A 69,261-nucleotide genomic window follows, 5' to 3' on the forward strand; every position below is an offset into this window, starting at 1 on the left:
ACCAGTGCAAGAACATCTTTCAGAGGATCAGGCAGGCCAGGCCAGGGTCCCAGGAGGATGCTGGGGGCAGGGTGGGGTTGGAAGCGTGGAGGAAGAGGACTTGCTGCCTCTCCTGATGTGCAGGGCACGCCCCCTTCTCCTGGAGTCTGGATCGCTGGGTAACGGGGCAGCTGGCCGACTGTCTGTCTGTGTCTCCCTTCCTACCCCTGCAAGCTCAGGGAAGGAGGGTCCTTGGCAGCTGGGGGCTGGGAGGCCACATCCTCTGAGGCCCCTGCTGGCTCTGGCTCAGTAGCCATAGGCTCCTCAGCCTTATCCCTGTTCCCGCTGGCCTCCTGGAGCTGGTGCCGCCGCGCCACCTCAGCTTTCAGATTCTCCAAGTCTTTTTGGCTGAGTAGAAGGACGGGGCGAAGGGTGGGTATCAGAGTGGGCCTGGGCCCTCCGTCACCTTACTGGCTCTGCTTAAACTTAGAACAAGATCAGGCTCTGTGCTCTCTGCAGCGAGACACACGTGTGGAACAAGTGCTTCCCTCCCACAAACAGAAAGGCCCCCGAGCGCTGAAAAAGTACGAACCGCACACACTTGAAAGCCTCCAGTTAAGGCCTGGCTCCCACCCAGCCTTCACGCCCAGTTCAAACCCACTGCACCCCGGCCGCTCCTATAGCCGATTACACCCAAAAAAACCAGGTGTAGAGTGCCACACAGAGCAGATACGCTGTAAATGCCGTAACACTGAGCTGACCAAACCCATGCCGCACACAGGTGGGAGGGAGACGGCGCGAGGGGCTTTCGAAGACGGCACTGTTTGTAAGAGCCGCACAGGGACCCTCAGGGCCTGGCTCTAAGGCACATCGCTACACTGACAGAGCAGGAGTCCAGAGAAGGAATGACACTGCTCTTTACCTACTGACACGAAACGATCGCCAAGATAGATTAAGTGCAGGAGAAAAATACCTATGTGCATGGCTCGCTACAATTTGGCACCTTGGGGAAAAAAAGGGGGAAAACGGTTACAGATCTGTGTTTGCCCACTTATGCAGAGTATTTCTGGAAGGATTCACAAGGAACTCCTTGCCACTGGCTATACTTTTCAATTTTGAGCCATGTCAATGTATCATTTATTTAAAAAAACCAAGAAAAAAAATAAAGGCCAACTTCTACGCGGGGTGGGGCGCCTCACCTGAGAGGAATGAAGAGGATGCCGTTGATGACGTTCAGCTGTTCCAAGACGCTGGCCATGCTGGGGGCTGTGAACTGAGGGGCAGGGAGGATGAGCCACTGCCTGGGCGCCGGGAGGCCGGGGTGCGGCCCACCCAGCCCCGCTCGGGGACCCACCTTGAGGGGCGGGATGTTGGCGCTGGAGCCGTTGCGGTAGATCTCGTTCATGGTGCGCTGCAGGGCCACGGCCTGCTGGGTCAGGCACTTGAGGTACTCGGAGCTCTCCTTGGTCTTCTCGTGGTCCTCGCCCAGCTGCAGGGGGCGGGAAATATCAGTGCTGCCCGCAGCCCCGCCCCTCCCTGCCCCTCCCCGCCCCGCCGTGGCCCACGTGGCCCACCTGCGTCTTGTAGATGGTGTAGCCTTCCTTCTCGTGCTGCAGGGCTGACCGGAACTCGGCTTTACTCTCATAGACCCGGGCGACCAGGTGGTGGCTGCAGACAGGCACGGTGCAGGGGGAGGCAAGGGAGGGACGTGAATGGGCCGGTGGGGACGGATGGGTGGTATGCAGGCTACCCCAGAACCCACTCTGGGAACTTTCCAAGGGGGAAGGCAAGTCCAGAGCTCAGAGAAGAGATGCAAGTTGAGAGACATTTCCTCAGGAGTCAGATGGAGGACAGAGTGCTGGATCCCGTGCCCGCCCTCAATGCAAGCGCCTCCCGGGCACCCTGCGGCCGGGGGCCTTCCTGTCCCCTAACCCGGCACAGCCTCACCTGAGGGCCACCTTGAGGGACTTGGGCCCATGGTACTTGGTGCTGACGGCCAGCGCGTTCTCCAGGAAGCGCAGCGATAGCTCACACTCCATCACTCCGTGCAGCACCAGCCCGATGTTGCTCTGGGGGCAGGCGGGAGGCCCCGGTCAGCTCCCACTCCCCGGGCTCGAGGCCAGTCCCGCTGCCCCTCCCCAGTACTCACGTCCAGCAGGGCCATCTCAGGGTGGTCCTCCCCGAACACGAGCAGTGTGAGGTAGCGGGCGCGGTACAGCAGGCTCAGGGCCGTGGACAGCTGGCTGCTGGCGAAGCAGTACAGGGCCAGGTGCATCTGCGGGGGCAGCGGCGTCAGGCCGGGGCAAGCCACGGGTCCCACCCAGCCTGCAGGCCGTGCCGCCGGTGGCTACTCACATATTCCTGGATGGTGTTGGGGTGCTCGATGCCCATCACTCGCTCGCTCATCAGCACAGCCTTCTGTTGGTTGCTGAGGGCCTGGGGAGGTGGGGGGCTGTCACTCCCGGGTGGTACTGCCCCACACCCAGTCTGCCTGGCCCACGAGCCTCCACAGCAGCTCGGCCTCTTCACCTTCGGCCGCAGTTTCTATTTTTACTTTGCACAAAGGCAGCAGAAGAGCGGTCAAAATCCAGCTGCTGTGACCATGGACGTCGACAGCCCGCTCTGAGGCCGCTTCACATCTTAAAACACTTGTCTTAATCTATGCCAACACATGCATACAAATCTAAAAGTGTGCTAAAAATAAAGTCTTCGTAATAAGAAAAGGCAGACAGGCGAAAGAAAACAAGAGTCCTATGGCTGGGGGCGGGAGTGGGGCATCTACAGTGCACCTAGCTTAGGAAACAGCCTCTCAAGCCCCGGGGCCAACAAGGCAGGTGAACGCCACCAGGCCCCACGAGGGTACAGGCAACAGCACAGACCCCAAGCAGCTTCCCTGGTGCTTACAGGGCTCTAGGTACTGAGTCAGAATTTACCCTTCCCTCATCCCTGTGAAGGGAGGCCCTGCCATCACACCCACTTTGTCCACGGGCATGGCAGCTCTCCCCAGGATACAGCTCTTAAGTGGAGGGAGCTGGGGGGGACAGCGGAGGCAGGCCGCCGTACAGGCAGAACAAGCACCTCCCTGGGTCTCCACCTGCTCCTCCTGGGGGGGCCCAGAGGTCAGCGGCATCCCGGGCCCCTGGGGTGACAGGGGCTCCAGTCCCACCTGCCGGGACTCCTGCTTCCTGCTGCCGTGGTGGTGAGAACGCAGCCCCAGCTCCCCCATGCCCCCCTCCGCCCCGCTGGTGCCAGACCAGGCCCTGGGCCCCTGCTGAAGGCCCAGAGGGTACGCGTGGCCCACCTCAGCGTAGTCGCCCATGATGTAGTGGAGGCGGGCGAGGAGGCGCAGGCAGGCACAGATCTCCACGTGCATGGCTCCGTACACGTTGTTGAACAGGTTCAGGGCCTCGTTGATGAGCTCGCAGCCCTCCTTCAGGAAGCCTGCAGGGCACCCCGGGGGCGGAAGGTCAGGGCCGGCCAGAGGGAAGGCCCCCCCCCGCAACCCTGCCCCACGGCTGCACCTGGCACGCACCCTGCTGTACTTTGGCCTGCCCGCTCTGGAAGAAGTGAAAGGCGTCTGAAGCCTTCGGGTTGACGTGTTTGACCACAGGGAAGATGTTGAGCACGTCCTCCTCCGTGAACGCGGGCTTGTGGCGGCTGTCGAAGCTGTACTCCTTCAGCAGGATCTGGGGACCCAGCCCGGCACCCATAGGCAGCCTCAGCCCGGGCTCAAACGGCCAGCACCGCCCCGCCCAGTTCCCCCCGTGGCCCCGGGAGCCCTGCAAGATGCTCTGAGCCAGCCCACCTGGATTCCGGTTTTCAGGGAGATCTCCCGCAGCAGCGTGATCTTCTGCAGCCCGTAGGTCTCCACAGCCTGGTCCACGGTCTCACTGGGGAGGAGCGGCGGGTGGGCCCAGGCAGCCCAGCACCCCTCTGCCCCCTTCTCCACAGCTGCCCCTCCACCCGAGCCCCCTCCCAGCTCCCCTCCCCACTTCCCCAAGCAAGCAGCCCTCCACAGCTCTGTGCTTTCTCCTCCCCGTTCCACTGCCAGCAACCACGGAGGACCCGGACGCTGCTCGGGAGCCCAGCGCCCCTGCACCCATCATCACGTACCACTCGAGGCTGAAGTCAAAGTAGTTCTTGGCCTCCTGGCAGATGTTCTTCCAAAGCTCCTGGGGGGTCATGACAGCCCAGGCTGTGTTATCCGCTGCCCCTGGCGGCCGGTTTCTCCTCCTCCTGTTCCTCTTCTTGGAGACAAGCTCGTCGGCGGGCAGGTGGGCCACGGGGTTGGGGTAGGAGCTCAGGAAGCAGTTCAGGAAGTGGCTGATGGCAGCCGAGAGCCCCGAGAGCTCGACCCCCTGCAAGGGAGGTTGGACCAGTGTCACCACCCGGGCTCCCCCCAACATCCCCGTGACCCAGGCCGGGGAGGGAGCGCAGTACCTGCAAGTACGTCTTGAAGATGTGCTTGGCAGAGCGGGTGATGAGCTCTCCAATGCCGATCTTCTGCAAGGGTGCAGAGAGGGGAGTCTCGGTCAGGCCCCAGGCCCCCATCCCAGCCCTGCCATCTCGCAGCCGCCCTGGGCACCACTCACGTAGATGTGGTCCAGCTGGTCCCGGGCCGGGCTCCGGAGTACCAGGTCCAGCACCTTGCCCAGGTAGCGCATGTTGATGCCGCGCTGGCGCATCACCTCGGCCAGCGTGGCCCCGTCCATGGGCAGCACCGCGTGGTCTGCGAAGTCCTTCACCTGCGGGCTGCAGCACGTCAGCCCCCCAGCCCAGGGCCTCTGCTTCCTCCCGCCCTGGGTCTTCCCAAGGGAGCTCACGCTCTCCTGAGGCCCTGAGGGAAGGAGGGGACTGAGACCCCAGCTCCCAGTTGGGAAGAGGGAAGGAGACAAAGCGGCAGCAAGGATGTGAGATCTTGTCCCCAGCCTTCTGCACAGGCCACCCTCACCCCTGCGACTGCTGGGCCCACACGGCGGGGAATCAGGGATGAGGGAGCTGCACAGGCTCTCCTGTGACTGCAGAGGAAGAAGCAGGGCCACAGCTTCATCCCGCGGTTGTGCCGCGCCTCGCAGGGGCCTGGGGCAGCCAGCACGGCAGGCTCAGCTCAAAGATCGGGGGACACAGCGATCCCACCACTGGGCATATACCATGAGAAAACCGTAATTCAAAAAGAGTCATGTACCACAATGTTCACTGCAGCTCAATTTACAATCGCCAGGACATGGAAGCAACCTAAGTGTCCATTAACAGATGAATGGATAAAGAAGATGTGGCACATATATACAATGGAATATTACGCAGCCATAAAAAGAAACAAAATTGAGTTATTTGTAGTGAGGTGGATGGACCTAGAGTCTGTCATACAGAGTGAAGTAAGTCAAAAAGAGAAAAACAAATACCGTATGCTAACACATATATATGGAATTGAAACAAAAAATGGTTCGAAGAACCTAGGGGCAGGACAGGAATAAAGACGCAGATGTAGAGAATGGACTTGAGGACACGGGGAGGGGGAAGGGTAAGCTGGGACGAAGTGAGAGAGTGGCATGGACATATATATATACTACCAAATGTAAAACAGATAGCTAGTGGGAAGAAGCCACATAGCACAGGGAGATCAGCTCGGTGCTTTGTGACCACCTAGAGGGGTGGGATAGGGAGTGTGGGAGGGAGGAGATATGGGGATATATGTATACATATAGCTGATTCACTCTGTTATAAAGCAAAAACTAACACACCATTGTAAAGCAATTATACTCCAATAAAGATGTTAAAAAAAAAAAAAATAGATCGGGGGACAGCATGGCACCTAAGCTCAGGGCTGCCTTAGGGGGGAGCAAGCACCATGTACATACACAGGGCCTACGTACAAAGCTTGTGGGGGTGAAGATGCCCCCAGCCCCTCTATCAGCCATCCCATCACACAGGGGCTCAGAGGGCCAGACCCCAGCTGCCAGCCTACAAGGGAGGGCACACAGAGCAGAACCTGATGCCTCCCTTGACCCCTGTGTGTCAGCAGCCCCATGCTGGGGAGAACTCCACCCTGCCTGCCTTGCAGGTCAGCAGGCCTAAGTCACTCCCGCAAAGGTTCCACAAGCTTCCAGAGACGGATGAGGCCCCAGGGCCTGTAACAGCACCCTCTGGGCAGTCCCTCGTCCCACTCCTGCCCTCACCAAGCCGGGGATCTGGCAGGAGAGCAGGAAGGCAGCAGCATCTTTTAGCAGCTGCTTCTGGTCCCGAACTTCCTCCTGGCAAGACTCCGGGAAGCGAACCCCTGGGGGAGGGAGGGCAGAGGCGTGAGCCAGGCAGAAGAGAGGCGGGTGGCCAGAGAGACGGCAGCCCTCAGGTGAGCGAACAGGCCCACCAGCGCTGGGGCCCTAGAGGACCATTCACCTGGCGAGAAGATGTCGGGGTTGAAGCGGACGTCAAAGGCCGTGCTGCTGACGGAGCCCACAGCCTTGCACGCGTTGCGGATCACCTCCCGACTGCGAGGGTCTGCTGTGGAGACACTGCCCATTAGGAGGTAGCCCCACTCCCGCTCCGGTGGGGCAGCAGCCGAGCCTCCCCTGTCCTGGGCTCCCCCAGCAGCCACGGCAGCCCCACCTGTCCCGTCGTCCGAGGCGATGGTCTCTGCCAGCTCCTTCACCTTGGCCAGGCCACTAGCACTGCTGCCCTCCTCCTCGCTTCCCACCTCGGGTGCTGGAGGGTCTTCAGGCTTGGACTCCGAGGATGGGGGGTCGCCGTTTTCCAGTGACGGGGGTGTCTCCATCTTGCTGGCCTTCTGCTGCATCAGCTGTAGGGCTGCCAGCTTCATGAAGAGGAGGTACCTAGAGCACAGTGGATGGGGCAGAGCAGGGAATGCAGGAGGGGTATGTAGAAGCGTGACTGCTCTGGCGGCTTCCTGCTGACTTCGGGGGACCTGAGCCAGGCCCCAGCTCCTGCCCTGCTGGGGCTGAGGGATGTTGGGGCTGGACACCCTGCCGGCCTGGGGACACAACCCGTCCAGTGTGCAAGCATCCACACACGTGTGTGTGTGCCAGGTCACAGCAATAATGGGTATCTTCCCAGACAGGAAGAGGACAGCTGGTGCGTGGGGGGCTCACACGCAACCCAGGGCTCTTGAGAGCGCCAGGAACCCCCCTGGCATTCTGACAGGGAGATTATTCTGGGGCATCTGACGGGCTGACCCCTAAGCACAAAACGGCAGCAGCAGGGACCCCGACCCCGCCCCTCCTCCAGGGCCCTGGCACTGGGAGGTTCAAAGACACCTAAGCGGATTTCCATGTGCTCCTTGAGGGAACAGCCCCGCTTCCGTCAGCTGAAAGCCACTGGTCTAGCCACTTGCTAGTTTCTGACCCACATAAAGTTCCTGGATGTCCGTGCTGGGGAGCCTGATGCCACGGTGGGTGGCGCTGGGGCCGGGATAGCCAGGGCCAGAGCTAGCTCCTCTTCACTTTCCAAAGCCCCCCCCCAATCAAGGATCAGGCCCCAGGACCACCCACCAGAGGATGCAGCCGCTTGCCCTGGCCCCCAACCTGTGCTCCACGAAGGCGTCCACCAGCTCCTGGCGCAGGCAGCAGAGCTTGTGGCGGTGGGCGCGGGGGAAACCGGCGCGGGTGCACTCCTCGGGCAGCACCTCGCCGGGCACGGGCAGGAAGTTGAGGTCGGGGGGGAAGGTGCGCAGCAGGTCAAGGATGTAGTGGCGACCGTCGTTGCCGATGATGCCCTTGCACTCCACGGAGGAGCAGAGCTCCACCTCCTCGTCCCGGTCGTTGAGCACCCGGTGCCTCAGGATCTTGAGGGGCCGGCTCGTGCGTTCCAGCAGCTCCAGGTAACGTGGGTGCGACACCACCGTCTTGCCAAAGTCAATGGAGCCGTAGATGACGCTCTGCTCCTGGTCCCGCTCCAGGATGCCGGGGATGATGGACTGGGCCGTGACACGGTAGCCGCGGTAATCCACCACCACCGTGCCCAGCGTGTACAGCCCCTCCACGTCCACGGCATTGTATGTGCGCACGCCATTCAGGTCATTGGTGGGCGCCACATAGGCCGCCACGTCCCCCCCGAAGTCCTTGTAGTGGTCGCGGACATCAAAGCCCAAGCTGAAGAAGATGTTGTTCCAGATGAACATCTGCATCTTGGTCTCCTCGCTGGGGTTGATGGCCATCACGTTGCCATCGATGACTGCCATGGCGCCCCGCGTGGCTGCCGCTGTGAAGTCGCTGTGTACCTGGGGGCCCGAGGTTGGAGGGTGAGAGAGCCGCGGGGTTCATCCCGCCTGGCCAAGCTCGCCCAGGGCTGGTAGAGGTAAGCAGGACAAAGTTTCCTCACATTTGGAAAAGGGCAAGAAACCCCAGTTTTGGACTTCCCTGGTGGCGCAGTGGTTAAGAATCCGCCTGCCAATGCAAGGGACAAGGGTTCGAGCCCTGGTCTGGGAAAATCCCACATGCCGTGGAGCAACTAAGCCCGCGAGCCACAACTACTGAGCCTGCGCTCTAGAGCCCACGAACCACAACTACTGAAGCCCACGTGCCTAGAGCCCGTGCTCCGCACCAAGAGAAGCCACCACAATGAGAAGCCTGTGCACCGCGACGAAGAGTAGCCCCCGCTCACCACAACCAGAGAAAAGCCCGTGCGCAGCAACGAAGACCCAACGCAGCCACAAATAAAATAAAATAAAATAAATAAATTTATTTTAAAAAAGAAGAAACCCCAGTTTTGAAAAAATGTAACACTTATACTGCAAGAGAGAGCAGAGCTTAGTGATTAAAAGGGAGAGCGAGGACTGGGGTGGGTCTGGGAATCACCAAATACGTGCCAGGTGACTTTGGCTGCATCACCTCTCAGACCTGTTTCCTCATCTATAAAACTGTGACATAAAAGTATCAGCCTTTACAAGGTGTCTGGAAGATTACAGGAGGTAATGCCTACACAGCACCTGGCACAGCCCCTGGCAAAGTGAGCACCCCGGACTTTAGATCTTATCTTCACCATTATCATCTCTAGTAAGATTATGGGAGATTTCAAATAAACTTTTTTCAAAAGCACTGCTTCTTCCTCATCTGTCTCAGGAAAAAAAACACTAAGGATATCTCAGTAGGGCACGTGTGTCCAGCCGAGGGCTCCACGTGGGTGTGCTGGGAGGGAAGCTGTCATGGACCTTGCCACTCAGCCCATCCTGGAGGCGTGTCCCCACCGGTTCCGGCCCACAGACACTAAATCTCAGAGAGGCCAGAAGAAGGAGTTGGGGTCGTCTACCAGGAGACGGAAGGCTGGCAGAACGCCCTGGAAGGTCCCTGACAGCCCACCCCAGCTTCCGTCTTGTTCACAGAAAACGAGCAGGTAGGTGGCAGGAGGGCCTGCGGCCACTGGTCAGGCCTGAGGGGCCACGGGCACCTTGAATATGGCTCTTTCTCGCAGCAGCCGCTCAGGCAGGTTCTTCCGAGGCAGCTCCCGCGTTGTCTGCAGCTCTTCATTCCAGTCCCGGGTCTACAGCAGGACAGGGAGGGAGACACCGGCTCAACCTGAGCCCCCAGCACCTGCTCGGGGCAGTCCCGTCCCCCGCCTCCCCGCAGACGGCCCCCTAAGCACCCAGAACCCAGCCTGGCGCCCACCAGGGGAAGGGAGGGAAGAGCTAAGGGTGGGCCGCCAGGCTGCAGGCACCTGTCCTGGAATATGCTCCTCGTAGCCCAGCCGGGAGGTGTAGGCGTCCTCTGCGCGCACACAGTCCATGGCGTGCTCCGCCTGGGGCGCTGTCCAGCTGTATACCTGGAATGGGGTGGCGATCCTCTCGAACGGGTGGCGCTGGACCCTGTGGCGGGCAGAGGGGAGATGGGGCAGCCCGCTGAGCCCAGAGCCCTGCCCTGGGCCCCTTCTCCAAGGTCCCACTGGCTCTGCCGTCTCCCCACCAAGGCCCTGTCCCTGGAGAGTCTGACGGAAGCACACGGCCGCCTGTTGTAGGGCTGCTAGGCTGACTGCTGCCTAGAAGGGAGCTCTGGGGTGCTGGGGGCACAGCTTAGGGCAGGAGGGCTAGAGTTCAGGCTGTATGGTTCACCCACCCCATGGGACGTGAGATGAGGGACAGATGGGCCAAGGTGCTACCTTTTCTTCTGCAGGGCAGCAAAGTTTTTTTTGAAGGTTGGGCTGATCTGGTTGAGCAGCTCCACCAGGGAATGGCTGAGGAAGCGGGGGCTGGCAGGCTTGGGGTTGAAGTGGTACGCTGTGGACCTGCAGGGAGACGGTGGCCACTGTGCAGGGCACCCCAAGCGGCTGCCCACGGACTCCGAACGGGCTCGCACAAGGACTTACTGGTTCAGGTAAAATCCCCGAGTGGATGCCGTGATGCTGACTTGTCGGTCCTCGGCTGTGATCACAAACAGGTACATGAGGTCCCCGTGCATCTTGCGATTCCCAGGGGGTGGGTTCCAGCCGCTCATGGTGAGCACTTTCAGGCACTGCAGGGGCTGCAGGAATGGCCAAGCATGAGTGGGCCAGGCTTCCTGGTGTGGCAATCCCCTGCCCCAAAAGAGACCTGCTCCCACCTTCCAATCACGGTTCTGGGGCTGCAGAGGACACAACGGCCGCTCCCGGCTCCCTGGAAGCATGTACTCAGGCGGTGTACAGTCGATGGGGTCCATCTCCAAGCCCTTCTTCCGCTTCCCGCTGTCTGAGGGACCCGAGGCTGGTGGTCAGCCCAGGACCACCCAGCGGCCAACTCCCTCCCCGGCTCAGGTGGCCCCGGTCTGTGTGCCTCCAGCCCCGCTTCCCTCCAGGTGGGAAGGCCGAGCCCTTGGCCCCTTCACCAGCCCCTGGCCAACTTGCTCCCGGCCTGTCTGCCCAACCGCCAGCCCCAATGCCTCCCGCACCTCCCAGGTCGCCATCAGTAAAGACACTCAGGAAGGACAAGGAATTGCAGTCAACCCCGTTGAAGGCATCGGATGGGTCCAGGCTCTTGAGCAGGTCTCGAACGTGGCGCACGTGGATGCGGGCCTCTCGCACCGTGTATGGCTCTGTCGGGAGGGGGATGGGCAGGGCGTCACCAGGGCAACAACCCACCCAGCAGAGAGAAGTTGGCCATGGCACTACCAGGAGTGGTCTTGATTTTAGTTTTAGGCTTTCACTTACAAATTCCCTTATGAACACATAAGCTGGAATTCTGCTTTCAACACATACACCTGCCTGCTGGTGGGCAGGGATCCTTGTCTGCAAAGAACCTTATGCCAAAGGGCACAAGAAATGCCTCTGGAAGTGCACACAGAAGCCCCCTGCTCTCTGCCCACGAGTGTCTTGGGTGGGCAGCCCGGCACAGCTGCTAGGTCCCCATGGGCTCAGTCCAGTTCTCCCAGGGCATCCCTGGCTGGGGGTGGCCTGAGGACTTACAGGACCTCAAACTGCAACACTGCTCCCCAACTCATGTTTCATGAAATTTCAATGAGGGCTCTTCTGGGGAAGGACAGAGGTTTCGTCATTAGGTAAGTCTGGGCACAGCTGGGTTACATTTTTCCCACATTTGCTCCTTGGCTGACATGCCTAGAACCGCAGTGCCACCTTTCCCCAGGTAACCTAAGTTCATGTGAGTTTGTTTTTTTTTTTTTTAAACAAACAAACCAGACTCACCGTGCCAGCTGACCGTCCCACACTGGGCCTGACTTCCCTGCTCAAGAGCCGTGAAACCTTACTTTCCTTAAGAGACGGAGCTTTTATCTATAAAATTTGAACGGGCTGATTTCAAGCACCTGCCTGGTACTGTTTGTTTTGTTTAAAATCACGACTCTGATATTCAACCCATGAAGTTGGAGGGTGTGCCTGTGATGGCCTGCGAGGCAGACCTGTGCTCCTGCCTTGTCTTCTCCTGCCTCCACAAGTTCAAGGCTGCCCTGAGCCTCCACACGCTCATCTGTGACACAGTGACACCAAGGTACCAGCGGGAGGGGTGGGGTGGGGGTGAGTGCCGCCTGGCCCCGCCTCCTCATGCCCCCGCCTCCTCATGCCCCCGCTTGACAGGCCGCACAACTTCCGGACAAACCTTCCACCACGCGTAGCACCGAGCCCTCCTGCAGCCCCTCCACACTGCGCAGCTCTGAGAAGTGGTCCAGCATGTTGCCGTCCAGGTGCAGTGAGAAGCAGGTGCGGTGACATGTGTCTTCACGGTCCATGAGCACCTGGTGGATCTCCTGTACCATCTCCTGGGGGGACACCTGCCAGGGAGAAGGCCCTGACCAACCTGGTGAAAACATACCGCTTCCCCAGCCTAAAGCACCTGGGTCCCTAAAGTCAATGCTCCAAATACTGTTTCCCCCTTTTTGGCTTTTATTTTAAATTCCAGGCCCTGCCCATACATACCATGCCCACTTGCACCTGTGTGTGTGTATGTGTGTGCAGGGTATATATGCACATGTGCAGGACAGAGCCTTGCCCTGTTACCCGCAAGCTTAAACTATTCCTGCAGACCAAGAGCAGGCCCTGAGTAGAGCAGCAGGAGGCATAAAAACAAGGAAAAGAAAAGAGTCATCTTGCCTCCTCCCTTGCCCAGCGCCAAGGTCCCCAGGGCAAATGGCTTCCCCCTTCAGGAAGGTGTGCTCTGGGGCTGAAGCCTGTGGCTCCAGAAGACACAAGAGGGCCTCACCTGGTTCCCCAATGAGTAACAGTTTACAAGGCCTCTGGGTTGGCTCTGCTCTTGAAGACCACCCACTACCACTCTCCTCTCAGACAGATGGTAAAACTCCAGCCAGAGAATTGACCTACCTGAGGGTGGGGAGCCCTGGGACCCCAACATTACCCAGCCACTACCATACCGATCCCCAAACAGGGCTGGCAGTCCCAGCTGGGATCTGTCCCCTTGCATTGAAGCAACGGCCTGAACCTGGACTCCCATGTCCACCACGTTAGCTGAGTGACCTTGGAAGGCACAGGACCCTCGGTTTCCTGCCTCAACACGGGGCCAGACCGGGCAAAGGCAAAGCTTGGCTTCGCACCCTCATCCTCCCCAACAGGCGCAGGCCCTGGCCCCCAGTAGCCCTCTATCATCTCACCTGGAGGGAGAAGGGCTCGATCCCAGGAGCCAGGATCTTCACAGAAAAGCCCGTGTCCTGAATGACAATGACTTCCTGTCCAGTGGTCTCCTCTCCCGGCTCAGCCTCATCCAGCCCATTTTCCCGGGGCGGTTCGGCAGCCCCCTCTTCCTTTTTCAGGCTCTCCGGGCAGTCCCCATTCAACAGCATGACTGATGGCAGCTCTGCGGGGGAAAAGAAAGGAGCTGAGTCAGACGGGCCTCGCTGGCGAGGTCTGCCTCACCTACCAGGGTGGACACAGCCCTACAGAATGGCGTCTGCCTGTCCTCCCAAGACTCGGCCCTGCACCAGACTCCGGTCCCACCACATCCCAGGGCACGCCTGCAGGCTACTGCCCGCCCGCTCGCTTGCCTCCACACCCCGGGCCCTCGCTTCCTATCTGCTCCTCAGGCCCCCAGTCTGGCAGCCGTGTGAATAGGCCACCCAGACCACTCTCCCCAGAGCCACCACTGCCACCCTAAGGGCCAAACCTGAGGGTCTGCTCTGGTCTTAGGCAACTAGCTGCTTGGCTCCCCTCCCCCACCGCTCACTTCCTCCTCTTCCCTGATGGACTCTGCTGCTCTTTTTCTTCTCTCTCCAGCTTGACCTCCTCCTGGCAGTCCAGCTGTGGATGTCCCGGGCCCCAGCCTCTCCTCATTCCCACCTCACCCTTGCCGGTGACTGCAAATGCCCTCCCGTCTCCCAGCTCACGTGACCAATCCAGGCCTCGCTCCAGTTTTTCAACATGTGGCCATCCCTTAGGCCTCACCAGACTCATCTTGTCAGCATGGAATTTATCTTCCTCCACAAACCAGCCCCTGCTCTGCGAATGCTTGCCACCCCCATCCCTATCTAGTCACCCAACCTAATCTCCAAACTGGTCACAGGACTGCTGCAGGTCATTTCCCCTATTTCAAGAATTCCACTTGCTGTACACCTGAAATTAACATAACATTGTAAATCAACTGTGCTTCAATTAAAAAAAAATTAGAACACGCACTAGTCCTAATTATGCGTGTATATGTACATTTATATCTATTCCAGTAGAAAGACTAAAAGACTCAATTCAGTGGCTTTCCTTAAATAACAGGATTAAGAGTGATATAATCCTTTCCTTATAAAGTCTGTACTTTCCAGGTGTTTACAATAAGCTTGTATTATTGTATGACACAATTGTTAAACCAGTGTTTATTTTAGGGTATGATTTAGAAAAAAATGTATCAGGAGCGTTTTGAGAAAACCAGGGCATTGAAACTGTAGCGAGCAAATTCTTATACCAGCTTTTGTGAACTGTTCATGTTTTATATCCAAAGTCTACAAGTGATCTTCATTTCCATGGTGTGACCATATCCTTAGATGAGTAGCTAAGTGCGATCCAAAGACAACACTTGTGCTTCTACAAATGAAATTCCGGTAAATATAGATAACTCCTTTTTAAAATAAAGTGCTTTTTAAGTTGTTATTAAAGGTGACCATAGTAAAAAAAATATTTCAATTAATGGTAAATCTGCACAATTAATGGTTAATAGGAATAAGTGAAAATCCATAGAATCAAATAAATATAGCTCTTTTTCCTCTTCCAAAAAAAAAAAAAAAAAAAGGTACCACTCAGAACCTTCTAATACTCTCCACTGCTCTACCGCTCACAGGAACCGAACATCTTAGGCCTGAAGTCCACCTCAGCCCCTGCCAGTTCTCCCCGTCAAGGTGCAGCTACACCAAACTACTCGGAAGCCTAAGAACAAGCCACACATTTTCCCTCCTACCTGCGCTTTTGTTTATGCTGCCCCCCATATACCATTCCATCGGGCAGACTCCTACTCATCCGTCAAGGCCTAGGTGAAATAAACTCTCTTCTCTGAAGCCTGACCAATGACCCCTGGCAGCAGTGTCGTGCTGCACTCAGGGGGCTGTTCACACCAGCAGCTCTACCTTCCTCCTCCTGTCTTGCCCGCACTCAACAGAAAGGCACTGAATTAATGAATTAATTACTGTAAAAGCCCCGCACTTGTGACCAGCAACCGACACACATGTTGTGGGGAGAAGAAGCAGGTGACGAAAGCTCCCATTTCTCCGCAGGCACTAAGGGGAACAGAGGAGAGCCCTTCCTGCCCTGCCCCGCTGGGGGAGAGGTGGATGTCCTCGCAGAAACCCTCCAGCGAAACACAGGCCTGCCTGGAGCCCCACTGGCCCACGGGGCTTTCCAGCCCAGGGCCTGCCTGGCAGCCAGACTGGCCCCTTGCTTATCTGGGAGCTCCAGACAGGTCAGCTCAGCCAGCTCTGCTCTGGACCCCAACCCATGCAGACTCCACCTCCTCTTCCCTCCCCAGCTGTGAGGAGTGGGGACGGGGTGCACCTCCCCAGAGCTGTGTGGGCTCTACCCAGACCTACCAGAAACATGGAGCAGGGGCCTCGGGAAATGTATGAAAGTCCAGATAAGCCTGACACATAAGGGCACACGGGGGCACCGGGAACGGGACGGGACGTGGAGAGAAGCCACTCCCTCTTCCCGCGTCCCCTCAACTGAGTGATAAACAGAACGGCCAGGAGCTCAGATACGGTCCCCTCCTCCTTCCCCCAAATAAGGATGTCTGAGGCCCAGAAGTTCAGTGCCTTGGCCAAGGTCAAGAGCGGACCCTAGATTCCCCCCTGGAGAGCCCCCCTACCACATGGCTGCCCTGCCCTCAGTCCTGGCCCACGGCGGGCCTTCAGTAGCTGTCGCCACCTCCGCTCCCAGCACACCGCTCCTAACCTGAAGGTAAACTCCCAACAACCACAAGGACGCACAAGGACCTCTCCTTCACGTGAGCCCACAGTCCTAGGCGGGGCGACCCCAAGCCCCTGGAAACTGAGCAGCCGGCCCCAAAGGAAGAACCTGGCTGACTCTGTGACACGGCAGACAGGGACAGGAGGGCGGGAGAACGGTGGTGGTTGATCAGTTTTCAAAATGCAGCAAAAGGGGTGACAGCTATGAGGCGGCCTTCCCCCAGCTGAGGCCTTGAGCAAGGCTTTGCTGGCTGACCAGCCCTCAGGATGAGGGGTCCCCTGCCCAATACAGAACAGCAGCTTTGAGGTCTCTGAGACCCCAAAAGTGGGAAACCAGAGACCTGGACCCAGACAGGTGGCCTGTGCTCCCTGAGTCTGGGCCAGGAGGACAGAGAGGAGGGCAAGGATGGCCACAGCTCCCACTCCCACCCTGGCTCAGGGAGCCTGCCCAGAAGGCACCTCTGCTGCAGGCTCCCGGCCCAGGGGGCACCCAATCTCCTATCAGATTTCAAAGGAATGTGGCTGGTTCCCAGGGGCCTCCACTCCCCTAAGGCCAGCCTGCCCTGCCCCTCCTCTCTCCTGCAAAGCACCCTCAAGGTCTCCCTACAGCGGGATCAAGGCCCAGTGGCCTCCCCACCAGAGGCCAGCCACTTGGCTCCCTGTCCCCACAGCCCACCTGGTGTGGTCGGCGGCTGCCCTCGCCCGCGTTCTGGAGTCACAGGACCTCCATGGCAGCGAGTCAGCCAGCTCTCCAGCTCAGGCCCGGCACTGCCTGGGTGCCTCATCCCGGCCTCTGCCTCTACCCTTGCCGCCATGCAGCTGGCCGCCGGCTGGCTTCGGGTTTCAGCAGGGCCAGGCCTGCTGGGCGGCCCTGGGAAGGGCACAGTCCCCCTGCCTCGCATCCTGCTCAAGGTCGGCCAGAAGGACGGCCGTGGGCCCGGAGGCCCTGGTGGCTCCAGGACCCCAGGTGGAGCTGCCACCAGTGCTCAGGCCCACCTCCCTGTACCCCCAAAAAGAGGGTCCCTGCTGGTGAAGCAGTCAGCGGGGCAGGAGGACCCAGCGTCTGGGGTACCTGGGCCCCTCAGGATCGAGGGCCCCTGGCCGGCAGGGGTAGAGCCCAGCAAGGGGGTCCTCTCCTCGGCCCCAACCCCAGTGGGAGTGGGCAGGACCGCTTCAGCCGGCTGCCGGCAACAGCTGGCACAGACTCGGGCCCAGGCCATGAGGTGGCCGCCCCCCTGTCCACCGGCTGCACTGAGCACCCTGCCCACCTCCTGGGTCAAGAGGCTGGCTGGGGCCTCTGGCTCGTGCTGCCCCCTGCAGGTGACCTGACAGCTCTCCCCTTCCTGAGAGTCACTAGCTCTGGTGGGAACCCTAACCCCAGACGCCCAGAGGACAACTGCACCCGTACCCCAGGCCTCCAGCTCCACCAAGAAGCTGGCAGGCTCCGACTTCCCTCCCCAGCAGCCCCTGAGCTGCCAGGAGAAAACCAAGTCTCTCCCCTGGGGAAAACAGAGCTGGCAGCAAGAGACCAAAGGCCGCGCGGCTGTGGAGAAGGAACATGCCCAGCCTTGCCAGGGCGCCTTCCCAGGGCCTCTGACTTGTTGCCAGGGCCCAGGCGGGCCTGCTCCGGCAGCCGTACTAACCAGGGTGGGGGCGGCAGCCAGGCTCCCTCAGGCCTCCTCCAGGCAGCCCTGAAGGGCCAGCACCCAGCAGGCCCACCGCTCCCCGCACCCCCCGCCGAGGGTTCTGGCTCGCGCACACTCCGCGGAGGGCACGAAGGGCCAGGCCCCGGCACAGCCCCTCTTCTTCCGCCGCCCTCCCCAGACACACCCCAGCCCTGTGGAGAAGGGGGGGCAGAGCAGCCTGGCAGTGACCCCTGCGTAACTGCTACAACCACTCCCAACCTGGTTACCACAGAGCCAACGCTCACTCTAGGCCCAGCCCGTGGCAGGTCCCTCCATCAGCTCGACCAGCCCATCTCACTTGAGGAAACTGTGGCTCCAGAAGCTTAGTAACCAAGCTGCCCAAGGTCGCAGAGGCAATAGGCAGCCAAGCCAGGTCAAGAAAACAACCAGGTTTGTCAGACGCCCAAGCCCAGGCCTGAGTGCCAGCCCCCAGGCTGCAGCGCCCACCAGGTAAACCTCTACACCCCTGCTTCCTTACCCCAGGGGGTACCCCTGAGGATCTGGGCTTTAGGGAAGGAGAAAGGCGATCCTCTGCAGAATGGGAAGGGGCTGCCCAAACAGCATGGCATACACCTCCCACCCCCCAAGTCTTCACTGGCCAGACCAGAATGAAGAGATAAAGCACAGCCCTGGCCTGGCCTGGGAGAACGTGGACCCAATGGGCAGCTGAAAGGAGTCAGAAAAGAAACGTAAGCCATCCCAGGTGGCCCCTGTGTGCGTTTCCCAGCCTGGCATGGCCTCACTCAGTAGACTGTACCAGGGCCAGGCCCCGCCCTAGCCAACCTCACAGGGTGAGGCTCCTGCAGGAAGTTAGGCCTCAGAAGGCATATCACCCTATCCCAGGGATCTGGGGCTTCAAGGGAAAGGGGTGGGGGCAGGTAGCCTAAGGAAGATCCCAAGGAGGTAGGCATCTGTTTGCCTCCTTCCCATCCCCACCCAGGCCAGAAGCGGTCTGCAGGGTCTGGGGAGAGTCCAGTGTTCCCTGAGCTGCTCTGCTCAGACCTACCCAAAAGAAGAGCTCTGGGGTCCTGTCCAGGAGCTCCCCTAAGCCCCCAAGTTCCTCTCCTGTCTGCCAGCCCCCTTCCCCTCCGCTTTGGGCCTCAACTCCAAGGAGCCCTCCCCTAGGCAGAAGGAACTCGACACACCACCATAAACTTGAAAAACCTGCTATTCTCTTAACCCCTAAAAGTAGCTTTTTTCCCAACAAGGCAACTGATCCTTGGTCCCCCCATAAAAGGCCTTGATCACCTCCTCAAGGGGACTAGTCCCCCTAAAGGGGACTTCCAGAGCTGGGTTCTGAGGTCAGAAGCCTGGGTGAGGGCCTGTTGGGGGGTCTCCATTAAGGCCTCCTCCTCCTTTGAATAGATTCAGACTGGCTATAATTCAAGCCCTAGCTCTATACAAGCTTCCCAGAGGCTTAGGGAGCCAATGTTCCACCTGCTAGTATGCTTCCAGTTTCCCCAAAATGAACAGCTGTACCCTCCCCTGACCCAGGTTGCCCCAGACAGACCCCCTCAAAGAAATTCTCCAACACTCTCCCCTCTCCTCAGTCCCTATGTTCTCAGCATATGATCCCAGCCAACATGCCTCTCCCAGCTTCCTCTGGGACAGGCCAGGGCAGCCTTGGCAATCTGGCTGTGAGCTGGAAATCCAAATGCTGAATTGCTGTGTGACCTTGGCCAAGTCGCTTCATCTCTTCAGGTCTCTTTGCTGGAGGGGAAATCGACCTCCTCTTATCTAGCCTGCTCCACTGATTCAGAACCTCATCAGGGTGAAGCCTGGCAGGCTGGAGTCATCAGCATTTGTCATGCTGCCCAAACCTTGGCCTTCTCTAGGCAATCAGCAAAGCTGCCACAGTACCTATCCCCCACCATCAGCTAACCTGGCTGTGATCAGTTACAGGGTCAGAGAACCCACCTAACACTGTTCCCGTCCTGACTCACCCAAGCTGGGAAGGGAGATGAAGATGACAAGTCCCTTTTGAGGAGAGTTATGGGGAGTGGGAGGCACGGGGAGTTCTGCACTCCCACCGTCACCCAGGGCAGAGAGGGACACAGCCCAGCCCTGGGACTCTGAGGAAGGTTTGGAGATGACAACCCAAGGGCTGGGAAGGGGCTTCCAACCTCAGGGTTGTAGTCAAAGATGTGATGGAAAAAACAGAGGGAACAGAGGAGGCCCAGGAGAGAGGCAGGCCCCACCTGAGAAAAACTGCAGCCACTCCCAAAGCCAATGCCACACAGCCCGACGGGGGAGAGCTGGGAGCTTGACTCCATGCTGATGACCTTTGCCTTAAAAACAGCAACTCTGGGCTGACCCACTTTTCGCAACAAGGCGGGTTAATGATCAAGTTCTGGCACAAACACCACCTCCTGCCAAGGAGTTTGGCTTTGCCCCCATACACACGCAGACCCCCAGGTCTGCCCTCCAGGCCGACATCTAACAGGACGGAGATCAGACCCTGCAGACCTGGGGTTAAAGCTTTGCCTCTGGGAACGGACCACAGAAACCCCCACACAAAACACACACCCCAACTTGCACTCTTCCCACAGACCAAGCCTGAGAAGTCCCAAGCTGAGTCTAACTCGCAAGCCTGCAGCCCTGTGCACAGGGAATGCTTGGGATCCTGACGCGAAGGGAGTGCTTGACGGAGCAAGTGTCAAGTGACCCCAGTCCGGAGAGTTCCCCATGCCCGAGGGCGTAGGAGGTGGGGCCGCCGCGTCCGTCCGTCTGCGGAGCCGGCACACCCCGAAACTGCATGCGCGTGCACGTCTCCCCGCGATCTGGCACGCGTGTGTTAGCCGCCGCTGCCCGCCCCGGGACCCCACGTGTGAAGCCCGGGCCGCAGGCGGGGGCGACAGTGAAGGTGACCTTCAGGGCGGGGGCGCCCGGTGGAGGGCTCGGCGAGATGCAACCCAGCCAGGCGCGGAGTGAAGGCGGCGGTCCCCGCGCAACCCCGAACCCCCCCGCCCACTCGGCCCGATTCAGCCTCCCGCCCAGCTGCCTCCCGACCCCGGCCCCGCTCACCCGCCGCGCCCGGCCGCCCCTTGCCACCGGCCTGCGAGCTGGGCTCCCGGGCGCTGTCCGCCGGGGCGGCCGCCGGCAACTCGTCTGTTTTGATGACCATGGCGGCGGGAGCGGGCGTCCGCCTCGGCTGTCCGCGCCGCCCGCCGCGCCACTAACCCAAGTGCCCTGCGCGCCGCTGCAGCTGCGGGAAGGACAGAGTCACCGGCCCACGTGGTGCGCGCTATGGCCTTTGACCCCACCGCCGCTCCCTTGCCCCGCCCTCGCGCCCGGCCCGGCCCACGAAGGCCGGCGAGGGACAAAATACGCCACGCCTCGTTCGCTGTGTACGAACGTGGTGACTTTCTTGAACGCCTTAAAGGGAACGTACCCTGGCTCTGGCTAGAGAAAGGTTTCGGGCCCCCTCGAGGGGCGGGGCTACGGAGAGGAGTCCTTGCGGTTCGTTGCCCGTCGGGCGGGCACCTTGACCTTGCGGGGAGACTCGTCTGGACTACTATTGCTTACAGTCCCCTCCCCCTATGGCTTCCTATTGCAGATCTGCCAAATGACCACGCGGTGTCTAATCTGAGGTGTTAATATGACCCTCAGCGCCGTGCTCACCGAGCTTGCCGTCCCCGAAGGGGTGGAGCGGGTGTGCGTCTGGCTTCTTGAGGAGGAGGTGGAGGATAGCCTAGGGCATGGTCACAAGAGGCAGGGGTGGCGGGTGGCTAATAGGGATGAAGTGCCAGAGATGAGCCCACCAAACTTTGTCCTGAGCCACAACGGGCTCCCCTCTGCCAGCGGCCTCGACACCCCCCACCAGATGAGTCCTCACATCCGCCCTGGCACATTATCCCCATTTTTGAGTGGAGGAAGCCAAGCTCAAGGTCACACAGAGAGCAAGACTTTAGCTAGAACAGGCTAAATCCACAGCCTGGACACTTTACAGTAGTTCACGTTTTCAGATGTTTGGGGCCTGGTGGGGACTGAGAAGTGAAGTCAGAGAATGCTGCCCAGATGACATTTTACCAGGTCTTGCCAGTGAGCTGAAGTTCTCCAAGCCGAGAGGGTGAGACGGTTTCCTTGCACAGGCCCAGGAAGCCATTGGGAAGCACTTAAGGCATATTCCAGGAACTAATAGAAATTGGGAAGCTGAAGCTGCAGAGGTTGGCTGGGGTGGGCCTAGTGCCTCATAAAAATTGCAGAGGAAAATGGACTTTGTCCTGGAGTACGAGTGATGGGAACGGGAGCCAGTGAAAGGCTTTAAGCACTTAAGCAGGAGGAAGGGAGGTGAGAAATGCTTTGGTTGCTGTGTGGAGGATAAGGGGACTGAGCTAGACCAGGGGGAGATGAGTTTGGACCATTGCACAAGAAGGCTGGAAATAAAAACAAGACCTGACTACAGCCCACCACATGGAAGGTGGGCAGTCAGGTGGTACATGAACCTAACACGGAGTTGGATTGGAAATCTGCATCCTGCAACCTTGTCTCTTCTCGAAACCTTGAGCAAGTCACTTGACTATCACGCCTCTGAATCTCAGGAGCTTCCTCTGTCAAATAAAAACATCCATTGTCTGGCCTCTTACCTAACTGTTGGGAGGAGATAGTGGTCATCAAAGCACTTTAGATAGTGTAAAATACTTCACTCTGTCTTTCAAGCAAAGCTTGCAGGAGCTCAGTACTGCAGGAAGATCAGAGATGAACCAGACCCAGTCCCTGCCAGGAGAAGTTTCAATCTGGTGGGTGAAGAGAGGTGCACGCAGCAATCTCATGTCTAAGGCTGCAGAATAAAAGCCTTTAAAGAAGGCTGTTCTGAGTGTGCAGGGGAGGCAGTCAGGGAGGGCCTCTGGGAAGAAGCTCCTCTGAAGCTTTGAAGGATAAGAAGGATTTTAATGAGCAAGACAGAGGAGTCATATGGGAGGACACAGAAAGAGGGACCCTGGGAATTTATTCACTTGTTTATTTTTTTTAAAACCTCTTAATTTTATTTAGAACTTTGAATACATTCACATGGTTCAAATTTCAAAAAGCATAAAAGGGCATACAGTGAAATCTGTCACCTGCCCCCAGCCATCTGGTTTTCCTTCCCAGACCACCAGGATTACCAGTTCTTTTATATTCTTCTAGAGATATTCTTTGCATATAAGAGTGTGTGTGTGTGTGTGTGTGTGTGTGTGTGTGTGTATTTCCCTTTAGTTACACAAATGGTAACATACTTTACCCTGATTTTTTTACTTACTATATTCTGGAGATATCAGTACACAAAGAGCTTTCTCATTACATTTTATGGCTGGATAATAACCCAGTGTGTAGATGTACCATAATTCTTTTAACCAGTCTCCCAACTGAAACTTAAGGAATTTGGAGAATTGTACCTAGTCCAGTGTAGCTGAGGTTGGAAGCCCCCTCCATGTCGGTAACACTACTCATAACCAAAAGCGTAGCCCTGTTTTAACACTGAGCAGCAAGCCTGGGGATAGGGAAACAGATACACACAAAAAGCATCATCCTCTGACCACCTTCTCTATCGTCTGGCGGTCCAATCACATATTAAGCAGACTATTTCTTACTTTCAAGCTGCTTCCACCAATGTCTTTTCACCATAGTCTTAACAACAACTACTCCCATCACTTTCCCCAACTATTTCCACCATTGCCTATACATTGTGCTATGGTTAGGGTGACCATGTGATGTATCATGCAAACCAGGACACTCTGGGAGTGAAAGTGGACACTATTAATAATGACCTTGGGACAACAGGCATAAACCAACACTGTCTTGGCCAAACTAGGATGTCTGGTTCTCAGGTGAGGAGTCCAGCTGCTAGACCAGGGGACTTCTTGAAGGCAACGACCATACCTTATTTATCTGGATATCCCCAGCATCTCCCCAGAGCCTGATGCATAGTAGGTGCTTAATGCACAGTGGTTGGTTGAATGGAGGTCCCGGGTATAGGCAGAGCCAAGCAGTCCTTTAGATGCCTCCACGGGGTTTCACCAGATATTTGTAATATCTGGGCTTTCTGCGCAAATATTCCTTTTATGTATTGTATGCTTTGACCTTTGTATACAGAGCTTCAGACCATTTCCATGATGCCTAGCTGAGACCCACCGGGCTGAGCCCTGGAGAGGCACCGGCCTATACCTTGCCCTGGCCTTACTCCTATGTCCTCCTTATGATCAAGGTCTGCGAGTGCCTACTGATAAGTAAGGAAGGGCGCTAATGACCAGTCTGTCCAGGGGCCTAGTGGCTAAGCAGTCCCAGCAGCCTTCGAACCTGCAACATGTCTTCTGTGGATCCTCTTCCCATTTCCTTAGCAGGCTCCTGTTACACAGTCCCCATCCTCAGGGCTGCCTGCCTGGGTGGTACTCCCCATCTTTATGGCTTCTGGGTACAGATGCTAAGTAAACACAAAGGGAAGTTTACCGAGGCTGAGACCTACCCTACATAATTAGTCTGCTTAAAGCATCCCATCTCCCTAATTATTGTTATGATGGATGCACCCATTCAGCTGGGCATTCCTATTTTCCCCCGTCATCTTCAGAGTTCCCAACGGGTTGGAGAGGTGAGCTGGGACCCAAACCTCCTGGATTGCAGGAAGGAGTCCCCTACCCCAATGGCCCGACTCCAGGAACCCATGAGAGGGGGTCTACCTCCCTCAACCCAAACCTGTGTGGGCAGAATTTCCAGGAGGGGTGACAGTTAGTAAGACTCCCTGGGCCTCAGTCTCATGATCTATAAAATGAAAGGATTGAAAAATATGATCTCTGAGTTAGGTGGTGCTGACATTGCACATCTCTGCTCTGTACTGTGACTCTGGGCTGGGCTCAGCCTAGAACCCACAGGGGTCTCTGGGAGGACCCAAAGGCCAATCCCTCTCCCCCTTCCTCTTCTTCTCTCCTTTTTCTCTACTTGAAATGGGACCCCAGAGTCCTGGGTAGATGTTTACCCAGGGCTGGGCCTTCCCTTCCTCAGCTACCTGGGGAGATAAAAGGCCAGGGACAAGCAGAGGGAGGCCTGGGCCATACTTCCTGGGCCTGTTACAGGTCTAGCCTTAGTTCACCCTGGGCTCAAACCTGATCCCCAGAGGCTGGAGCGAGGAACGAAGATGGGGCAGCCAGGGCTGCCCTGTCTCCTCCACCTGGGCACACTGGGTAGGAATCAATATGTAGGTTAGCCCTCCATATCTGTGGGTTCTGCATCCACATGAATGGTTCAACCAACCGCGGATCAAAAAAATAAATTTAAAAGAAAATTTTTGTTGGCGGCACCATGGGGCTTGTGAGAATTCCCCGACCAGGGATTGAACTTGGGCCACAGCTGTGAAAGCACTGAACACTAATCACTAGACCCAGGGAACTCCCAAGAATATTTTTTAAAAAATTCCAGAGAGTTCCAAAAAGCAAAACTTGAATTTGCTGCAGTGGCAACTATTTACATAGCATTCACATTGTACTAGGAATTATTAGTAATCTAGAGATGATTTAAAGTATAAGGGAGAGGACTTCCCTGGTGGCACAGTGGTTAAGACTCCATGCTCCCAATGCAGGGGGCCTGGGTTTGATCCCTAGTCAGGGAACTAGATCCCACATGTATGCCACAACTAAGACCCAGTGCAGCTAAATAAATAAATATTTAAAAAGAAAAAGAAAAAAATGTATATATATATACCAAAATGTTAAAAAAAAAAAAGTATAAGGGAGAATTGGGTGTTCCTGACAGTCCAACAGTTAGGACTCTACGTTCTCACTGCCAGGGGCCTGGGTTGGATCCCTGGTTGGGGAACTATGATCCCACAAGCAGAGCAATATGGCCAAAGAATAAATAAATAAATACAGAATAAGGGAGGATGTATGCAAATACTATGCCTCTTTTTAAATTTTAAGGCCTCACCACATGGCTTGAGGGATTAGTTCCCTAACCAGGGATCAAGTCTGGGCCCCTGGCAGTGGAAGCAAAGAGTCCTAACCACTGGACTGCCAGGGAATTCCCATTTTCTATCAGGGTCTTAAGCAGCCTCAGATTTGGTTTCTGTGGAGGAGGGGGGAGGGGGAGGGAGTTTGGGGGGAGTGTCCTGGAACCAATCCCCTGTGCATGACTGTATGTGACATCATCTATCTCCATCCCTGACTCCTTCACTATGTGATCTTGAGCAACTCATTTACCTTTTCTCAATGCCAACTTCTGTGGGAGAAGCATCATGGGAGAAGAGGCATGAAATCAAGGTCTATGAAATCAAGCTCAGATACCATTGTGTCTGTGAAACTGTTTCTCAGTCCTGGCAGCTGGAAGCAGTCACTCCCTCCTTAGAGTTCAGCAAATATTTTATTCAATGTACTTTATTAGTTGGGGTCCACTTGTTTCTCCCCCACTGATTACTTGCTCTTTGACATCATCAGGTCTCATGGGGTTAGCAAGGCACTAAAACCCAACTCAAAATGGCTTTTAAAAGTGTGTCACAGATTGGAGGAGACTAAGGAAAAAATAACTAAATGGAATGGGAACCTGGATAGGTTCCTGGAACAGAAAAAGGACCCTAGGGGAAAACCTGGTGAAACTCAAATAAAGTCTGTGGTTTAGTTAATAGCCATGTACCAATGTTAATTTCTTGGTTTGGATAATTGTACTATGATAAAATAAGATGTTAACATTAGGAGAAGCTGGGTGAGAGACATGCAGGAACTCTGTATCATTATTGCAACTTTTCTCTAAGTCTAAATTTAGGTTAAAATAAAAAGCAGAAAACCCCCACAAATTAATGCTGATCATTTAAATACGAAAGTGGCGGGGGGGGGGGGGCTGCTTATTGGTCTATATAACTGAAAAAGGCACGGGTATATGGGCTGCAAGCATAGCAGGATCCAGGCAGCTTAATTATCAGGAACTGTCAAACAACAAGGTCCAACAGCACAGGGAACTATATCAATATCCTATGATAAACCATAATGGAAAAGAATATGAAAGAGAATATATATGTATAACTCAATCACTTTGCTGTACAGCAGAAATTAACACAACATTGTAAATCAACTATATTTCACAAAAATTTAAAAAAAACCACTCATGACAGAAAAAAAAAAAAAAGGAATTGCCTCCATCTTTCTAGGTTTTACTTCTTTTGTGGAGCTTCATAATCAGGTAGCCCCATCCCTGGTGATGGCAAACGGCCCACCAGATTTCCAAGCTGATGTTCTGCCATTTTAGCCACCCAAGAATTTGTCCTTCAGTAGTTCCGTTTGGTTCCCTGCTGTATCCCTAGCACCTAACTTGGTGTGTTAAATGAATGGTTACAGTAAAAGTTCTGAGATGGACTCTTATTGGCTTAGAGTTGCATGCCCATCTCCAGCCCAATCAGTGTGACCTACCTTACCTGGGTCACATGGGTGGGGTCAGAGCCCTGCAACACATTGACTAAGCTGGGAGAAGGCTGTTGCCTGAAAGGAAGTAATAGGTACTGTTACCAGAAGAAAGGTTGCAGGCAAAACCAATATGTCCCCTGCGTTCTTAGAAGGCAGAGCTGCTGCTTTTTCTCCTAGAGGCATCCATAACATAGACCTACATTGAAAATGTACAGGCCTGAAGATGCTGACTGAGCTGAGCTCCCAGAGCGCAGTCCTTGGATAGCCCTCGTTAGTGGAGGATAAGATTAGGGCTCTTCTTCGGGATGCTGGGCTTCTTGCATCTGGATCAGATGGAGATGGTTGTCAGGGAAGAAGAACTGGCATAGCCAAAGATGTCCAGAACCCCAGGATTCCTTCTAGGCCACAACAATGGGCAATTCCAGGCACGGAACCCTTCCAATCTACCCCTGCCAACCCTAGCCAGGAGCCTCTAATCTAAGGTCTTGTTTGTTCATTTGGGTTGGGGTGGCATGGAGAGAGGGACAGAGCTAACCTGAGCATCAGGACAGACATCTCAGATGAATGCCTTATGCTCTATGTGAGGAATGCCTACTGAGGGGACTTCAGAGTCTCAGCTGCCAGTCTCACCCAACCCCCTGGCTAACTCCCAAACCATTCGCTATCTCCTCCACGGCCCTTCCACAGACCTGTGGTGGGCTCAGGGGACGGGGGCGCAGAGTGCCCACAGGAAAAAAGTCTGACTTGTGTGTTTTTCAGATATTTTATTAAGAATAAGGCATATGACAGTCACCCCTAAAGCACAGGGTTCTAGTTCTGTGGGTGAGTGAATACACTCTGAAAAGCATTGGATTAAAAAGCGCAGCCAACAGAGAACTTGGAGCAGGATCCCTCTGCCGCGCCCATGGGGCTCCTGCCAGGTGGCTCTGAAGCCTCGCGTGTCCCCCATTCAAGGCTGGCACCTCAGCGAGAGGGTGCTTAGAGATCCCTGTCTCTCCATGATGAGGAGATGCTCCTCCACGCCCTCTCAGCCTCCTTCCTCTCCATCAGGGAGACCTCTATTCTGCTGCTTGTTTGGGGAAGGGCTACCCCATTTCAGCCCTGGCCTGGCCCCCCAAACTGCAGGTTACTGTGGGTGGGATATTGGGGGGCAGGGGTACAAAGCCTCATGCTGTATTGCCCACAGGTCCCTGATTGGCTTCCAGAACGGGGAGGGGTCCCCACCTGCAGCTCCTGGTTCCAACTAGGGGCCCTGAGTGTCCATGTCAACACAGTCCTCCCCCAATGGGGATTCATGCAGCAGAGAAGAGGGGAGAGGTGGAGAACAGGGAGAGGGAAGGAAACAATCCTTTCCCTTCTAGCCACCCAAACTTTATAGGGGCTCAAGGGAGGGGGTCTTTCCCTTGGCAGGGCGGGTCCCCCAGGCTAGAAGAAGGGGAGGGCCAGAAGCTGAGGGCAAGGCTGAGGAGTTTCTGACCGCTGAGGCCAAGGGCAGGCCACTGACTCCCAGTCTTATTCTGCTGCCCTGAGGGTTCTGTTCCAAACCCAGGTGCAGGAGAGAGGCAGGAAGCCTCTGTCCATTATTTCCAGGAGAGGGAGAGGGAACGGGAATTTCTCATAAAATCTGAACCCTGCATTTGCCTTGGCCCCTGCCCCAGCTTGCTGAGTGGAGGTGGGAGGGGTGCTTGCCTTATTTCCTTTCCAAGGCACCCCGACACCTCAGCTGGGAGTCAGCGAGTCAGCCGCCCCAGCACGCTGGACCTTCATGTGGGGTATCTCCAAGTACCTCACAATTAAGTGTCATCATCTCTGATTGCTGGAAGAGGGACAGGAGGTGGGAGGTGCCGATGGGGTCACTTGGGGAGAGGCAGGCAGGCCACAGGAGGACCCGTGCGGTAGGGGGTTTTGGGGCCCCCAGCCAGAGAGCTCGGGTACACAGGAGGGAAGGAGGAAGAGGGCTATTGCTATAGAGCCGGGGGAGGCCAGGTGGGCGTAGCTATGGCTTTTAGTGGGTGGGTGGGTGGATAAAGTACTTCACCATCTCTGTAGAAGAATTGGTGTAACAAAGTCACCCAGTTCACCCCAAAAGTTTGATTGTGGAAGATGAGGGTGCCTCCAGAAAGACCCCCTTTCCCTCCTGCCCAGGATCCTCTGGGCCCCGTCAAGTGAGAGCAGCCAAGAGCAGAGAGAGGCCTCCTCACTCAGACCTGCTCTGAAAGGGAAGGCAACGGGTCGAGGGGGTACGGTGAGTCGTCCACACTTGAGGGGACACAGAGGGTAGAGGCACAGCCACAGAGACTGGGGAGGGGAGAGGTGGGAGCAGGCAAAGCAAGGAACCCTAGGCCACTACTGTGACCCCTGAGACTGGACAGCACGGTCCGTTCCAAGGGTGCCTCAGTGGCGGACACCTAGACCAGGCCTGGTTATTGCTCAGCGGTCTCAGCAGTCCTGAGCTGGGAGGGGGCTGCGTGTTTGTGAGCTCACTGGTGTCCTGCTCCCTCTAACATATACAGTGAAAGAGGGTATAATTGGGGTTCTTTCCCCTCTTCTTCATGGGGCCGTGACGGAAAAAGGGTTCATCTCCCTAGAGACCTCCCAGACCCCTGGGTGACAAACAGAAGGCTCAGCCCCAGCCAGGGTCAGGACCTGCCAGCATGGGGTGCTTGTGAGTGAGATAAAGGACTCTCCCTGCCCCATGTCCTCCCATGGCAGCCCCTGGAAGACATCACAGGCACTTAGGACTTGATGCAGGGCCAACAGAGAAGGGATGGCATGAGAGGACAGGGTTCTAGGGATTTGTCTTTCTTTCTAGGCCAGACTGGGTGGGGGCAATGAACTGGACTGGAGCTTCACTTCCTGCCTTTGGTCGTGACAGGGAGATGGGGAGAAACGCGTTAGGAGGTGGGCAGTATTCCTTCCTTTTGCCACTCCCCAACCTAGAGAGAGGGCACTAAGCACCCCACCACTGTCAGGTCTGATAGGATTGGGGGCATTCCTGGAGCGGGCCAGGCTGGGGCCTAACCTGTCCACTCCCTCCCCACCCTCCCCACAGCAAACCCAAACCTCTCTCAACAGCTGCCACTTCCAAGAAGCCGGGCCCTTCTTCCTGCCTCTGGGTGCAGCCAGCTAATGAGGAAGCTGGGCAAAATTAGCACCAATAAACAGGACTAGGAAAACTCCCAGGGCAGCCTTCAGGTTCCCAGCTACCTCCTGAAAGAACTTTCTAACCCTTCCATAAGCCTGATGGGGCAGCCCGACTCTGCCGTGTCCCCAGAGTCAATACCTAGGTCGGCATCCTGGGGCAGAACTGAGCTGGAGACGGCTCTAGACCAGGATCTGCCACCAAACCCATTCTGTAATCTTCTCTAAGGGTCTATGGGTGCTAATTTCCAGAAGTTCAAACTTCAATAAGTCCACACTTTCCCCATCAGGGGCTCTGGAGGAGGCGACTTCTAAAGTGTTCCGTGCTCACCTGTAAGGACCTATCAACAGGGTAGGGGGTAGGAGAAGCGGCTTCCAAGGTAAAGGTCCAGCCTCTAAACCTCACCCCGAACTTCCCCTTGGAGGAAGGCTTGGCGGGAAGGGCAGCCGTGGGGGGCTGGGGGAGGCCGCAGCGGGAGCTGGAAGGCCTAAGGATGCTAAGGGCCACTCTGGTTCCTTTCCTACGTAGGCCGCCCAGGCTTCTCCCTCCCGCCAAATGATTGTCAGCTTTCCCGGGGCAGGGCGTGACCCCCGCCCCTTCCCCTTCCCCTTCCCCTCCCAGTGGCAGGGTGGGGACCAGATAAAGATCGGTACTGTGAGTCCTCTCCTAGAAAAAGGATGCATTCGCTGGGTCCCGCTGAGGAGGTCCCCGGCGGGAGGGGAGAGCTCAAAGCTTCGGCGTTGCTGGCAAATACAAAAGGCGGGGGCGGCTGGGAGGGGCGAAGGGGCGGGGGAGCAGGGGCCGCCTCCGCCCGCTCCCTGGGGAAGGGACCGGCTGCCTCAGCCCCTGGGACCCGCCCGCGCGGCCAGAGCTGCGTCCCTAGTCGGGCCCCGGGCCCGCCTTCCCCCGCTCCCCGCCCCGCCCCGCCCCTCCCAGCCGGCCCCGCGCTTACTCCGGGTCCGCCGGCGCACTGGGCGGGTTGGGCGCGGCCGGCGGGGTGGCTTGGTCAGGGGGCTCCTGGGGAGGCGGCTGGCGCGGGCTGCGGCCACCTGGCCGCGGGGGCCTCCGGGCGTAGAGGAAGAGCGCGGGGTCTGGCATGGCATCGGCGTCGTCCGGGGCGCCGGCCGAGCGCTCCCGGGCGGCCCAGTCCCGGCCGGGGCCCTTGGCGGCGGCATCGGCTGCGGGCGGGCGGCGGGCCCGCTGTGCGCGCCGGCGGATCCGGGGCTCGGGGGCGGCGGCGGCGGCGCCGGGGCCTGGGCGCGGAGTCTGCAGTTTCTGGCGCGCCGCGTGCAGCTGGTAGGAGAGGTAGGCGGCCGCCTCGGTGTGCTTCTGCAGCTCAGTGCCCAGCACGGTGGCTCGGTGGCTGCGGCGACGCAGCTCCTCCAGGAAGCGGCGCTCCTCGGCGCGCAGGCTGCAGCGCAGCGCCGACACCAGCGCTTCGCGCTGCGCCACCTCCCGCCGCAGCTCCGCGTTGGCCGCCACCCGCGCCGCCAGCTGTGACTCCAGCTCGCGGCACTTGCTCTCCAGCTCCCGGGACGCCAACTCTGGGCAGGGGAGAGGGAGGAGAGAGTGAGGGTCCCCGCCTGGCTGTACCTGCACAGCTCACCGATCCTCAGAGTGAAGCCCGGCACCCCCCGCCCCCGACTGCACGTCCTGCGGCGCTCGCCCTCACTCCCCAAGCGCCTGCGACGCTGGCCTGCCTCTTTCCTCCTCGAGGCCCTTGCACCTATCTTGCTTTCTGTTTGGCCACTCTGATTCTTCAGTGCGCCCCTTAAGTTTAAGTGCAAACCCTTCCCTGACCATTTATTCACTCCATGACTGTTTGTTGAGCCCTGACTCTGTGCGTTGTACTAGGCATTGTGGGTATGGTGGATAGTAAAACATTCCTCGAAGCTCACAGCAAGCATAGTGGGAGAGGTATGGTACATAACCACAAAAGAATGTGAGGTTGCATCTGTGACACGTGCCAATACCACGACTGTAACAGGAGACTGTGACCTAATCAGGGAAGGCTTCTCAGCCGAAGAGGAACTTGGGCTAGGATCTGACAGGTGAATAGGAATTAAGTAGTGAACAGGGGAGAGAAGGGTGCTTCGGACAGAGGGTAGGACTTATGCAAAAGCCCCGTAGCAGGAGAGACATACAAGAACAAGGGACTGAAAGAACTGGGAGTGTGAGCAGAAAAGGGGAGTCAGCGTGCTGCGAACCTTGTTTCCTTCATAAAGAGCATTTATTACATTTTGTGGGGTTTTTTTTAAACTTCTTTATTGTTTGCCTTTGCCCACTGCATTGGGTTTCAAACCTGGATATACACTGGAACCATCCAGAGAACTTTAAAAAATAGTTTTTCTGGGTCCTATCAAAGTATCAAGTACTGGGAAAGGGTACTTCTTGAATCTTCCCTGGTGATTCTCATGTACCCACAGGGTTGAGGACCCTTACCTCCTGGATCATAAACTCCATTTCAGCAAGGTCTGTATCCCAGGACTGGCACATGTGAATGGTGACAAAGGGTAGGTAAGAGGTGACTCTGGAGGGGATATGAAAACCACCAAGTGATTTTCATACAAAAGGAGGACAAGGAAAGAGCTCTCAAGCCCACTGAGAGAGAAAGTAAAAACCAGGACACTGGGGCAGTGCCTTGAGCCCAGATGACCCCAAAAGCCCTTTCAGAGGAAGGACAGTAGGTGGAGTAAAAGCTACTATTGTCACAGAACTGTTCTTGCCTGGTGTCTGGGATATGTGACCCCTTCCTCCAAGCACGTAGGCACAAAGAGGCCCCCCATGACTGCCACTTAAAGCAGTCAGCAGAATTAGTTCAGGGCCATAAGTGTTTAGATGTTTATGCATGATATGCAAAGCAGTTAGTAGGGCTCCTAGCATTTTACCTTAACCTTAAACTTCCAGCCTTCCCTGCGCCTAACTCTTGGTCCTGTTGCTGTTGATCTATAAGCAGCACATCAATATGGCAGGGAGCCCATTCTTAAAACCCTCCTGGCCAAGAAATACTACTTTTGTGATTCATTTCAAATCAAGCATTTACTGAGTCCCTCTCCATGTCAGGTAATGTGCTTTGCACTGAGAGACGACGGGTAACGCCCAGTCCTAGTTCTCAGAGATCATATCATCTGGAGATTAAGATCTCAACAATGCAACCCCTCCCATTTGAAAAAATTAATTGTGGCAAAAAAAGAAGGAACAATTTTGCCATCTTAACCATTTTTTAAGTGTACAGTAGTGTTAATATACTCGCATTGCTGTGCCACAGATCTCTAGAATTTTTTCATCTTGCGGAACTGAAACTCTATACTCATTGAACACCATCTCCCCACACCACTCCATTTTATGGGTGAGAGTAATAATCTATAAACAAATACTTTAGTGGGAATTTCTACAACGGCATGAAGTCACGCTTTTGTAAAATGAAGAATTTGCTAATGTGCCTGTATCTCTCTGCTCCTCCTCTAGACTATGTTCCTTGAAGTCAAAGACCCCATATTGCCATCGTGTTGAATCTTGACACTCAGCGTCTTGGAGGGTGTGGACACGGGACTGTGAGAATCACTCGTGCAAGGATGAGAAGGATTAGGGGGGTGGGTCACAAAGGAATGAAGTCAGCCATGTGGACTTCCTGGACACCATCTCCCTTCCTGCTTTCATTTTACCACTTTGGACAGAGACAGGGATACAGGGCACTATGTATGGTGGTGCAGGTTGTTCATTGCACAAGGTCACCCAGCTGAGTGGGCAAATGAGGCTGACGTCCTGCACTCACTCAGTAAGCTGAGGAGTGGCTGTCCCCAAGTCTGGACCAGGGGTGGACAAGGCTTGGGTCCTAAGTGGTGGGGAAAAGGTGACCACTTGTCCTCTTACCTTGTTGGTGAGATTGGGCCTCTTTCATTTCCAGGTCATGGGTCAGTTCTGGGGGCAGAGATAAGAAAAGGCAGTCGTGTGTATGTTAGAGATAGAGAGAAAGAGTATGTGTGTGAGATCAGGAATCACAGCCCAGTAATAGTGTCGATAAGGATTCTCAGAAACCATCTAAACTACCCCCCCTCCATGCTTATTTTACTGCAGCCCAGTGAGGGAATGAGATGAAAGAGAGGTGTCAGAGGCATAGCCTGAGCCCATCTAGCTGATTCTAAGCCCAGAGATCTTTCCAGTGTAAGCTTTGTGGCCTAGATTTGGGGGTTAGTTCAACCCTTGTGGGACTGAGGCTTGTTTTTGGGGCTGGGGGGGAGTATTTGCCCCTTCCCAGAGGTGATGTACAAATATTTAACATGCCAACCAATCAGAGCCAGCCTGGAGGACCCCTGCTGCCCAGGGCACATTCTCTTTACTGTTTAGTTGGTGGGTCTGGGAAGGCTGGAGTGTCCTGGGCTGCTCAGGGACACTAAAGGGGGATTCAGGGCAGTGGCTATTTACCAATAGGACACGTGCGTTTCACTGTTGTCACAGCCAGTACTGCTGTGCCTGTGCTCTTTTCTGAACATCAGCCCTGCCCTTTCTAAGCTCTGGTTCCGCCACTTTCCGCAGGGCGGGGAGAAGAGCTTCAAGGAGGACAGCGCCACCTGGTGAAGCAAAGCCTGCATGGCGCTCGGCTTGGCGCTAAGCGAGTGGGGCGGGGCAGCCAGGGGCCCGCCAAGGGCACTGGTGCAGGAGCAGTTTCCTCCTCTGCCTGCCTGTCTTCCCAGTCCCCAACCGTTAGATCCCAGAATACCCCATCCCTCAGCCAGCTGGGTTTGATCATTTTTCCAGCCCACTCCCCACTCCCCCCAACTCCATCAGAGCTCAGGGGCTGGGAGGGGGCAGGAGGGAGCCCAGGAGCCACAGCTGCCTATGATGGAGGGCATCTGCTCAGGAGCACCTGGGTGTACCTGCAGGGATGCAGCCTGGTGCCCAAAGGGAGAAGGTGTGAACGTGGGGGTGGGGAAGGTAGCCGATCTCTGGGTCCACTGCCCAGTAGCACCAACAGAGAGGGACTCACCCTGTGGGCCCTCTGTCTGCCCCTCCTTGCTGCCTTCTCCAGGCTCTTCTAGGGACTAGGGCTTTTCTGGAGGTGCCTTCTCTGGGGAGGCCAACAGTTGCCAGGAGACAGACAGCCTGGAGTGCCTGGGCCTTTTGCTGTGACCAGAGCCTGAACCTCCTCCCTGGTCTCTGGGAGAACTCTGATGCCTTCACCCCGCCAGGGCTTCCTGGGGCCAGCTTGGCCCCTCCTCCAAGGCCTGTGATGAACCCAAGGGCCCAGGACTAGGTTTGGGGATGTAGCCCACGGGACTCTGGCTCTGTCACTGACTGCCTGTGGGCTTGTTTCTCCTTAGCCCTTAACCGCTAGAGTTGGGGGTGGGGGGACAGAACCCCAGCTGGGCTCCACTCCCCCATCCATCAACTCTCCCTGCCCATCTTCCAGCCCAGGGTCCCATGGTTTAGCTGAGTGCGCTGTGAGGTCAGACACACTGTGTGACCTCAGGCCAGTGACAGCACCTCTCTGAGCCTCAGTCTCCCCATCTGTGAAATGGGAACGAAGTTGCACCCACCTCACAAGGGGCTGTGCTATGATTAATGAGACAAAAGAATTATAGGGCTCAATCTTGGGCCGAGTCGGCTCTTGTTATCATCCAAGCTACCTCCGCAACCACAGCACATCTACCCACCTCTCAAGCCCCTTCATTTTGAGTTGTCACGCAGGTTCTTCCCAAAGGCCTGCCCTCACTGGTTCCTACACCAGCCCCTCCCCACTCTTATCCTTTTCCCACCCTCTGGGTCCCTCTTTAATCTTTTTTTTTTTTTAATTATTTATCTATTTATTTTTTGCCTGCATTGGGTCTCGTTGCTGTCTGCGGGCTTTCTCTAGTTGCGGTACACGGGCTTCTCATCGCGGTGGCTTCTCTTGTTGCAGAGCACGGGCTCTAGGCACGTGGGCTTCAGTAGTTGTGGCTCGCAGGCCCTAGAACACACGCTCAGTAGTTGTGGCACACGGGCTTGGTTGCCCCACGGCACGTGGGATTTTCTGGACCTGGGTTCGAACCCGTGACCCCTGCATTGGCAGGTGGGTTCTTAACCACTGTGCCACCAGGAAAACCCAATCTCTTTTTAAAAATCGCCTTTGTCCTGCTCTCTTTTCCCTCCTCACTCCCCCACCCTTTGGGAGGGAGGCTTATTCAGTCATTTCAGCCCCAAGAGTGGCTGCTCCAGGCCAGCCTGGAGTTATTTTTATCCCCTGAATCATACCCAAGAGGCTGCGGGCCCACACTTGTCTGAGAAGGGTGGTGGGGGCTGAGGGATCTCCGTTCCTGCCTCTTCCACTTTCTTGGGATCCTGGCCTGTGTCTAGAATTAGGGCTAAGCAAAAAGAAATCAGAGGAAGAGCTACAGGGTCTTAGGGTTCACTCATGTCAATTTTCCTTTAATGTTATTACTGCAATGAAAAAGTAGCATCAGGCAGGGGTGAGATGGTGTGGGTCATCTCCCTGCCCCCTGGGCTGGCCTCTGCTGCCTGCCAGGCTTTGGGGGAGATGGCAGGGAGCCTGGTCTTGGCAAATGGCAGCTGAACCTGTATATGGAGCTGAAAGTTAGGACTGCTGGCTTCTCGTGCCATAGAGTGAGAAGCCAGGCAGGTCAGTTGAACCTTCTGGGCCTCAGTTTCCCTCTGGGGAATGGGGAGTCTTCCATGAGCAGGGGATGGAAGGGAGGTAGAAATCTGAGCATGTTGAGAGAATGGGGGAAAGCAACAGAGGCATCACAACTGGAAGTGTGGAGCTCTGGGTTCTAATCCTGGCTCTGACACTAACATTGTGACTCTCTCTCTGGGCCTCAGTTTACCTATTTGTACAATGAAGAGGTTGAGCTGTTCCAGCTGAGACACTGAACGAATCATTGGCTCTAAAGCCTGCACCTGAAGACTCTGCCTGGGTGAGCATCTGGGCCAGAGCCCAGCCTCTGAGAAGGCTACACAGCTGAGGCTTGAGGTGCAAGAGCAGAGGTCAGGCATGCGATTTACATCATCCTTGGCACCTTCCTCTGTCCTGCTTACAAATCCAATTGGTTGCCAGATCCCTTCTTTCAATCTGCCTCCCACTGGTCCTCCCCTTTCCAGCCCCCTTCATCTCTCCCCTGGACCTGTCACTAGTCTCCCTGCCTCCTTCTCCCACCAATTCATCTGCCATACAACTGCTGGATTGAGTTTCTTTTTTTTTTTTTTTTAAGTTATATTTATTTTTGGCTGTGTTGGGTCTTCGTTGCTGTGTTCTGGCTTTCTCTAGTTGCAGAGAGTGGGGGCTACTCTTCGTTGTGGTGCACGGGCTTCTCATTGCGGTGGCTTCTCTTGTTGCAGAGCACGGGCTCTAGGCGCGTGGGCTTCAGTAGTTGTGGCACGTGAGCTCAGTAGCTGTGGCTCACGGGCTCTAGAGCGCAGGCTCAGTAGTTGTGGCGCACGGGCTTAGTTGCTCCGTGGCACGTGGGATCTTCTTGGACCAGGGCTCGAACCCATGTCCCCTGCATTGGCAGGTGGATTCTTAACCACTGCGCCACCAGGGAAGTCCCCCGGATTGAGTTTCTTTTTCTTTTTTTTTTTTTTTTTTTGCGGTACGCGGGCCTCTCACCGTTGTGGCCACTCCCGTTGAGGAGCACAGGCTCCGGACATGCAGGCTCAGCAGCCATGGCTCACAGGCCCAGCCGCTCCGCGGCATGTGGGATCTTCCCGGACCGGGGCACGAACCCATGTCGCCTGCATCGGCAGGCAGACTCTCAACCACTGCGCCACCAGGGAAGCCCCGGATTGAGTTTCTTAATGTAGCATGATTCTGCTCAAAAATCTTCAGTGGCTCCCTACTACCCAGGAGGACTTCTTAGCTGTCCTGATATTGGTCACAGTCTTCCATGATCTGTCTGCAACCGTTATTTGCCAGCAGCTTTAAGCACAGCATTATCCAGTCGAATAGAGCTTTTCATGAGCTTTTGGTTTCCTACCTTCTGAATGTTGCCATGCTGTTCCTTTCATTTGGAAAGCTTTCTCCACCCTCGTTGCCCCGTAATATCTCAGCATGTCTAAATCTTACTCAGCTCTCAGGGAGAGGAAGTGCTCCCTCCTCTGGGGAGCGTGGGATGCCTGGTCTCCTCCTCCATCACCCACGCCTCAAGCTGGACATGATCCTGCCCGTGAACTCCTCCTCTGTCAGCCCTCTTCATTTTTTGTGTATCTTTAGATTACCTGTTGGTGTGTGTGTGTCTCCCCGACTAGACTGAGGGCTTCTTAGGGCTGGGAGGTGCTTGTTGAACATTTTGTATCTCACTTCCCTAAGATTCAGTTTCCTCACCAAGAAAAAGGGGTGATCGAACACCTGCCTGGCAGGATTGTTAAGAGGCTTAGAGAGGCTCACGGTGGACACCCCATCAGGGACAGTGCTTACGATGATGACAGTCACCCCCCGCCATCCCTCCAGGCCTCACCTGAGCAGCGTTTCTGCAGCCTCAGGATTTCCAGGTGCAGGTCTCGCAGCAGGGCCATCTGTTCTTTTTTCAGGAAGCTGATGTGGCGTTGCACGCTCTGGATCTGATGCTCCAGGGACACGGTATCCATGGCAACCAAGGCCTGGGCCCCACCTGGGGAGGATGACAAGGTGAACCCACATCTTCTGGGCCCATCCACCCTGCCAACCTTCAGGTCCTTTCAATTGTCTCCTTCAGTCTGGGGTCCTGTTGTACCAGGCAGATGATTCTGCCACTGAAGTCATTTGTATTTACTCACTGAAGCTTCATAAACAAGCGGTGTGTTGGCAGGAAGTATAATTATTCCCATTTAACAGATGAAGAACCAGAGGCTCAGAGGGAAATGGCTTTACTCCCTTGCCCCCATGTAACTTTAGCCTCTTCTGTATCTCTGAGAGGAAAACAAATGGGGCAGCAAAGTCAGTAAAGAGAGACAGACATTTGGGTTCTAGTCTGCTTCTTCACAAGCTGTGTGACTTTGGGCAAGCCCTCTCCCTCTCTAGGCTCTCAGTTTTCTCCTGGGTAAAATTAGGGAATTGTGGAGAGGATGAATGCTGAAGCCTCTCCAGCTCTGCCATCCCTCAAGCATCCCAGCTCAAGGGTGACCGTCAATTGGCAGGGCAGTGTGATGGTTAGAGCACAACCCTCCGTCAATTCAATTCCATTTCTCTGATTTAACCTCAGCCCAGGGCTCTGGACTCTTCCATGTCACAGAAGAGGAGGATCTGATGAATGTTTTATTAATACTGATCCTGTGGGCTGAGGGCAGGTGGTGGAGTCCCTTTTTCCAAGAGGAATGGGGGAGGGTCATATGGAGACCTAAGCAGTAGGTCCATGGTAGAAGCTTATGACACTGTGATGGGAGAGGGAGGCTTGCATCCCTGAATCCTAGTGATGGCCTGGCTTTTCAGCGCTCTCTCTTCTGACCCTGCCCCTTTCCCAGTGAGTCTCTTCTGTGATGATCAGCGTCTTGGAAAAGCATAGGCAGAGGGCAAAAACAGGAGGAGGCAGAGGGCAGCAGAAGCCGAGACCTCTGGAGTCCAGGACTCAGAGCTCATGCCTTCTCTGCCAGGGACTCCCAAAGCTTGTGACGGCCCTTCCTCCACCTGCCCTAGGAATTCCCTGGCCAGAGGAGAGGAAAACCAGTTGATGGATTGTTCTGTTCAGCAATGGTCCCCTTGAAACAGGCTTTCTGGTAAGCCTCTGCAAAGGAAGATTTTCATTTGTAGGGTCACATCCAGCAGGTGCACCTGAGAACCTCACGTTCATAGGTTCCTCTCTTGGGGCCCCGCTTCCCTTGTACCTGTATGGCCTCCCTAATCCAACCAAATGGACTTTCACTTCAGCAGCGGGGTGGGTGGCCCTTTGGCCTGTGGGAATCACTGGTTACATTTACTGACCATCTGCTATATTTAGGGAACTTTATGCACATTATCTTACTTCTGCCAACCACTCTTCAGTAGGTATCACCACCTCCATTTCACAAACAAAGAAACAGACTCAGAGCTGAAGTGACTTGTGCCAGTTCACGTGGTCAGTAAGTGGCAGCAGATCCAATTCTCCAACCAAGTCTTTTGAATCCAAAGAAGTTTCCCAGTATTTACACTGAAAACAGTCCTGGGTTTGAATCCTAGGTTTTTCGGTTCCCTGCTGTGTGACTTTGGGCAAGAAAGTTAACCTCTCTAAACCTTGCTTCCCCTCTCTGTAAAATGAGGCTACTAACAGTAGCAGTCCTAGGATAGTTGTGAGGGTTAAATGAAATTAGACATTGTAGAGCATTTAGCACAGAACCTGGCTCAATCAATGCCTCATCCCTTCTCCTCCCCGTTTAATGTCTGAGTAGGTTAATCCCTGCCCTGATTTGCCCATTTGTTCATCATTCATTCATTCAGTGATCCACTATTACCAACCACTGTGCTGGGTACAGGGACATAGTGATGAACAAAACAGTATTCCTGCTTTCTGCTCTCATGGAGCTCACAGGGCCAAGAGAAGAGAATCAAACAAATAAACAGGTACATCAAACAAATAATACAAATAAGTTTACAGTTACAATCTATAAGTGCTGTGAAAGAAACATGCAGGGTAACGTTGAAAGGATATAAAGTGGGACCTAGTTTAGATCTGGGGTCAGGGAAGGTATCTTTGTGGAAATGATTTTAGGCTGAGAGACTTCCCTGGTGGCGCAGTGGATAAGAATCCACGCTCCCAATGCAGGGGGCCCGGGTTCGATCCCTGGTTAGGGAACTAGATCCCACATTCATGCCGCAACTAAGAGTTCACGTGCCACAGCTAAGGAGCCCGTGTGCCGCAAATAAGGAGCCCATGAGCCGCAAATAAGGAGCCCACGTGCTGCAATGAAGACCTGGTGCAACCAAATAAATATTTAAAAATAAAAAGAAATGATTTTAGGCTGAGACCTTGTGGCAGGCAGAATTCCAAGGTGGTCCCCAAGATTCCCAGCCCCTGATATATACACCCTCTAACATTCTCCCCTCCCCTGGGGTGTGGGTGGGATTGTGAATATGATAGATTTCATTCCTCTGATTAGGTTATATGACAAAGGTGAAGGATTTTACAGATGTAATTAAGGTCTCCAATCAGTTGACTTTGAGTTAAAAACAAAAGGAAGATTATTCTGGGTGGGCCAGGTTCTAAGGGCCCTTGCTATAGGAAGAGATCTGAAGTGTGAGAGAAATTTGGCTTCTGGCCTAGAAGGGGTAAACTGCCATGCTGTGAGACAGCCTGTGCAGGAAGCCATAGGCAAGAACCTGAGTGAGGGCTCTAGTAGCTGAGAATGGTCCCTGATTGACAGCTAGCAAGAAAATGCGGACTCCAGTCCTACAGCTGCAGGGAAGTAAATACTGCCAACAACCTAAGGTATCTTGGAAACGGATCTTTCCTTAGTTGAACCTTCAGAGAAGGATGCAGCCCCACCTTGATTTCAGCCTTAGGAGACCCTGAGTGGAGGACCCAAGTAAAAGGTGCCAGACTTCTGATCCTTGGAAACTGTGAGATGATAAATTTATGCAGCAAAAGAAAACTAATGCAGACTTGAAGCGGGGTAGGAGTTAGAAGACTAAAGGGAAGAGCATTCCACACAGGGAACAGCATCTGTGAAGGCCCAGAGGTAGAATAATGATAGCTTACATTTACTGAGTGCCTACTGTGTGCCAGGCTTTGCGCTAAGTGCTTTATGTGGTCTTTTTTAGGAACGGAGACATTGCCACTGCTGGTGAAGCTGAAGTGTAAGGTATTAGCGGAGAGTTGCAGGAAGTGAGGTTAGCAAGTGAAAGATCACACAGGGACTTAAAACTGTGTTAAGAATTTTGGACGAATACTAAATGAATTGGGAAGTTATTAAAAGATTTTAAGCAGGAGATGGACGTGATATGATTTGCATTTTTAAAAGATCACTGGCTGTTGTGGGGAGGGCAGATTAGAGGGGGCAGAGTGGATGTGGGGAGGTCAGCTGGGAAAATGTAGCAGTTATTAAGGTGAGAGATGACAAAGGCCTGGACCGGATGATGGAGGTAGAGTTGGAGACAAGTTCCAGGTGTATTTTATGGGTAGAACTGGCAGGATGAGGGGATGGCTTGGATTAGATCATGATGATGGGGAAGGGATGTCCAGGATATCTCCCAGTTTTCCAGTTTGGGAAACTCAAGTATGAAGGCACTTTTTGCTGGATCTTTCCCCATTTCTTCATCTTTCATGCTGGACCTCTTTCACATTGGATCTCTTCTATAATCACTCCTTCCATGATCTCATCCAATCCAATGGCTATAAATGCTATTTATATGCTGACCCCTAAACTAAATCTCCTAATACCTCCACTTGGGTGTCTAATAGGTCCCTCAAACTTACAAGGTTCAATACTGAACTCTTATGATCCCTCCTACAAGCCTGCTCTGGCCCAGTGTTCGCTATCTTGATAAAGGGCACTTGGTTGCTCAGGCCAAAAACCTAGGAGTCATCTTCAATTCCTTTCTTTTTTCTTTCTTTATTTTAAAATTTGTGTTTGGCTGTGTTGGGTCTTTGTTGCTGCTTGTGGGCTTTCTCTAGTTGTGGAGAGCGGTAGTTGTGGCACAGGGGCTTAGTTGCTCCACAGCATGTGGGATCTTTTTGGACCAGGGATCAAACCCATGTCCCCTGCATTGGCAGGCAGATTCTTAACCACTGAGCCACCGGGGAAGCTCTGGCCTCATGGCTTTTTATTCAACTTGCCAAGCATACTGTAGCCTCAGGGACTCTCCCTCTGCCAGGAATGTCCTTCTTCAGGATACCCTCAAGGTCCATTCCCTCCCTGCATTCAGGACTCTGACCCAGGGCCCTTCCCTGATAGCCTGATTTAAAATACAACTCTTGGGAATTCCTTGGCAGTCCAGTGGTCAGGACATTGTGCTTCTACTGCTGGGGGCCCAGGTTTGTTCCCTGATGGGGGAACTACGATCCCTCAAGCCGCATGGCACGGCCAAAACAAACAAACAAGAAACCAAAAAATGGAACACTCTGTCACTCTCCATTCCCTTAATCTGCATTGTTTTGTTTCCCATGAACTTATCACCACAAGAATACATTACGTTTTTGCTTATCTGTTTCTCCTGCCAGATCATTGGCAACCCAAGGTGAAGGACTCTGTTTTGTTTCCTCCTGTTCCCTAGTAGCTAGCACAGCGTCTGGCAAATAGGAACCACTCAGTAAATATGTGTAGAATGCCTGAGTGAGTGAATCTGTCAAGCTGGGGCAGACTGACAGAGAAGCGGATTTACAGAGAAGTTAAGTCCCAGCCCGAGACATGTTAGATTTGACATGCTCAGGAGACCTCAAACAAGGAGAAATAGATTTCAAGCAGGCAGTCAGTATACTGGTGCATAACTCGGGAGGAACAGGTGAGCTCCGTCTGTGCTCTTGTGTATCTATGTTGGGATGTGTGTACCTCTGCACCTGTGCATATACTTGAGCCTGTGTGCATGCCTCAAGGAGTGCAGGTATGTGTGTGCATGTGTGTATGTGTGTTGGGGGAGGGTTCCTGCTTCTCTTGTATCTATGTGTCTGCTGTGCGTGCACCCGAGGGATGAAGGCATGTGGGCCTATGCTTAGGATGAAGAGAGAAGATGTCTGTTCCTAGCTGCTGAAAAGCAAATGTTTCTGAAGAGTAAAAGCCCTTTCCACACAGCCCTGGAGACTGGACCCTGGCCACAGTGAGAGGCTGAACCAACCAGCTGTTTCTGTGCCTTCCCAGAAGGACTTGAGTATTTGCTTCCAACTAGGCAGGCTGTTCTTCTCAGGGCAGAAATTTGGGTCACAAACGATCTTGGCAAATATTCTTTCTTAGACGGTATTGTTTAGTTTGTTTGGGGGAGGGCGGGGAATGGAGTGGGGAAGGGGGAACCAGGGACAACACAGATCTCTCTGTGTAGCTGGGGAATCACAGGCACTTCAGAAGGCCTGAGCCAGGAAAATGTCAGGTTTTTGCATAGAAATGCAGTGCTGGAAGCTCTAGACTTCAGAAAATGCTGCCTGAGGACTTGGTCCAGGCCAGTGGCAGCAGATGAAGGGTTAGAGCCATCAGTGCCATCTTCTCCCTGCACCCAGCCCGAGATGCCCAAACTCACAGATTATAGTGCTTGCTGAGAAGGGTCCCTCACCTCTGTCCACTGTCCAACCACTTCAGGACCTGCGTTGTTTATGCTGCCCACCTTCTCCTTGTGTCCCTAGTTCTCTCTTTGAATTTTCTAGTTTGATAAAAAAAGTTCATTTAAAAAAAGTGTCATTAAGAATAAAAAAGGACCTGTAACACAGGCTTCACAATTTATAGAGTTAATTCCAAGTACTTTTGATATGCCTCTCATCTATTTGAAAGTTATAAATATTTTTCCTTCTTGGGGAAGCTGGTGGGAGAAACCTTCTGTGCTCAGGTCCCCAACCATTGACAAAGTGTCAGGCCCAGGAACTCTGTGATCCTGGTACAATTCTGACTTTCTGAGGCCTGGGCTCCTGATCTCTGAAAATGACCTCATCTCCCGCCTGTCTCTGGAGCTTATGGGTACCCACTTCCTTCCCCAGCTATCTATCTACCACAGACTGGGCAAGGAGGAAACTGTAGTTCTCTCTCCTCTCCCGTTCTTAGAGCTCCTTGGGTTGAAAGAACCACAGAAAGTACAGAATCATAGTACTCAGGGCTCAGAGGGGCCCTCAGAATCATCGCAATCAGTGTTTTTCAAACTTTGCTGCATAGAGCCCCCAGAGCTCTGCAAAGGGGTCTCAGATGTGGCCAAAAGGTTTGAGGGCAAAAGACAGGATGGAAGCTTTGCTGTGTTTCTTCCTCTTTTATATGGTGGGCTTGTGCATACAAATTCATTGGAGAAAGGGCTTCCACTAACCAAAAGTTTGAAAACCACTTAAGTAGTCCAAATTTTCCTTGAGTGGCTAACCATCCTCCCTTCCTTAGTCTGCTCCATGTCCCTTGGTCTCTGCTGCCCCCATCTCTCCCTCAGGCAGACACCGTGGCTGGGAGATGAAGCACAACTGAAGCCTCTTGCTTTCGCTTACGTGGAGTTTGCACTGTCTGCCACCGCGCAGCCCCTGACTGCTTCTCTTGTCCCAGTTTCAATTTCATTCTTGGTGTTTCTTTTCTCTTTGGGACTGAAAATATTTATTGAGTCAACAAATATCCTTGCACTGTTCTGAACACTAAAACACCCACATTTGGTTAAAATTCTTTAAGTATGAATTCTTGTTTCAAGGAGAAAGTTAAACTTCTGTTTATCATTCTTATAGCCAGGGCAGGTATATTAGATAAGACAGGCATGGTAATAAATGGGTAAATAAATGAATGAATATATTCTTTACTTTTCTTAGTCATTATTCCTCTTCACTACCTGACTCTGAGGCCTGGGGTAGGAGGGAGAGCAGGAGCTCAAGGAGTCTTTCTCAGACATGGATGCACAGGTAATAATATTTTTAATAATCATCAGCGGAATTCCCTGGCGGTCCAGTGGTTAGAACTCTGCACTTGCACTGCGGGGGGGCCCAGGTTCGATCCCTGGCCGGGGAACTGAGATCCCGAAAGCCATGCAGCCAAGTTAAAAAAAAACAAAGGAAAAAAACCATCTGTGCACAGGTAATAATACCTATAAAATAACAATAAATGGCTGGCACTGCTCTTAGCATTTTATGTATATTAACTCATTTATTTATTTACTTACTATTTTTTTTGGCTGCGCGGTTTGCGGGATCTTAGTTCCCTGACCAGGGATTGAATCCGGGCCCTCTGCAGTGAGAGCACCCAGTCCTAACCACTGAACCACCAGGGAACCTCCTAACTCATTTATCTTTACAACAACCCTGCATTGAAGGTCCTATTAGTATATCCGCCCCATAGATGAGGAAGCAGAGGCTCAGACAGGTTAAGTAGTTTGCCCAACATATACAACTACAGTGCCTGGCAACTAGGATCTCTCCACTGGGTGCTCACCGTGGCATTCAAGGCCCTTCACAATCAAAACACAGTGCACATTTGCAGTCTGAACTCCTCTTTCAGATTCTACCTCTTGCTGCTAGCCGTGGACATCCCCTCACTATCCCCCACCCTATCTCTGCCTCCCGAAACCTGACCCATCCTTCAAGGCCCTGCTCAGATGCTACCTTTCCCATGAAGGCTTCCCTGGCCCACCATGCTGGGAAGACTCTCCTGCCTTTGTGTTCCCCAGGCATTCTGCCTTGTATCATATTATGCTGTGTGTGTGTGCATGCCCCCCGTGTGTGCGTGTGCAAACCTGGCTCTAAGCCATAAGCTTCCTGAGGGCAGGGCCTCACCAGACCAAGTCAGTACACGTATTAAAAAATAATTACTCCCCCCCCCCCACAACCTCCCCAAGTCCTTGGCTTTCCTGGGGACTTGCGTTGGGAACAAAAAGTCAGTCCTTGACAAATGTCTGGGACTCTCTGCCAGGTGGGGTCACTTGGCCAGTTGTGAAGCCACAGTTCTCTGGTGGTCTTGTGGTCTTCTCCACTCTGGGGCCCCTCATCCCCCAATACCTCTAGGCTATGGCCCCCCTCTCTACTGAAGATCCCAGGAGCCCCGACCTCAGTGGAGCTGAAGATCCAGGGACACGGGGAGTGGGATGTATGGGGAAACTGGAGCCCCCGCCCCCTTCAGTCTTAATGTTCTGCCCTGATTATGCCTCGAATATGACTCCCAGAGAAGGCAGGGGGGGATGTGGAGACGAAGGAGGACGGCGAAGAGAGGTACCTAGGGAGGGCAGGGGAAGGCAGGCAGAAGGAAAGATACGCGTGGTGGGAGGTGGCAGGAGGTGGCGGTGGCTCGACCTCGGGCCGCTCTGGACTCTTCGCCAGGGCCAAGAAGGACCCGAGTCTGGGCGGCGGAGGACAACTTCTGCCAGCAGCCCGCGGGTCCTGTCCGTCTCCCGCGCTGTGGTGCGCAGCCCCGCGCCAGCCCTCCCGGGGGAGCTGGAGCCCTGGTCGTGCGGTTCCCCACCCGGGGCCACCCGGACGCCCACCCCCACGCCCACCGGCCTCCTCACCTTCGGGACCTGAGGGAGCGACGGGCCAGCGGAGCCCTGAGTCCTGGCCGGGCTGGGTGGGGGGAGGCGCTGTTCTTCCCCGCGCTAGCTGCGCCCGGGGTTCCGCAGCACCCGCCCGGGCTGTGGCGCCATCAGCTACTGCGAGGCTGCGGGGCGGTCGGGCCGGGGCTCCGGGGGGCTCCCGGGCGCCGAGGGGGGTCCGGGGCGGGCTCCAGGCGTAAACACCCAGCAACGTGACCGGAACTGGCGAACGAGCAGTAGGGGGGAAGGGGGGGCGGGAGAGATAAGGGGGGAGGGGAGGGACCTGGGACTGGCGAGGAGGGGCCGTGGGCGGGGCGGGGGGAGGGGAGGCTGGCTGAGCGCGGTCGGGGGAGGGGGAATCCCGGGAGTCCCGGGAGCCCCGGGAGCCAGGCCTAAGGACCCCGGCGGGCTGCCGAACTCGCGGGGCCGGCTTTGCCTGGAAGCTGGAAGGGAAACCCGGGGAACCCGCCGACCACTTGGAGAGCAAGGGCGCGGCGGGCGTATCAGCACCGCGGACAGCGCCCAGGCCCGCAGGCCGCGATCCGCTCCTCCCCTCTGCCCACCCCCTGGCGTAGAAACCAGAGACAGTGCCCCCCACTGGCCCAGGGAAGGGTTGGGGTTGGGGGGTGAGCTGCCCAGGGGTCAGAAAATCTACCCTGTGCCTCAGATCTGTCACTAGCTGTGTGACCTTGGGTGAGTCACGTCACCTCTCTGGGCGGCAGTTAATAAGACACCCCCTTGCCCTCTATTTGAAGGGCCCAAAAGCCAAGAGAAGATCCTTTTAAAACCCTAACTAAAGTCCAGAACATTGGGGTTGATCCGTTTTCACTGTACATGGGAGGCTTCTGGACCGGACTGCTTGGCTTCTAATTCTGGGTCTACCAATACCTTCCTCCTTCTCGGACCCCAGTCTCCTCATCTGTAAAATGGGGTAATGGTGGTCTACACGGCTCATAAGATCTTCGGGTTGTCGTGAGATTTAAATGAAATAATGCATGTAAAGTACATACAGCAGTGCTGCGTGCTCGGTAGGCATTCTTGCTTACGATGGCAAGGGACCAGGTGGCACTGAGTGAGTGGCAGATGGTCCAGAGTTCCCTCTGGGTGAGTCATTTCCATCCCTGCCTTCAGGGACTGGAGGAAGGGGCTGAGGGGCTTCAGACTAAAGGTCTGGTCTGGCTTTTCCCACTCTGCTGCCAGCTGAATACTTCCTTCCCTACCCTCCTGGGCCAAATATCCAGAGAAATCTTCTACCTTTGTCTCCAGAACTGGGAGACCTTTGCATGAGGGCCTTGGGGAAGGTTGCAACGACTCATCAGAGGTCATCCTGCCTTTTCTCTATGGATCCCTTTGCTCCCGGTCCTTCCTAGTCAACTTTCAAACCTTAACTGGACTTGAGCGTCAATGGATAAAAGCTTTAGCTGCTCTTGGCAGATTCTCAAAAAATTGAAATTACTCTCTTAGTTGGCTTGACAGGCAGTGGGGTTCAAAGGCAACTCAAATCCCACCCTGTGGTAACTTTAGCTTCTAGCTGTGCTGAAGGTAGCTCCTCTTCACCCCATCTCCCCTGAGGAAACCCCTGGGAGAGGAGCAGAAAGGCCAGCCCAGTCCTGCTGCTTCGTCCCTTGCTGTCCCTCCTGGGGCAGCATTCCTGGGTCATGTATTGTGTTTGTGTCTCCAGCAGGGCTATGGGTCTGATAAACCATTGATTTACCAGTTCTGATGAGCCAACCCCTCAATTTCATGAGATATTGGTAAGAAGGATGAAAGGTATGTTTTGTATCCCCAGAAGACATGTGGTATGAAGCACCTGAAAACCTGGGCTCTGGTCTGAGCTCTATTACTTACTAGTTAGGTAATTCTGGGGAAGCCTTAACCTCTCTGAGCTCCAGTTCCTCCTTAAAATAGTAAAAAAGGAAAAGCAACATCTACTCTGCCAACAGGATCATTGTGGGGTTGTCATGAGGTGAGAGTGAAAGGGTTTTGTAAAGTGCATGCAGATGGAATTGTTATAACCAGGACGCAAATGTTTTTCTCCTTGATCAGTATCAGGATGGATCCTGGAGGGACTTCCCTGGTGGCACAGTGGTTGAGAATCCACCTGCCAATGCAGGGGACATGGGTTCGAGCCCTGGTCCGGGAAGACCCCACATGCTGCGGAGCAACTAAGCCTGTGCACCACAACTACTGACCCTGGGCTCTAGAGCCTGTGAGCCACAGCTACTGAGCCTGTGTGCCACAACTACCGAAGCCCACGTGCCTAGAGCCTGTGCTCCACAACAAGAGAAGCCACCACAATGAGAAGCCCGCACACCGCAACAAAGAGTAGCCCCCGCTCGCCACAACTAGAGAAAGCCCATGCACAGCAACAATGAAGATCCGATGCAGCCAAAAAAAAAAAAAAAAAAAAAAGAATCTGCCTTCCAGTGTAGGGGACGCGGGTTCGATCCCTGGTCGGGGAACTAAGATGCCACGTGTTGTGGGGCAACTAAGCCTGCGCATCGCAAGTACTGAGCCCGCGCACCACACGAAAAATCCCATATGCTGCAACTAAGACCCGACACAGCCAAAAAAAAAAAAAAAAAGATGGATCCTGGGACTCTGGCTTTTCACCAGCTGAAGCAAACAGCTCCAGATGCCTGTCTGATGGGTGGCCCTGCCTGGTCATGGGGGGGCTCTAGCCTTGCCACAAGAAGTGCTTCTGACAGAGTCCTGCACTGGGCCAAGCTCCCAGCTGGGCCCCTAGGGCTGTCCGTGGGACACTTGCAGGAAGAAGATCCACATGTGAGACAACAAAAGATGTGCACAAAAGCATCCAAGGAATAACTGAAAATGATGAACCAGCAGAGCTAGGGCTTAAGCTTTTGGGCAAGGAGACTTTGAGGTGCCTCCTTGGAGGAGGTTAACAATCAGTCAGCACGCAGAGGACAGTAATACTGAGCAAAGCTGACTGCATGGTCCTATACCTGACATTATGGGGAGACCCAGAGACATATTATGACATACGGAGATTATGATATCGCGGATGATGATGTTGATAATAACACTTACTAAGCATGTTCTATATGCCAAGCCATCCACTAAATACTTTAAAAAGTCATATTTCTATTTTCAAAATTAAACTTGTAACCAAGTCAGAGAAGACTAAATTGTATAAAAAGTGTACGTCAGGCCTCAGAAGTAACATTATTTTGAGCTGAGCACTTTACCCAGATAATCTCATTGAAACTTCAGAGAAATCCTACTGGAAAGGTTTATTCCCATTTGTAGGTGGGGAAAATGAGGCTCAAGAGAGGTTAAGTTTGATACCACCCAGATTGTAAGCAGCAGAGCCAGGATTCAAACTCCAGCCCGATCGAGGCCAGAGGTGGGGGACTTCCCTAGTGGCGCAGTGGTTAAGACTCCGTGCGCCCAATGCGGCGGGCCGGGGCTCGATCCCTGGTCAGGGAACTAGATCCCACATGCATGCTGCAACTAAGAGTTTGCATGCCACAACTAAGGAGCCCGTGTGCTACAACTAAGACTTGGCGCAACCAAATAAATAAATAAAATAAAATCAGTGGCTTAAAAAAAAAAAAAGCCAGAGGTGGGCTTCATCAGGCCCCTCAGAGAGGAGTTGACTCCAGCGGTGGCAGAAGGCACCCACAGTGGTAACAGCTCTGCATTGGTCGGTGTCCTGACAGGGAACAGACACCACATTTAAAATGAATCATTTGAAGAGAGTTAAGGGACTATCTACAAGGTTGTGGGGCAGAGTTTAAGAACAAAGGATAGGCAGAGATGTTACCATCCCTAGGCCTGGAGGGACAAGGAAGGCAGTTATGAGACTTCAGAAAGGATGGGTATGGGGAGAGGGCTACCTGGCAGGAGCTGTGGCTTTCCTTAAAATGAAGCATCTGACCCACAGGGACCTGGGAGGGAGCTGAGGAATAAATATCCCAGCCTCACTCTCCTCTTTCCTCCCCATCTCCTGCTGGCGCCTCCTCAAGCCAGTCCCAATCAGAAGCCAGAAGTTAAGGGAGTCCATTGACGCTGCTTGCATAGGTTGACTTCCTGGGACACAAGCAGAGTAGAGAAAGGTGTGGAAAGGTTCTGGAGGAAGGAGATATCTGGCACAACCTTCCTCAACTTGGGCCCCATTTGCTGTTCTCTGCCAGGCTGCTGCCCACTAAGTGCTCCAGCAATGGTAGACACCAAGATGCTCTAAACAGGGCGGCAGGTGACAGTGTTACAGGGATACCCTCTTTTCTTCAAAGACTATGGCCATCTGTCCTGACCCCAAAAGACCACCCAATCTGGGTCCCTTAGGATGCTGTGGCTAGAGGGATTGGGCGCTCTGGGACTGGAGACCCAACCAGAAGTTACTGTGGATAAGCCTTTTAGTCAGCTTACCTTAAGAATGAAAGATCAAACTAGGGCAAGACTGTACTCTACTCAGGGGTGAAATGGCTGATTTGGATAAAATGGTCCCTAAAATCTCAGCTCTGACTTTTGGAGTTTGAGATCATTCCTCAACCACTAGCGTGGCAACAGGAATGAGCTGTGTGTGTGTGTGTGTGTGTGTGTGTGTGTGTGTGTGTGTGTGTGTACTAGGCCACAATTCAGCCTCAGACACATCCCCTCTGCCTCAGTCCTGCCCACATCCTCCTCCTTCTAGGGCAGAGAGCTCAGATGCTCGCCTGGCAGACTTCATTGAAGGGATCCTGAGAGGTTCTACCGCCTGTGCCTGAAGTTCTTCCATTTCAGACCACTTTCCATGATCTTGGGCAGCTAGCTCCCCAGTTCTTTCATGATCTGGTGTAACTGTGGCCACTTTTTCCCTTAATTTTTCCCTAACTTTGTATTAGCTTTGCCACAAGTAATGCTCCACATTTTGCCTTAAACGTACCACTTCCTTCAGCCAATTCTTTTAAATATTGTGTTTTGTTACAGAAGCATTAGAATTATACTTCAGAAAGGTTGGGAAATGCAGTAACAAAAATCTACCTGTAATCCTACTGCCCTAGTGCAACTAGTATTATTTTTGTGTATTATCTTCTAGTTTGTTCGTATGAATGATGATTTACATAGTCATCTTCATGGCATATCTGATTTTTTTTTTTTTTTTTTTGCCATGCCACGCAATTTGTGGGATCTCAGTTCTCTGACCAGGGATTGAACCCGGGCCACAGCAATGAAAGCCCAGAGTCCTAACCACTGGGCAACCAGGGAACTCCCTGGCATATCTGATTTTTTTACCCATATTATATCACAACTTTTCCCCCCCATGTTTCTGTGGAGTCTTCACAATGCTTGCAGCCTCTTGAAGATAATTGGCTATTTGTGGCTGGCTGTAGTCTTTTATTTGTTTGAAATACACTATCATTTTTGAATAATTTAAAAATTTTTTAGAGAAGATAAAGAGCTCGTAATCTCACCACCCAGGTAGTACAGAATTATATACAGACTACGCAGACAATTCTTAAAAATACTTTAAAAAAAAGACATGCTGATACTTATAAAAGTAAAAACTTCCTCATCCTCCATCTTCAACTGCTCTGCCCAGTTTTCCACCATTAACAAATTCTGTGTATACGTACACACACACGCTTTTTTTTTTGCGGTACGCGGGCCTCTCACTGTTGTGGCATCTCCCGTTGTGGAGCACAGGCTCTAGGGGCGCAGGCTCAGCGGCCATGGCTCACGGGCCTAGCCGCTCCATGGCATATGGGATCTTCCCAGACCGGGGCACGAACCTGCATCCCCTGCATCGGCAGGCAGACTCAACCACTGCGCCACCAGGGAAGCCCTTTTTTCCCCATTTTTAAGGTACTGACATCATATAGCACCACACCCTGTTCCGTATTGTGTTTCTTTTTCCACTTGTATGTTGGAAATCTAAAAGTCATTAAATGTTTTCATTCACCAATCGATGCCTATGTATCAAAATTAAAATTTTTTCCCCACATTACTCATTGTAGAAAACTTAGGAATTTTTGATAAGTAAAGATATAAAAATAAAATTGTCCACTTATACCTTTTGGTCATAACAAATCCTAACATTTGGCATTAAAAAATTTTATTATATCAAATCTTAATTATGTATAATTTAAACATCTTATTTTGTAGTCTGCTTTTTGGCTTAGCAATGTAGCATGAACATTTTTCTCCCGCTACAGAGTGCAGTTCCACTGTATTGATAAACTACAATGTACTTTATCCATTTTCATATTGTTTGATAATTGGATTGTTTCTATTTTTTAATGTTAAAAACAGCCATGTGGCAAATATCTTGGTAGCTTAATCATTTGAAAAGTGACTTTTATTGTCTTTTTTCTTATTGCACATAATGTTTATTTAGAAAAATTAGAATATATGGATAAGAAAAACTATAAAATAAAAATCACTATAACTTCACCCACCCGGAGATAAATCACTTTTTACATATGTTCCTGTAGTTCTTCCAGATTTTTCTACAAATATTTTAATATATTAGTTCTACTTGGTAACATTTTTTTTCATTTCAAAATATATCTTGTTTTTTTCATGTCAATAAAAGTCTCTCTTAGTAGTTGTATAATATCCCATCATATGGACTTGCTTCTTCACTTAACTAATCTCCTGTTGGACTTTTGTGTTGTCTTCAGTTTTACTCTATTGCAAACAATGTTGCAAGGAACATTCTTTTACAAAGACTCCCCCCTCCCATTTCTAATTATCTCCTTAGGATGAATTCCAAAAAGAGAAATTACTAAGTCAAGAGAAATGCACATCTGATGGCTTGTGATCATACTGTCAAATTGCCATGCACAATAATTGAACCAATCTGTACACTGACCTCAGTCATGATTGGGAGAGCCTACTTCCCTTCTGCATACAAACCCTGCATGGGATAATTAACAACAACACAAAAACAACCAACTGTTCCAAATTTGACAAGCAAAAAAATAACATCACATTTACATTTTCAAATACTTAATTTCCAGTAATATTGACATTTAAAAATGTGTCTAGGGACATCCCTGGTGGCGCAGTGGTTAGAAATCCACCTTCCAATGCAAGGGACATGGGTTCGAGCCCTGGTCCGGGAAGATCCCACAGACCACGGAGCAACTAAGCCCTTGCACCACAACTACTGAACTTGCGCTCTAGAGCCTGCAAGCCACAACTACTGAGCCTGCTGGCCTAAAGCCTGTGCTCGGCAACAAGAGAAGCCACGGCATGAGAAGCCCATGCCCGCAATGAAGAGTGGCCCCCGCTCACTGTAAGTGGAGAAAGCCTGTGTACAGCAACAAAGACCCAACACAGCCAAAAATAAATAAATATATTTTTAAAAAGTGTGTCTGTTATCTATATTTCTTCTGTGAATTGTTTGTTCACATTCTTTGCCCATTTCTTATTGGAGAATTTATCATTTCTTATTTCTTTATACTAAAACCTTTCAACATTTAAATTTTTTATTGTAGTAAAGTGTACATAACATAGAATTTGCTATTGTAACTATTTTTAAGTGTACAATTTAATGGCATTAAATACACTCACATTAAAAAAAAAATACACTCACATTGTTGTACAGCCATCACCACTATCCATTTCTAGAATTCTTTTAATCTTGCAAAGCTGAAATGCTGTGTCCATTAAACAGTAACTGCCTACTCTTCCCTCCCCACCCCCAGACCTTGGCAACCATGATTCTACTTTCTGTCTCTATAAATATAACTACTCTAGGAACCTCCTATAAGTGAAACCATACAGTATTGTTCTTTTGTGACTTGCTTATTTCACTTAGCATAATATCTTCAAGGTTCATCCATGTTGTAGCACGTGTCAGAATTTCCTTCCCTTTTAAGGCTGAATAATATTCCATCGTATGTGTAGGCAACATTTTGCTTATCCATTAATCCATCCATGGATACTTGGGTTGCTTCCACTCCTTTGCTATTGTGAATAACAGTGCTATGAATATGGATGTTCAAATACAGGCATATATTTTTTAAACCAATTTGACATTTGCCTTTTAATTTTGCTTATTGTACTTTTGTTATGTGCTAAGGTTAAATATTTTTATTTTAGTCAAATCCATTAATCTCTCCCTGTATGGCTTCTGCCATTGATGCCAAGCTTAAAACAATCCATCCCCATTTTATTTTATTATTTTTTATTTTTTAATTTTTTTTGTGGTACGCAGGCCTCTCACTGTTGTGGCCTCTCCCGTTGCAGCGCACAGGCTCTGGATGCGCAGGCTCAGCGGCCATGGCTCACGGGCCCAGATCTTCCCGGACCGGGGCACGAACCCGTGTCCCCTGCATCGGCAGGCAGACTCCCAACCACTGTGCCACCAGGAAAGCCCCACATACATATCACAATACTTACCTATGTATTTTTTCTACTCCCTTATATATATATTTATACACTTACATTTATAGTTCATCTGAAATATATCTTGTGAGGTGAAATAGAGGCCTTGCTTTTTTTTCCCCTCTGTAAATGGCTCATTGTCGCATCACCATATCCATCACTAATTTGAAATACATATATTACACATACACACAGGTGGGGATGTTTTCAGACCTTCTATTCTGTTTCCTTGGTTTCCTTGTTAATTATGTTGGGGAAGCTTAAGGAAAGGATGCTCAAAGGCAATTGCTAGTCTCATGCTAGACACTATATTTAAAGGTCAAAGACGAGCTGCCAAACTATCTTGTCTGTATCTCCTTCTCTGTTTTCTTTTACATGATGCCTCTGTATTGGTTCAGTTCTTCATTCCCTGTTGCTTCCTGTCAGTTCTTTAGTTGAGACCTAGTGGAAAGCTCAGATGAGGATTCTCAGGATTTATGTAATCTTGATTTTTGTTGCACCCTGGGGAAGGTACCTATGGATATAGTGACAGATGTCAGTAGCATTTGGACTCTGCTGGAAACTTTTCCAATGCTCCTGAGCATGGGTCCACCATCCCTAAGGGGAAGATAAGCTCCCAGGGGCTCTACACCGGGAGCTAGATTTTCTCCTCTCTGCAGAAGTTTCCCTCCTGCAAAGCATGTGGATTGTCCTGATATGAGAGGCAGGTGAATTGCATTGTGCAATGTACAGACCATCTCTGTGTTTATAAACATTTCTAAAACTCAGCTTCTTCAAACCAGGCTCCCAGGACGCTGTGGGCCATGTTGGTCTCTGCTCAACTCAAACTAAAGTTCTGGGGTGAAAGTAGTTTGAAGGCCTGGTTGGAGCCGATCCTAGGGTCAGGCAGCGTGCTGGACCAAAGCCATACTGTTTTAATTACTGTTACTTTAAAATAGCTCAATAATCTGTAAGACCCATCTGTAAAGCATTTATAGTAGTTTAATTATTTTTATGCATAACTGTCTGGGTAGGTGGAACAGGTGTCATGAGGAAGTAAGGCACAGGAATTAAGTGAATCCTCTCGAGTCACTCAGCAAGTCAGGTTTCCGTCACAGTGGAATTCGGAGAACCTGACTCCTCTCCCCGTGCTCCACAGAAAGCCCGCTCTGCTGCGCCGCTGGGCAGGCGGGGCGTGGGTGAAGGCAGCGAGGCGGACAGGCTGCGGTCTCGCCGCCGCGGCAAGGAGCGCGGTGACCCAGCCCCGGCCGGCTCCAGGGGCGGGGCCGGCGGCCGCCCGTGGCGGATGCGCGCTGCAGGCCGCACCGCCTGGGCTCCGGCCGAGTCGCCTCGCGCCCGCCCCGCCCGCCGGACCCGCGCCGCGGAGCGCGCCCTCGGCACTGGCCTGCGGCAGCCGGAGCCGCCTCCACCGTGAGGCCCGCGGCGGATAGGGAGTTGGCGCCGGCCGGGAGGCATGACGGGTCGCCGGGAGCCGGGGGAGAAGCGCTGGCAGCTGGTGCGCTGGTGAGTGAGCACCGGGGGGCGCGGGGCCTGGTGCGGGCGCGAACCCTCGCGCCCCGCGTGCTGGGGCTGGGCCGGGCGCGGGAAGGAGCGGGGGCGCTGGCCCGAAGTTTCTTCTCGTGCGGAGGCAGAGGGGCCGGGTTTAACGAGAGGCGCTGCGCTACCTGGTCATCCCCATCCGGCGTCTCCGAGCTAGGTCTTTGCGGTTCTCCAGAGCGATCGTCGCCGGTACCCTGGACCCTGTTCCTGACGTCAGGCTTTGGAGGGACCCCGGTCTTCTTTACAGACTCGTTGCGGGGTTTCCTCACTTTCCTCCCCGCGCCTTAGCTCTCTTTGTGCAGTGGGGTACCCCCTCCTACCCTCATTCCTTCTGCTGCTCGGGGTTGGCCACGGACTGGGCCCCGCCCAAGAGGGCACAACCTACAATTCACACCTCTCCTGTTCAAGGAGGTGCTTCAGTTCACCTACACGCGGACCGGTGGTTGTGGGCACTTGGGGGATAGGGTGTCTGAGAAGGGGGGCCTAGGAAGGGAGGGAAGAGGTCCCCGTGTAGGTGGGTGGTTGCCCCTACCCCACCGAGTCCTACCCAGGCTGGGAAATCAGAGCCTGCTGGTGTCAGGTGGGGAGACTGCAGGCCAAGAGGATTTCAGACGCATCGCAAAGGGGTTGGGCGCATGTCCCCGTTGTCCGAATGTTCAGGGCCGTTTCAACCAGGGGCCTGACCTCTGCTTGCCGGAACTTAGAATGCAGGGCAGCCTGCTCAGCCCACTCCTGCCCTGGAAGGACTCCAAGAATGTCTGGCTGGGACCCCTCCCCATCGCAAATCATCCCACCCAAACCAGGGCCAGGAGCATCTTTGAAGTAGCATTCGGGAATACCTCTCACCAGGTACATTCTGTAGCCTGAATACAAAGAACAATAATATTGTTAATAAAAGCCACCTGGCTTCCAGAGCACTTCCTACTGGCTCTACCATAATCAGGCATTGATTCAGTTACTCTTCACAGTGATACTCAGGGGAAGGCATTAGCACCCCCCTCTTTCAGATGAGGAAACTGAGGCTCAGAGAAGGAAAGTGGTTAATCAATGTCACCCAGCAAGCAAGTGACAGAGTCAGGGTTTGAACTCAGGGCTTTCCCAGGGGCTTAACTCCTCCTCTGTTTTGCTTCATATTTCCTGAACACAGGGCCTGGCTGCCCATCCAAGTTCACCTTGTCAAAAAAACTTCAGCATGTCAGAGCAGGAGAGGGGTCAATGGGTCAGCCTGCTCAGCCCATCCCGCCTTTCAAGGGTTCCAAGAATCAAAGTCCAAATAATCAAAATTATTATTTAGCAGTGGAGCTACTCTTCAGATGAAACCTCAGTACATAAATCAGATAAAAGTAGAGTTAATCTGTTTGAAGATCTGGTGGGGAGTGGGCAGTTACTTAGTGCCCTCTCCCTGGAAAGGAGGCACCACCCTAGGACCCCAGAACTTCCCAGATCACTTTGTGCAGTTTGATTCCTTCCCTCACTTCATGGAGGAGGAAACAGGAAGAGTTTTAAAGGGGCAGAGCTTGGATTCCTGCTCTGACTCTCTCTGCCCTGATGCCTGTCTGGGCTGCATCTTGGGCTGAACCTGATGAAGCATAAATCATTATTAGTACCCTAATTAGGTTTAAAATTTTTTAATTTATTTTTTTATTTTGGCTGCACCGGGTCTTAGTTGCCGCACGCGGAATCTTCATGGCATGCGGGATCTTTCTTTTTTTTCTAGTCATGGCAGGTGGACTTCTTAGCTATGGCATGCATGCAGGATCTAGTTTCCCAACCAGGGATCGAACCTGGGCCCCTTGCATTGGGAGTGCAGAGTCTTACCCATTGGACCACCAGGGAAGTCCCTGTACCCTAATATAGGTTTTAGGTCACCTTCACTCCCGGTTATAAAAGCCCATTGCTCTGAGAAGGTCCTGAAAATGTGACTTGAGTGATCAGACAGCACTCTTTTCTTTTTTTAAAATAAATTTATTTATTTTTGGCTGCATTGGGTCCTCCGTCGCTGCGCGTAGGCCTTCTTTAGTTGCAGTGGGCAGGGGCTGCTCTTCCTTGTGGTGCGCGGGCTTCTCATTGCAGTGGCTTCTCTTGTTGTGGAGCACGGGTTCTAGGCGAGCGGGCTTCAGTAGTCATGGCACGCGGGCTTCAGTAGTCATGGCACGCAGGCTCAGTAGTTGTGGCACACAGGCTTAGTTGCTCCGTGGCATGTGGGATCTTCCCAGACCAGGGTTCGAACCCGTGTCCCCTGCATTGGCAGGTGGATTCCTAACCACTGCACCGCCAGGGAAGCCCTGGCAGGGAGCACTCTTGAAGGCAAGACACCTTCTGAACTCCGTGGCACACTCCCAACATGATCAGCCTTGGCCTCTGCTTCCAGGATTTCAGATTGAGTCAGTTTTCTCAATTCAAATTGGCTTAAGAGAAAAAGGGAAGTTACTGGTTTGTGTAACTGAAAACACCAAGAACTTTCCATGTTTCAGGCAAAACTGGATTCACGTGTGCAGATAATGTCACCAAGTAACGCCCTACTCTCTCTGTCCTTTCTCTTTCCTCTGTTCCCTTTTTATTCCCTTGTGAAAGTGAGGTGGCTCTCAGAAGCTGCAGGCAACCCTCCATACGAACAACTCTCCGGGAAAGACAGCTTCCGTTTCTCAGCGGTTCTAGCGGAAGCTTCAGAGTGTCATCCCATTGGCTTGTTTTGGGTCACATGGCCATCCTTCAGCCAATCACCATGGCAAGGGGGATGGACTGCTCGTATTGGCCAGGCTGGGTCATGCGCTCATCCTGGGAACTGGGGGCTGGGGTTAACTCCACCCAAACAACAAAATTTTGAGTGGGAGAGAGGGTGATGAATACTCATTGGGCAACAAATATGTCTGATGTCTACCTACTCTTTTAGAGCAGCTCTTGCTTTGGAGGCTCCTCCTCCAAACTCTCCATAAAGTACCAAAACCTAAATTAGAATTTGGTCGGGTTCTTTAGCTCAAGTTATTAGATACGTATGACTTTTTAGCTTCTGATTATTTCTGAGGGCCTGTTGCCCAGTTTATGACGGTGGGGCTTCAGCTCTGGGAGAAGGAACTGACAGAGGCTAGAGGCTAAGGCTGTGTGAGTACTTGAAAAACCTTTCGAAGTGCTCTGGCAACATTCTTTTTACTGACTGTAAAGTATTCCATTCTAAGTTGAACCATAATTTCTTTGTCTAGCCTCTACTGATGACCTTTTAGGGAATATTTTTATATTATAAACATCACTGCAGTGAAGTTATACCCATGCAAACATGTGCAAAGATAATGGTTGGATATATTCCCCAAAGTGAAATTGCAGAGTGAAAGCACGTGCACGTTGTGAAAGATACTGCCAACTTGATCACCTAATAAATTGTACTATTTTATATTATCTCCAGTGATGTGTAAGTTGCCACAATTTTGCTCACACTGACAATTAACAAACTTTTAAATCTTGGCCCATGTCACTGGTGAAAAATGGGCTCTCATTGTTGTTTTAATTTTTTTTTTTTTTTCCGGTACGCGGGCCTCTCACTGTCGTGGCCTCTCCCGTAGCGGAGCACAGGCTCCGGACGCGCAGGCTCAGCGGCCATGGCTCACGGGCCCAGCCGCTCCGCGGCATGTGGGATCTTCCCGGACCGGGGCACGAACCGGCGTCCCCTGCATTGGCAGGCGGACTCTCAACCACTGCGCCACCAGGGAAGCCCTGTTGTTTTAATTTTTATTTCTTATATAAGTTGATTTTTTTTATGTTTATTGGTCATTCGTGTTTCTATTTTTGTAAACATTTGTTTCCTTTGTCCTTTTTTCCATGTTGATTTGCTCATTATATATATATATTTTCATATTAATCTGCAAAAGCTCTTTATCATGGAGATGTCTTTTTTTATTTCTTAGTAAATTTTCTATTTTAGAACAGTTTTTTTTAAAGATTTCTTTGATGTGGACCATTTTAAAAGTCTTCACTGAATTTGTTACAGTATTGCTTCTGTTTTTATTTTACTTTATTTTTTTTATGTTTTGGTTTTTTGGCCCATGAGGCATATGGGATCTTAGCTCCCCGACCAGGGATCGAACCCGATCCTTTGCCTGCATTGGAAGACGAAGTCTTAACCACTGGACTGCCAGGGACGTCCCTAGAACAGTTTTAGATTTACAGAAAAATTGAGAAGATAGTACAAAGAGTTCCCGTATACCCCACACCCAGTTTCCCATATTATTAGCTTCTTACATTAGTATGGTACGTTTGTTACAGTAATGAACCAATGTCGATATATTATTTTGACTAAGTTCCATAGGTTATTTAGCTTTCTTATGTCCTTTTTCTGTTATAGGGTCCCATCCAGATACCACCTTGCATTTAGTAATTAATGTAATTCTTCTTCTCGGCTGTGACAGTTGCTTGGACTTTCCTTGTTTTTGATGACTTTGAAAGTGTTAAGGAGTCCTGGTCATATTTTGTAGAATGTGTCTCAGTTAGGATTTGTCTGATGTTTTTCTCATTATTAGATTGGGGTCATGAGTTCTGGGGGAAAAAGACCACGAGGATAGAGTGCCATTGTCATACGTCATATCAAGGATACATACTATCAACATAGCTTATCAGTGTTGACGTTGACTTTGATCACCTGGCTGAGGTAGTACTTGTCAGTCTTCTCCACTGTGAAGTTGCTCCCCTCCCCCTTTCTATAGTGTATACTCTTCGGAAGGAAGTTACTCTGTGAAGCCCATGTCTAAGTAGAGTGGAGTTATGGTTCACCTCTTTGAGGACAGAGTGTTTCCATATATTGTTTGGAATTCTTCCGCACCCGAGATTTGTCTCTTTCCTCCCCATTTATTTAGTTATTCAATCATTTATTTATATCAGTATGCACTATTAGATATTTGTTTATTTTAACAACAGCTTTATGGGAATTCATGTGCCTCACAACTTACCCAAAGTGTAAAATTCAGTGAGAATATATTCACAGGGTTGTGCAAATATCACCACAGTAAATTTTAGAACATTTTCATCATCCCCCCCAAAAATCCCATAACCCTCAGCAGTCCCTCTCCTCCATTTCCTCCCACCCCACCGTCCCCCAGCCTTAAGCAACCGCTAGTCTCCTTTCTCGCTCTGTGGATTTGTCTATTCTGGACATCATTTCATATAAATGGAATCCTACCGTATGTGGTCCTTTGTGACTGGCTTCTTTCACTTAGCAAAATGTTTTCAAGGTTCAGGTTTCAATGCCTGCCTGACCTTCCCCAGTGTTCAACTGAAAAAATAAGTGTAACCTGTAAAGTGCCTGACCCTTCTCTCTTTTGGTGATGGGTTGCATCCTCCTGGAGGTGTCACCCACCTCCACAACTGGGGGACTCTTACTATGAGCAACTTCTACCCCCCCCCCCTTTTCTCATTCCTTTTGAAATGTCCCTGACTATGCCCATGTCTTGATGCCTACTTTTCCAGGGATAATCTGAGAAGCTGGTCCTTGCTAGTGTTTTTTTTTAATTTTTAAAATTTTTGGCTGCATTGGGTCTTGGTTGCTGTGCGTGGGCTTTCTCTAGTTGCGGCGAGCAGGGGCTACTCTTCACTGCGGTGCACGGGCTTCTCATTGAGGTGGCTTCTCCTGTTGCAGAGCACGGGGTCTAGGCACAAGGGCTTCCGTTGTGGCTCATGGGCTCTAGAGCACAGGCTCAGTAGTTGTGGCGCACGGGCTTAGTTGCTCCGCGGCATGTGGGATCTTCCTGGACCAGGGCTCGAACCCGTGTCCCCTGCATTGCCAGGTGGATTCTCAACCACTGTACCACCAGGGAAGCCCCTTGCTAAAGTTTTAATGGCTGCTCGTGCCTTACAAGGTTGACCCTTTGCAGTATTTAATCTCCTTCTGTGTACTGTTCAATAGAATTTCAGGTGCAAAACAGATTAATAGGGAAGATATTTGGGGATGGATGGTGTTCTGTTTTTCCTATATTTAATGAAGTGCAGTGCAGCAAATACACTTACTAAGTTAACAAATTGGATTCATTAATGGAGATCATCTGTGTCAGAGCATTCTGTGGAAGAAACTGCCCAAGAACGTAACGAGTTGATCGCTGTGGCTGTTGTGATTTTTATGGAAACTGGCTCAGTCGAACAGGGTGCTGGGTGAGGGTGTGGCAGGGATTTCAGAGAAGATCAGACACAGTCTTTGCACACTAGCAGGGAGACAGACAGGCACATAAATAACTCACGCGGGCAGAGAGCAACGTTGTGATCAAGGTTAAGCAAAGCATCCCTGGAACCTTGGAGCAACTTTGGATTCTGGCTGGGGGCATGGGGACAGATTTTTAGAGGCAGTGTGGTTTGAGCAGTTGGGGTGGGGTAGGGCAAGACTCAGATGGAGGGAGGGCGACTGAGATCTGAGCACAGCCTGAGCAAAGGCTCCGAGGTAAGGAAAGGCAGGGCATCTCTGGAGAAGGACAAACAGATGGGGAATGCAGGGGTCTGTATGCGTGAATGTGGGCGGGGGTGGGGGGAGGCATGTAACGGTGGGAAAGGCTGGCGGGGAGCAACGTGGGGAAGAATTAAACCTCTCAGGTGAGCTGTTTGGAGGACAGTTGATATGTAGTGGGAAACCACTAACCTTTTTGGGCAGGGGAGGAGCTGACAAGATCTGTGTTGGGAAGTGGGGGCTGGTATGGAGGAGGAAAGGATGTGTGTGTGCACGGAGGGAACTGGATGCCAGGGGCTGAAGGTGCAGAGAAGGCCTGCCTCTGTTGCTTCCTGCATGTGTGGCCTTGGACAAGTTCACTTCCGTCCCCTGAGCCTCTTTTCCTCATCTCTAAAATGGGATCCACCAGTTCTGAGGGGTTTGATGTGCAGCTTGGAGGAGAGAGTGCAGGGAGTGGGTTTGTCTGTCGTCGGCGAAGCAGGTAAAGCCAGTGACTGGTGAGGACTGATGGGGATGGTGGGGAGGAAAGGAGATAATGATGACCATGTGACAGAAGCTTCCCTGGCATTATCTCATTTAATCATCTTAACAACCCTCCAGAGTGGGTGTTATTAATACTCCCATTTTCCAGATGAGGATTCAGGGACTCACAGTGGAAAAATCAGTCACCTGAAGCTGGGAAGTAGAATCCAGGTCAGGGTGCCTGCAAAGAGTGGAGGACAGTCCCTTACACCTGCCTTGGGGAAATGGGAGTCGAGGAGAGGAGGGATGGCTATGGCAAGGACGGGGAGCGCATATCGAGGAGCCCAAGGATGGGGAAAGGCATAGAAACTCATCCTCAGACTAGGACGAGATTAATCAGGGCAGGCTTCCTGGAGGAGACAAGTCTTGAGCCAGGGTTTATAGGGCAGGAGTCATCTTGGGGCAGGAAGTAGGTCATGGAGGAAGGTCATGTCCCAAACTGAAGTCATAAAGTCAGGATCTTCCCTCCCAAACTTGTCCTTGTCCAGCTTGAATGGCACTGCAGCCAGATGCCCGCACAAACCAGGAACTCAGGAACAACTTTGTTGTCTGTCTCCCCTTCACCCATGTCCAACCCATCCCCTGGACCAGTGGATACTACCTCCTTCGCTCACTTGAGTCCTCCCATTTCTCTCCATCTCCAGCACTATCCCCTGTACAAACCAACACTGTCCCACCTGGACCCCTGCAGGAACATCTAACCTGGCTACCTTGCTCTTTTCCACCAGGATGGTCTTACTGAAATGCCCATCAGATCATATCGAAGAGAGTGAAGGGAGACAGGCAGGGACCAGACGTTTTGGTTTGGGAGACCATAGGAGCAATGAAAGCCCTCTGCCCTCCAGCAACCTGCATTCTGGGAAATCTCCTCCCCCAGCAGATAGCCTGTGCCCCATCGGGCAATATCAGAGCACCTGCACAACTTTTTCTTTTCATAGCACTTTATGCAGTTTGTAATTTCATAACACGGACACACACACACAATTAAACATTTGGAATAATAGGTAATACCTCTCCTGTATAAAAAGACACACTGTTAAAAAGTCACTCCCCCATCCCCACCATTCCCCCAGCTCTCCCTTACCCCCACCCAGGTAACTACTTTTATTAGCTTTTGTGTCTCCAGAATTTCTACATATGAAGATAAGCAAATAGGAATTCCTACTTTATTCTCTCCCCCTTTTTAAACATAAAGTACACATACTGCCCTTTCTGCACTTGATTTTTATTCTCTTAACAACATATCCTGGGGCTTCCCTGGTGGCACAGTGGTTAAGAATCCACCTGCCAATGCAGGGGACATGGGTTTGAGCCCTGGTCTGGGAAGATCCCACATGCCGGGGAGCAACTAAGCCCGTGCGCCTCAACTACTGAGCCTGCGCTCTAGACCCGCTAGCCACAACTAGTGAGCTCACATGCCACAACTACTGAAGCCCACGCGCCTAGAGCCCATGCTCCGCATCAAGAGAAGCCACTGCAATGAGAAGCCCGCGCACCGCAACAAAGAGTAGCACCGGCTCACCGCAACGAGAGAAAGCCCGTGCGCAGCAACGAAGACCCAACAGAGCCAAAAATAAAAATAAATAAAATTTTTTTTAAAAAGTGTTTTAATTGAGGGCATTCTCTGTGTGCTATCATGCAAAGAGCTCCAGGATACATTGTTTTTTAATATAAATTTATTTTATTTATTTATTTTTGGTTGCGTTGGGTCTTCGTTGCTGCGCGCGGGCTTTCTCCAGTTGCAGCAAGCAAGGGCTACTCTTCATTGCGGTGCATGGGCTTCTCATTGCGGTGGCTTCTCTTGTTGCGGAGCATGGACTCTAGTCGTCCAGGTTTCAGTAGTTGTGGCACACAGGCTCAGTAGTTGTGGCGCACGGGCTTAGTTGCTCCCCGGCACGTGGGATCTTCCCGGACCAGGGCTCGAACCCGTGTCCCCTGCATTGGCAGGCAGATTCTTAACCACTGCGCCACCAGGGAAGTCCCTAAAACACTTTTTATGTCTGCACACTGTTTTACTGTATGGATGCACCATAATTTATTTAACCAATCCCCTGCTGATGGGTGCTTGGGCCATTCCCTGTCTTTTGTCATAAACAATGCCACGGATTACCTTGTCCAACATGCTAGAATCTGTAGATAAATTCTCTGAAGGGGGATCGCTGGATTACAGAGGAATTACATGTATAATTTAGACAGATGTTGTCAGGCTATACAGCAGAGGGCTTGTATCAATTGACAATCCCACTGGCAATGTATGAGAGGGCCTGTTTAAAATGATATATTGTTCATGTGATTATTTGATGGCTTCTCTCCCCACAAAACTGTAAACTCCAGGATGGCAGGATTATGTATCTTTTGCTCATTGTCGTGGGCACTCAATAAATACTGAATTAATGGACAGATTTATGATTCTACCAGGAATGGGTGGCCAGGGTGGGTGAGATCCTTTCGTGTTCAGCTTCCCCGATCCTTGCTCTGGGCTGATTGTCGATCCAGAGGGTGGCTGGGACCCTGTGAGTGACCCTTGAGGTTCTGGAAGATCTAATCCTGACATCTGACTCATGACCCCCACTCCAGAGCAGACTTTCTCCTGCTGTGAACTTAAGAAATCCAATGTCTCAGTCTTATAAAGGGCTTGGAGAATGGACACTTGTCTGATGCTTGAATCCCCTGCCCAGCCTCTGCTTACATACCTCTGGTGACAGGGAACTCACTCCTTCCCAGTGACTCCTTTCAACTTCAGACAACTAACTTTTTTTTTTTTTTTTTTTGCGGTACGCAGGCCTCTCACTGTTGTGGGCTCTCCCGTTGCGGAGCACAGGCTCCGGACGTGCAGGCTCAGCGGCCATGGCTCACAGGCCCAGCTGCTCCGTGGCATGTGGGATCTTCCCGGACCGGGGCACGAACCTGCGTCCCCTGCATTGGCAGGCGGACTCTCAACCACTGTGCCACCAGGGAAGCCCCAGACAACTAACTTTTTAAAAATAAATTTATTTATTTTGTTTATTTATTTTTGGCTGCATTGGGTCTTCATAGCTGTGTGTGGGCTCTCTCTAGTTGCGGCGAGTGGGGGCTACTCTTTGTTGCGGAGCACGGACTCTAGGCACGTGGGCTTCAGTAGTCGTGGTGCACGGGCTTAGTTGCTCCCTGGCTGTGGGATCTTCCCGGATCAGGGATCGAAACCGTGTCCCCTGCCTTGGCAGGCAGATTCTTAACCACTGCGCCACCAGGGAAGCCCCAGACAACTAACTTGTAAAAAGTTTTTCCATCTATTGAGTTGAAACCTGCTTCCTGTAGCTGCCTCTTCTTCAGGGAATTTTAACGGCGGCTCTCTGGAAACAGGGCTTTCTGGCAGACGAGCAGGGGGTATATTTGGGGACAGGTACCTCTCATCTATCATTTTCTAGCAAGTAGGGCCAACTCCCAAAGGATCCCTGCAGAGCCCCGCCTGCCCACCTCCTCACTCTCTCCTGTCTCGCCTGCAGGTATGTGCAGGAAGGGCGGTTCCGAATTGAGGAGAGGACACTGACAGCCTTCCAGTGGCTCTACAGCCCCCAGCAGCATCGCATCCTCAGCCGTGCCGACCTTGAGTCTCCCTCCAGGTAAGGGGACCCACTGCCCTTACTCTCATCCTTCGTCCAGGCCCCTCCAGTTGGTACTTATTATATAGCCAGTCCCACACTGGTCCATAAACTCCCAGTGGGGAACCACAGTCCTCAGTGGCAGAGAGGCCTTCCAGGGTCTTTGAAAGAGTCTGTCAGCCGGGGTGCTTGTCAAGCCTAGAATGCACTGAGTGATTTGAGGCAAATCATTTTCTTTGCTTTCTCCTCCGTAAAATGGGTATGATCATATTCTCCCTGCCTTCTGTCAGAAGGATCATGAACCTCAAGTGAAATGATGCCTGGAGGTCATCAGCTGGTTCCTTTTATTTTATATTTTTGGCCGTACCGTGTGGCATGTGGGAATCTTAATTCCCGGACCAGGGATAGAAGCTGTGTCCCCTGCAGTGGAAGCGCAGAGTCTTAACCCCTGGACTGCCAGGGAAGTCCCGCGGGTTCCTCTTTAAGAGGGAGAGTGGCTGGCATATTTGCTGGGCAGTTCCTGCTTTGACCTGGGTAGAGCCAGCCCTTCCTTTCTTGTCGCTCTCCTCTGCCATGCCAGAGAACCCAGCTGGGATCCTGAGTCCAGGTGAGGGGCACCCAGCTTCCCGCTCCCAGGCTCCTTCCCGCCCACTCTTCCTCCACACTATGGACAGACATGAGCTGCGTTAGCAGTCTCGATGGAGATATCCCCGGGAGCCCTGCAGCTGCCACATCCCTTCCCAAGGCTTCTGCTAGACCTGACCCAGGACCTTTCTTCCCACTTTCCCCATCAAAACTTCTTTGCACCAGCTTCTAAATTAGCAGGCCCCTTGAAGGCAAGAATGAACAGGTCTTTCCTCCGAGGGGTGGAAAAGAAGAATGGAAGTGATGTCATTTGGGGGTACACCACGTGCTGGCCAGCAAGAGAACAGGGACCATGCTCTTACTGCATCTCCCCAAACCGGCCCCAGGAATAAGGTTCAGAGATGATGGGAGACTTCACCTACCCAGACATCTGCCAGGAGTCCTGTTTAGCTAAGAGCAGTGCATGTGCTCTCTCTTGTCTCAATGACGATTTCTGAAGGTACAGGAAGCAGTGAGGGGACAGGTATTCTGGATCCAGTTCTGCCCAAAGAGGAAGAATTAATTGGATGATGATGTGACGTGACAGGAACCCTGGGAAAGGTGACTCAGGCCACCTGGGAACTCTTGATATTCAGGAAATGGGAGGTCAGACAAATGCCCTAAACTCTAGAGGGCAGATTTCAGATCATGCAGAGAAAAGGCCAAAAAGGCGCTAGAGCTTGAGGCAAGAGTATCAGGAAGGGCGCGGCGACGCGATCCTGAATGTACAGTTGTGAATGCTTGCAGGGACAGAGAAGGAGGCTGTCCTGGGAACATGCTGGTGAAGCACAGACATGAAGGGCACATGGTTGGAATCAGTTTCAGGCAACGTGCAAAGCCCTATTGTGAGCCAAGCACCATCTGACGTAAAGCAGCTTCTTCCTCACCTCCTTTCCTTTCGTCAAAAGCTCTCCATGACCTGACGTTATCTTATTTGCCTATTTGTTCATTGTCTGTGACTCCCCCGGAATGTGAGGTCCATGAGGGCAGGGCCTTTTCCCGCTTCTGTATCCCGAGGTCCTAGCCCAGAGAAGGAGCTCATTAATCAGGCACCAGGTGAAGGACAAATGAACATAATGCAGGCTCACCGGTAGGAAGGCTGGAAGGGAAGCTAGCTCCAAGACTGATGTGGGCCAGCTATACCCGCCCAAGATTACAGCCAGGGAAGAAGAGGACGGTGGGACCTCCTGCCCATGCAGGT

At 52.8% G+C, this 69,261-nt stretch overlaps 3 protein-coding genes and 1 non-coding gene across 5 annotated transcripts in view; 2 read left to right on the forward strand and 2 right to left on the reverse strand.

The window, feature by feature from the left end:
- Positions 1 to 200: 200 nt before the first annotated feature.
- Positions 201 to 20,606, reverse strand: CLUH (clustered mitochondria homolog). Of its 2 annotated transcripts, none has more exons than XM_065897346.1 (26): positions 20,507 to 20,606; positions 13,014 to 13,216; positions 12,008 to 12,179; positions 10,848 to 10,991; positions 10,524 to 10,648; positions 10,291 to 10,445; positions 10,084 to 10,209; positions 9,646 to 9,793; positions 9,379 to 9,471; positions 7,518 to 8,212; positions 6,586 to 6,809; positions 6,376 to 6,477; positions 6,156 to 6,256; positions 4,572 to 4,724; positions 4,420 to 4,482; positions 4,093 to 4,337; positions 3,785 to 3,869; positions 3,512 to 3,665; positions 3,281 to 3,420; positions 2,335 to 2,415; positions 2,129 to 2,254; positions 1,927 to 2,048; positions 1,554 to 1,647; positions 1,334 to 1,468; positions 1,179 to 1,252; positions 201 to 387 (listed from the first exon to the last, which is right to left on the reverse strand). In XM_065897346.1, exons 1-26 carry the CDS (start codon positions 20,604 to 20,606, stop codon positions 201 to 203), a joined length of 4,047 nt encoding a protein of 1,348 aa, XP_065753418.1. The 2 variants fall into 2 exon arrangements, with proteins under 2 accessions (XP_065753418.1, XP_065753417.1); XM_065897345.1 differs by having other exon boundaries at positions 6,376 to 6,480.
- Positions 20,607 to 30,931: 10,325 nt separating this feature from the next.
- Positions 30,932 to 38,575, reverse strand: CCDC92B (coiled-coil domain containing 92B). Its single transcript, XM_065898106.1, has 3 exons — positions 38,431 to 38,575; positions 33,857 to 33,904; positions 30,932 to 31,527 (listed from the first exon to the last, which is right to left on the reverse strand). The coding sequence occupies exons 1-3, from the start codon at positions 38,558 to 38,560 to the stop codon at positions 30,932 to 30,934; spliced, it is 774 nt and encodes a 257-aa protein (XP_065754178.1). The 5' UTR covers positions 38,561 to 38,575.
- A 6,880-nt stretch (positions 38,576 to 45,455) lies between these two features.
- TRNAA-UGC (transfer RNA alanine (anticodon UGC)) lies at positions 45,456 to 45,529 on the forward strand. The gene has a single exon. It is a non-coding gene; the product is annotated as a tRNA-Ala (tRNA).
- A 21,818-nt stretch (positions 45,530 to 67,347) lies between these two features.
- RAP1GAP2 (RAP1 GTPase activating protein 2) overlaps positions 67,348 to 69,261 on the forward strand; it is a 204,284-nt gene continuing 202,370 nt past the window's right edge. Inside the window, exon 1 of the mRNA XM_065898044.1 lies at positions 67,348 to 67,457. The gene's annotated coding sequence lies outside the window, so the exon portion shown is untranslated. The remainder of the gene's footprint in view (positions 67,458 to 69,261) is intronic.

Source organism: Phocoena phocoena, chromosome 19 (assembly GCF_963924675.1).
Source record: "Phocoena phocoena chromosome 19, mPhoPho1.1, whole genome shotgun sequence".
Lineage (NCBI taxonomy): Eukaryota > Metazoa > Chordata > Mammalia > Artiodactyla > Phocoenidae > Phocoena > Phocoena phocoena.

Excerpts from the sequence above, each read along its gene's own strand:
- CLUH (XM_065897345.1), bottom strand. The coding sequence starts at position 20,606 with ATGGTCATCAAAACAGACGAGTTGCCGGCGGCCGCCCCGGCGGACAGC. Across the intron at positions 10,992-12,007 it reads GGTGCTACGCGTGGTGGAAG|AGCCATACACGGTGCGAGAG; the intron begins GTTTGTCCGGAA and ends CCCTCCCGACAG. Across the intron at positions 9,472-9,645 it reads AGGAGCATATTCCAGGACAG|ACCCGGGACTGGAATGAAGA; the intron begins GTGCCTGCAGCC and ends GTCCTGCTGTAG.
- CCDC92B (XM_065898106.1), bottom strand. The coding sequence starts at position 38,560 with ATGGATACCGTGTCCCTGGAGCATCAGATCCAGAGCGTGCAACGCCAC. Across the intron at positions 33,905-38,430 it reads GCTGCAGAAACGCTGCTCAG|AACTGACCCATGACCTGGAA; the intron begins GTGAGGCCTGGA and ends CTCTGCCCCCAG. Across the intron at positions 31,528-33,856 it reads GGCCCAATCTCACCAACAAG|AGTTGGCGTCCCGGGAGCTG; the intron begins GTAAGAGGACAA and ends TCCCCTGCCCAG.